Below are 67254 nucleotides of genomic sequence, written 5' to 3' on the forward strand. Positions count from 1 at the left end.
CAAGTGAATCTACACATAATTAAAATACATCTTGGGATGGAAAGATGGTTCAGCAGTTAAGAGCACTGGCTGCTCTTCCAGAGGATCCAGGTTCAATTCTCAGCACCCACATGGCTCACCCTTGTATGCAACTCTAGTCCAGGGACTCCACCTCCCTCATCTGGTTTCCCCAGACACTGCATGAATATGGCGCACAGGCATACACGCAGGCAAAACACTCATACAGAAAAAATACAAATAAAATTAATAAAAATAAAAATACATCTTAAAACTGGCATGGTGAGCTGGGCGGCGGTGGGTGCACACATTTAATTCCGGCACTCAGGGAGGCAGAAATAGGTGTGTGTGTTCAAGGCCAGCCTAGTCTCTCAAGTGAGTCCAGGACAGTCAAGCTACACAGAGAAGCCCTGTCTAAAAAAAAAAAAAAAAAAAAAAAAATCATAAAAAAAAATGGGCATGGTGGTTCATGCCTTTAATTTCAGCACTAGTGAGGCAGAAATAGGCGGGTCTCTGTGCATTTGAAGCCATAATGAGTTCTGCATAGTAAGTTTCAGGAACACCAGGGCTATGTAGAGAGACTGTCTCAAATGCTAGGCAAATATTCCAACACTGAACTACATCCCTAGGCTTAAAATAATTAAAAATAAAATATTTGTTTATTTTTATGTGTGTATTTGCCTGCATGTATATGTGTGTACCACAATCATGCAAGAGTCTGAAAAGACCAGATCAGATCTCCTGGAACTGGAGTTACAGATAGTTGTTGGCCATCAGATGAGTGCTTGGAACCCAACCAAGGTTTTGAAAGAGTGGTAGCACTTTTGAGCTATGTTTCCAAATCCTTGGGGTTTTTTGTTTGTTTGTTTCTTGCTCTTTAATTTTTTTGACACAAGGTAGCTCTGGGTGGCCTATAACTCACTAAATAGTGCATGCTGGGCTTGAACTCATAGACAACTGCCTACTTTTTACTCTGAGGACTGGGATTAAAAGAGTGCACCACACCTGGCCCAACAGCTCCCTCATTTTTTTTTAATGTCTGTGTATGGTTGTTTTGCATGCTTATATGATGTGTACCATGTATATTCTGTGCCCTCAGAGGCCAGAGGAGGGCATCAGATTCCCCTGGAACTGGAGTTACTTCCAAATGCTGACAATTGGAAGCTGCCCTGTGGGTGCTGGAATAGAACCCAGATAGGTCCTCTGGAGGTGTAGCCAGTGCTCTTCACCACTGGACAATCTCTTCAATTCCAAATCTTTTCAAGTCACAGCCCCAAAAGGTAGCTTAGTGGGTGAAGACTACCAGGCGTGCTGACCTGAGTTTAATTCCTGGGGCCCACACAATAGAAGGGGAGAACAGACTACTACAGACTGTCCTCAGACCCTGACACTTACACACAGACATGCACCGTGACACACACACACAGATATACAGACACATACACACACACACACACACAAGCACAAGAGCAGAGGGATTGGGAATAAAATATAATTAAAAACAAACAAACACAGAGGGCTAGCAAAATACTAGTGCTTAGGAGCTCTGACTGCTCTTCTAGAAGATCTTGGTTCTATTCCCAGCAGCCACATGATAGTTTACAATAATTTCTTTTTTTTTTAAGATTTTATTTATTTATTTCGAATGTTCTATCTTTATGTACACCTTAATGCCAGAAGAGAGCAGTAGAAGGTATAGATGGTTGTGAGCCACCATGTGGTTGCTGGGAATTGAACTCAGGACCTCTGGAAGAGCAGTCAGAGCTCTTAACCACTGAGCCATCTCTCCAGTCCCCCACAATAATTTCTAACTGCAGTTCCAAAGGGTCTGATGCCCTCTTCTGGCCTCTATGGGTACTAGGTACACAAGTGGTGCATGGGCATACATGCAGGCAAAGTATTTATATATATATATATATATATATATATATATATATATATATATATTTATATTTAATATATAAATACAGTTATATATATATATTTTAAAAACAGTCGTTTTGGTGGCATATGCCTTTAATTAGGAAGCAGAGGCAGATAGGATTTCTGTGAGTTAAAGATCAGTAAATTCTAGGCCAGAAACTAGGCATGGTGGCGTACACCTGTAGTCCCAGCACTCAGTGAGGGAGAGGCAGACAGATTGCTGTGAGTTCAAGGCCAGCCTGGTCTACAGAGTGAGTTCCAGGACAACCAGGGCTAGGTTAAAAACAAAACGAAAAACCTATGTTAAAAATGTCTTTAACAGCCAGGCAGTGGTGGTACACAATTCCCAGCACTTAGGGAGGCAGAGGCAGACGGAGCTCTGTGAGTTCCAGGCTAACCTGGTCTACAAAGTGAGTCCAGTGTAGACAAGGCCACACAGAGAAACTCTGTCTTGAAAAAAACAGGAAAAGCAAAAAACAAAAAAATATGTCTTTAATAAACTCCAACCACTGTTTTTTTGTTTGTTTTTTAATGTACATTTGGTGTTTGGCCTACACATATTGCTGTGTGAGGGAGTCAGATCCACTGGAAATTGAATTACTGACAGAGCTGCCATGTGGTTGCTGGGAATTGAGCTTAGGTCCTATGGAAGAACAGCCTATGCTCTTAACTGCTGAGCCATTTCTCTAGCTCCCCCAACACTGTTTTAACCACAAAACAGTCCAACATAGAAGGGAGAAGTTGAAATTTATTGAAGGCTTACTCAGTGTTACAAACAGTCATGTTCACAATGTTTTACAGGCAGCTAAGGTTAAATAACTTGCCCACGGTCATGCAGCTAGAGGTGGCAGAGCTAAAAAGCCACCTAGATTCGTGTTTCTTCTTGCTGCCTCACCACCACTTGCAATACACAAATCGTGGGGTTCTCAAACACTCAGGCCTTTGCCCCCACTAAGTGCCACTGGATATCACAAAGAGGCACTCATGCTGGGGGGAGGCTGCTAATTTTCCTGTCAGTGTCAGTAGGGGTCATCTCCCCCACAGTGTGAACACCCATGCAGCACAGGACAGAAGCTCTGCTGTCTAGAGGCACAGAGGCAAGCGGCAGAAGCCTTCAAAGGCAGGCAGGAAAGGAACACCTTGAGAGTGTACAGCGGGTTTCTTTTTGAGCCAGCTAGTGCACAGGGCTGCAGAGGACTGCTGGTCCCAATCAGCGGATGACTGTGGCTCTGGCATTCATCTGGACTTGTTCATTGTGGCAAGCCCAAATCAGAGCCCAGTCTCCCGGCTGCCTCCATTGAGGCTGAGGCTATGTGGACGTAAGCCATGTTCCAGCCGGCGCCCAGAGAGGAGACGCCTCAGGGAGGAGCCAGAGCTCAAATCACCACAGCTGCGAAGATGGAGGCTCTCCCGACCTGGTCGTCCCCATGGGCTCCTGCGCATCTAAAAGGGGACACAGGACAGGGCATTGATATAGGCCAGCCTAAAGCGCCTGGCTTTCCCAGGGGTGCTTTCTAGTTTCCCTAAAGCTTACATGCTTAGATCCATGGGCTCCAGTCCCTGCGGGTTCTGGGGACTTCCTGGACAGTTGGAGGAAACGAGTGACCAGGGCCCGGCCTGGCCAGCTTCCTTTCAGGTCCCCTAGAGAGCGGGCAGGTGTAGGACCTGAAGGAAGCGGAACCTTCCGGAAGGTGGGCACTGGGCGGCGTTTCTCAGCTGAGTGAGCACGTAGCAACTTGGGGGAAGGGCATCGGGCTAGACGGAAAAGGCAGGCTTCAGAGCAGAGCCCTGCAGAGAAAGAACATGGAATGTGTGTGTGGGGGCCACGCTGGCCCACACTTTCCTGCTGCCTAGGCACACGCCTGACCTGTGTCTGCAGAGGAGACAGAGGCAGCTTCTCCTTCAAGCACTTTGGTATAAAGGTCCCTGAAATCAGCTGGGGAGGAGAAAAAAGGCCAGTGTGAGAGTACTATATGAACACACCGCTCCTCCCACCGCTCACTGTCCAGTGAGAGTCCAAGCTCAATGGGATTTTCCTGTTTCTCACACTCCATCATCATTCCAGAGGTGATCATCTCTGCCTATAGCTAGACGGTATAATGTAGGAAGATGGCATCTACAGAGCTGTCCTTCACCGCTGCAGCCTCCTTTCAGTACCAGCTCTGCTTAGGGTAACCAGATAGGGGTTTGGGCACTTCCTGTGTAGCTGTGAACCATTTCATTTTGTCTCTTTTCTCAGTAACTCGCAGAGTTGATCTCTTGCTATACATTGAATGGTTATGTAGCCCAGGCTTAGGCGCTGTGGAAATGATTTAAAAAAAAAACAAGTCCTCCCTCCTGGTTAGCCATGAAGCCTCTTCCTCGGAGGTGAGCACTCAGGAAGGGCACTGCGGGAGTAATTTCACTTTCTTGCCCTTCAGGAACCTCACAGGCTCCCAATCCTGGTGGATTACCCTTCCCTGAACCAGCGAAGGAATGGCTCACCAGTGTCGCTGGAGGTGGTGATTCCTGGGTCGCTGTGAGACCTTGGCAGCAGCAGCGGTGGAGCGGGTGTCAGGTGAGGAGGCCTGTGCCTGGGTGGGGTGAGGGAACCTGAGCTATCACTGAAGCGTCGAGCTGGGGCTCGGGCAGGAGGGGGCGCAGTGGAACGGCTTCCTCCTCGGGGGCCCCGTCGCCTCAGCTCAGGGAAGCAAGGTCCCATCCAGGGTGGCCAGCCCTCCAACCGGTGGCAACTGCGAGCAGCTGTGGGGGCACCCAGTGGGGGTGGGGCTTCTGGGGCTGAGCAGGAATAGGAGCGGGCAGCCCTCGGGGGTCGCTGTGGCAAGGGACTGTCTTCAAAGGGACCCCGCAGGCCGCAGTCTAGGCTAAGGCAGTAGCCTGCCCGGCTGCGCTGAATGGAGCGGAAGAGCACATAGTCGACGGAGCGCACAGAGCCCTGGAGTTCCAGCAGGCATGAATCTTCTGATGGGCTAGAGCCCCCAGGCAGGTCGCCAATGGCTGACAACACCAGGGACCCGCTGTCCATGGACACTGTGGGTGGCAAGGGTAGGACTAGGTAGGACTGCAGGAGAGCAGCTGCTCTTCCTGAGGCCTCTGATTCCAGCTTAATTCTCAAGGAGACAGACAGACCCAGTCCTCAATTCCAAACTGTCAGCTGGACTCAGCCTTGTTTTTCTGCTCCTTATGGCCCCACCCTGCCCTTACCCACTCACTCTGCTCACCATCTACAATGGAGGCCACCCGCTCACAGACACAGGAGCCATCATGAAGCTGAGGATCAAACAGAGTGGCCTGCAAAGACACAGGATCGAAAGTCCAGCCCTTCACACCGACATGGCCATTCCGGTGACTGGAAAAAGCTCTGGAGACCAGAGATTCCAAACCAGCTTTGTCTGTATATGAGTTAGCTGCTTTTTGTTCGGTTTGTGTTCTGAGACAGGATAGCCTAGGTTAGCTTTTGAACTCCTACTACTGCTGCCTCTACTTCCCAAGTGTTAGGATTATAGGCATATTTCACTACAGTTAACTTTGTGTAAGTCACTTATGAGAGCATCAGATTCTATATTTTCATTTTTATTTACTTTTTGAGACAGGGTCACTGAAGACCCTGGTTGGACCAGAACTCTCTATGTAGACCAGGTTGCCCTCGATCTTGTGGACTTGCTGCTTCTGCTTCTCCAGTGCTGGGATTACAAGAGTGAACTATTACACGCAGCCGCACATCTTTAATAGAGAAATACTAGTTCATCTCCCACCCACCTCAGCAGCTCTAGGGCAGATCAAAACTGACAGTAGGTGTGCTACAGAGATCACGAGAACTGCTGGCATCCTTATCAAGCAGCTTTCCAGGCTCTATACACTGTTCCCAGCAGCACCAAGTCCTTTCCTCACCTGGCTGTCTCTTCGTAGCCCCATGACGGCCTCGTAAGAAGGGGGGCAATCAGTAGGGTACAAGGGCACTGGGCTATCCATGGAGCCATTATACGTGATGCTGGCAGGATGAGGGAAAGGATCAGGGCCTGGAAAATAACTCCTACTCCACACTCTGCCTCCCCACCAGTCCAAGGCCCAGCCCCAGTTATCTTCTTTAGGTCCCCCAGCAGGACCTCGCCCAGCCTTACCTTTGTGCATCTGTCTCTGAACTGCAGGTATACTCTGGAGGATAGTAGGGCGGTGGGGGCACAGGTGGAACAAATTCCTCCAGGTCCAGCATGGTGTGTAGGAGAGGAGCAGGAGGTGAGGATGTACAAGCCAGGGGCCCTAGGGGGCCTGAGACTGAGCGTTCAGGGGCCAGCTGCTAGGGAGCAAGCCTAGTTTCAAATTTCTTTCTTTTCTACTATTTTTATGGCCTTACCTCCACCAAGAAGATCCAGTTCCAGCCCTTCCACAACCACACCCAGCTCCTTCTTCAACCTGGCCCCACTCTGCACCTCCAGCTCAGGCCTTGCCCACCCATATAATTCTCCTTTTTAGTTCTACATCTGTCTGTAATTGTCACCTGTTCCCTGTCACCACAGGACTACTAATCCTTTATCCCTACCTCCATCTAGGATCTTCTCGATTTCACCCCATCCAGTCTTCCTCATTCTCCCTTTGGCCCTAAATATCACTGCAATTAATATTCTCAGGTGACCCAGAGCCCCATGCTCAAAATCCAGACCTGTAGCTATGCTAGGCAGGCCTAATCCCAGCAAATACCCCTGGCTCCTACCACATCTGTCTGCTTGGGCCTTGGCTCCCTTCTTACCATATGCACCAAATCCAGGGAGAAGATCTGGACACAGCAGACAATAGCGGAGAGGGTACAGATTATTGCAGCACAAATGGTGAGCCCACAGACACTGAAGAGCAGGTTCTGGAGAAAGGAAGATAAAGGAGACTGGTAAAGAACCCAGGAAGGGTAAACCCTAATATTTAGGAACCTGAGGAGAGGAGGGCAGCAGGAATGGGGAGGGCATGTTCACCTTGAGGGCCCCTCGGGCTTCATCACAGGTAGAGTTAAGGGCAACTTTCAGCTCCTGGCCCCACTCTGGACAGGGTCTGTGTAGTGGAATAGGGGGACAGCACACACAGACCTTCCCTTCCTGTGTTGGAGTGGAAAGGGCAAGGCAGCCTGGGTCAGAGCACACGCAGGGGTCCTGCATACCTCCCCTAACCAGTTCTTTCCAGGTCTCCCACCTCAAATCTCACCATGGAGCATTCTCGGAAGTCACGAGCCAGCTGAGCATTCTTACAGGAGAGAACGGAGCCAGCCATGCTGAGCATGACACAGAGCACCGAGAGCAAGGAGAAGAAAGAGATCTAGGGGAAAGATGGTGTCATCTCAGGGCTGAGACCTTCACCAGTACTGCTACTGCTCTTCCACAGAAATAAGCCACCCTCTAGTCCTAACAGACACTTTCTGCCAGCCTGGCACCAACTGGAAAGCCAGTTCCCTTCCTGAGGGTAGAAAGGGTATCCCGTCTGGTGTTGGGCGCCTGCCTCCCAGTGGACATCGAGCCTTGGCACCTACCACTAGAGTGAATGGCCGCTTCCAGGACACAATGCCAACCAACCCGGAGAACGCCAGCTAAGGACAGAGTGGGCACAGGCTCAGCCTGGCAGGGGAAGCACCTTAAGTGAGCCCCTCGCCACAGGATGCACCCAGCCCTGCAAGGAGGGAGAGGCCCGGGAGAGGAAGGAAGGACGAGCATGTGGGCTTGCAGGTGAGGAGGCGTGGAACCTGAGAAGCTTCTCCCACCCCAGTACTGTGCATTCTTTGTACCCGACTCACCGAGAACCCAGCCCAAGATGGGCAGGACCTCTTGATGCTCTCGGTGGTGGTGACAGAGGAGGCCACCATGCTGAAGGTTACCACCAGGATGCCCAAGAGCACCTGGGCCAGCCCCAATGTGAGCAGGGCCTGCAGCCAGGGTCGGTGGAGGCGGAGGTGAGTAAGGCCCCGAGTACTGGGCCGGCTGGTCAGCGAGCGGCTGGAGTTACTAGGGGAGGGCATCATGCCTGCCGCCCGGTTGCCCACACCTCGCTCGGTCCCCCTTGATACTTGGGAGCATCTCAGAGGCGCCCAAGGCCAGGTTCTTTATCCTATCCAGCGCCCTTGCTGTAAAGCCCACCTCCTGGCTAGGTCTTCTGGGGCATCGCCCAGGGACGCCAGCTGGAGGGAGGCCCAAAGGAGGGGCGTCACGAAGGGACAGTGAGGGGCTCCCTCCCACCACCAAATGGGTACCGTGCCCGGGGCAGCGATGAGGACGCGAGGGCACCAGCTCATTGCATTTCCTTAATGAAGAGGGGTGCAGAGAAGGGCTGATCCCAGACGGAAGAGAGAGTAGCGTTCCGGAGACTAGGGAAGGGTGGGGAGGGCAAAAGCGAGAGGGATGCAAAGAAGTCTACAAAAGAGGGTTAAGGTCTGCATGCAGGGACTAGAGGTGCATTTGGCAATCCAGGGACGCCTGGTGGGGAGAGGCTGCGGAAACTGTCTCCAGGGTCGCGGACCCGCTCCCCTCCCCACCATGCTCTGCTTCCTTAGCTCTTCCAGCTGCAGCAGGTCAGGCTGTGGAGGTGGAGGATGGGGCATGGTGCGTAGTGCGGAGGGGTGTGGTGGGTGTTGCAATGCATCCCGGGAGCTGTAGTCCGAAAGCAACTCTGGGGATGGGAGGAGATGGGAGAGGCCTTCCTCTATCTCTAGCCTTGCCCACAAGCCTGGCCAGTTAAATTTCTGTGCCCATTTTCTGCCCTTCCCAATGCCTCAGGTTCCTGGGATGAGAGTTCTCAGCAGAAGTGGCTGCCCATCAATAATGGAAAGGGGCTGGGGCTTCCTGATGTCTCCAGGCCTATCACCCTGCCCCGCCCTGCCCAGTTTGCCATGATCAACTTCTCTGGCAATGTACTTTGCAGTGCCTCCACTCCAGTACACCACTCCACACTCTTTCAAATGGCATAATCTCCAGGAAATGGGTGAGTTTCAGTCACACTTTTTTTTTTTTTTTAATTTAAATAACAGAAGAAGACATCCTTGGCACAGCAGAGGAAAACTGGGTTTGGGGTATGTGAGCGGTGGTAGCAGTGTGGCCAAATGGGAGATAAAGGCAAGTAATGACTGAGTCCCAGTGGGCTTCCCACACCTCCAAGTCAGGTTTAGAGTCATGGCTGTGGAATTAAGGGTCCCGTAAGAGTCACCAAGCAGTGGTGCCTCCCTGAATCCCAGAGACTTCAGGGACAGGGACCTTAGTTCCCACGGTGGCAGGGCCAGAGCATCCCAGTAGGGGTCATGGGGCCCTGAAGGCATTTTCAGCAGCCCCTGCAGCTGCACTGGCGGCAGCAGTTCGAACTGCAGGGTTAGAGAACACACCAGCTGCAAATTCTTGCTGGGCCTTCTGAAAGCTGGCACCTGTTCGGCGATACAAGGAGTGGATCTGCAAAAAGATGGCAGAAACATTACCATCCCACCCTAAGCTCACCAGAATCCTGCTGTTCTCGCCTTTCCTACTGGGTTGGCACTCCCTCAAACACACAAACTCACCCACCCAAGAAAGTCCATTAGTTGATAACCCGCCCCTGATTGCCCTGCTCCAGTTCCTTCTTAATGCTTCACTGCACTCCCTAGGGACCCATGAGCTCACCCCCAGGCCCTACCTTCCACCCAGCCTCTCACCCGCTTCAGCATTACAATTCCCAGCACAGCGATGCCAGTGAAGAGCAGGGCGACCAGCAGCATGAGCACAGCCACAGCTGTGTTGTCTTTCACTACCACGAGAGCACAGACCCAGCCACTGTGGGGAGAATGTGCTGGTGAAGAGGGGCTGCTCTCTGCAGGGGCTCTATTCTCTCAGTGTTCACTCGGTATGCAGCGAACACCCTCTATTCCCAACAGTGGTCGTTTCCTCTGCCAATATGGCAGCATTTCATGAACCAGGCCCACTACATTTATTCTCTTCACGCTTGTAACTCATTTCTGAAGCATTAGCTCCTAGGTCTCCTGGCAGGCTCATTCAGAACAGATCCTACTCACTTAAAGGTGCTCCCTTGTTTTTGTTTTTTAAATTCTTTCTGGTTTCTCTGTGCAGCCCTGACTGTCCTGGAACTCGCTTTGTAGGCTGGCCTCAAACTCAGAAATCCACCTGCTTCTGCCTCCTGAGTGCTGGATTAAAAGTGTGTGCCACCACTGCCCAGCTTCCCTTGTTCTTTCAACCATTGTGACATAGCCTTCCCTAGGAAGATCCTTTTCAGCCTTTTCCTAGCTACAACTGTCTCTACCCTCTAGCCAAGGAATTTCCTGACTTGTTAAATTAGCCTCTGAGAAAGCCCACATGCCCCTTTCATGGACAATTCCTACCCCATAACTGAGTTGCAAAAAGTGGGAGGACGAGGTGAGGATGGCAGCTCACACACCTGAAGCCCCACCCTGGGATGCCAATGGCCTGGAGGACAAAGAACACATCCTGGACGAAGAAAATGAAGAAAAAAACGAAGAAATTGAATGAACTATCACTCCTGCAAAGACAAAAGAAATGAAGTGTGGGAGAATTAGAAAATCAGGATTGGAGGAGGAGCAGCGGGACCACCGCAGACCTTCTTTCACCCCTGTCACTTACCGGAAAGCCTTATACATCGGGCGGTACCAGCAAACAAAGGAGCAGGGGGTGAAAAGGAGGAGCCAGAGCAGAGACAGCCCAAAGCCTGAGCCACTGCTGGTGTCCACACAGAACCTGGCCAGGCAGGCGAGGAAGTTCAGGAGAAGAGCCACAGTGCTGCCTGAGGGGCAGAGGGACAGGGTGAAGAGACCTTCTGGACTGTGATGAAGCAAGTGTCATAAATACCTGCCCAATGGGCCTCACCAAATGTGGCAGCAGAGGGAAAGGACGGTCCCCTTGCCCTGGGGATCAATCCCACAGATCAGGCATGATCTCCTTGCAAAAACTTTGCAAGAATTCATAATACATTTAAGCATGGTCACAGAGGGAAAGGGAGGGCTGAGAACACACATACAATAAGAGAGTCAGTCCTGAAGAAATGGTAAGTATATTGCTCAGTGTTCTGGGGCACTTACTGTCTCCCCGAAAGACTTCTCACACTTACACATCCAGAGGTAGTACATGGTGGACACTGTCTTCTGAAATTCTTGGGGAATCTCCATGGAGATGTCCTGGAAAAAGCAAGGCTGCACTGGGCAGAAAGACGGTAGGGGAGGCCAGTTGTTCTGTCTAGCTATAAGACACAAAAACAGGAAAAAGACCTCAGAAGTGAGTGCAAATCAGTAAGGGACACACTCCCCGCTCCTTCCACTCCCAAGTCTTCTCAATCATGAGTCCAAAGGGACGGAAGGTGGAAAATAGGAGGCATGGTAGTCCATTGAGGAGGCAAGGCAGGAGAACAGAACGTTCTAGCCCAGCCTGGTCTACACAACAAGATCCTTTCAGGACAAAACAAAGCAGAACAGAAAAATAATAGTACACAAAAAATCATTATTTGAAACATCTAACACTCCTGCCAAGAACTTTGCATAGGGGATTTTCTTCAACCCTCACAACTCCCTACTTTGTAAAATGAGAAGAACATTTTAGAAGATAGGAAACTGAAGTAAAGTACCAAATGCTTGGGGTGGATAGCAGTGGTTGAATTTCTAAGAACACCACTCAAGGGGCTGGAGAGATGGCTTGCTGGGTGGCTAAGGACACTTGCTGCTCTTGCAGATGCCCAGGGTTTGGTTCCCAGCACCTACATGGTGGCTTACAACTGCCTGTACCTCCAGCTCCAGAGGATCTGTTGTCCTCCTCTGGCCTCTGTAGACTACATATATACGGTACATTAACACACATGCAGGCACACACTCATACATATAAAACAAAAATATTATAAATAAATCTTTAAAACAGCCCACGATGTTATGAGCCCATGGCTAAGAAGCAGTGTCAACTATAATTAAATTCATATTTAGCAGTCTGACTGATGAACCCATACTTTTGGTGTTTTTGTACCTCCTTCCAAGCTGTCAAGCACTCTTTCTCACTCTCACCAGGACCCACTTACTGCCTGTGCCACCCAGGGCAACATGCTGCAGCTCTCGTTCCCGGCGGTCCAACTCTTCTGCCTTCCGGTTGAGCTCCTCCTGCTTCTTTAGCAGCTCAGCGGTGGCTGCTGCGGCTGAAGCCTACTCAACAAGAGAGAGGCAGGTGTGATGCTCAGGCCCAGCACTGGCTCTCCTTCCCTCTCCAGCAGTACACCCTCTTTACCTGAGTGCTGTAGGAGCCATAGTTCTTGGGCTCTGCAGGGCTGAGCTTTCTTGAGGACTGAACAGTGGGAGCTGAGGGTGGCGGCAATGTCGCTGGGGCTGGGGTGGGAGGCGTATAGGCTGGGGGAGGCTGTTGGAGACAGGACTGAGAGATCATCTAGTCTCTTGTAACACAGTGATCTGGCCTGCCTGAAATCATCTGCAGCCAGAAGGAACACATCATCCAAGTGAGCAGCATTTCCCTACAAGTTAGATACCTTTTTGTTTGTTTTGTTCCTGAGACAACAGGCATCTGGGCTGATCTAGAAGTTGCAATCCTTCTGCCTCAGTGTCAGCATTGGAATTGACGACCCTGTGCTATGTGCCTAGACAGGAAGGTATTTCTTGTGTGAACTTAAGGTGGACAACTCCTTCAGGAGCTGCAGTAGTCCTGGCCACAGCCTCTCACACCTGATGCTTCAGCAACACATAAAGCACTTATCCACATATCATCTTCTTAACTTCTACAATTTTTTTCTTTTGTTTGTTTTGTTTTTTCAAGACAGGGTTTCTCTGTGTAGCCTGGAACTCAGTCTGTAGACTAGGCTAGCCTTGAACTCACAGAGAACCATCTGTCCCTGCCTCCCCGAGTGCTGGAGTTACAGGCGTGTGCCACTGCATCCGGCTACTTTTCTTAGTTTTTAAGATTTGTTTATTTGGACTGTAGAGATGGCTCAGCAGTTAAGAGCACTATCTGCTCTTCTAGAGGACCCAGGTTCAATTCCTAGCACCCACATGGTAGCTCACAACTGTCTAACTCCTGTTTTGGGGGATCTGACACCCTCACACAGACATACATGCAGCCAAACACCAATGTACATAAAATAAAAATAAATTTAAAAAATTATTTATACAGTATTCTGCCCGCGCATGTGCTTGTGCACCAGCAGAGGGCGCCAGATCTCACTATAATGGTTGTGAGCCACCATGTGGATGCTGGGAATTGAATTCAGAACCTTTGGAAGAGCAGCCAGTGTTCTTAACCTCTGAGCCATCACTCTTAGCCCCTAACCCTGGCTAGTTTTCTAATTTTTAAAATTACATTTTTTTACACATTGTGTGTGAGAGTTCATGTGTCTGTGTACCCACTCTCCAATCATGGTGGGAGTTTGGTTTCTTCTTCCACCACATTGTTCTTGGGGGACTGAACTCAGGTTTTTCGTCTAGGCAACAGGCTGAGCCTTTTGGCATTTTTCTTTCTTTGAGACAAGGTCTCATACAATCCACTATGGTCTCCAATTTGCTACTAGCCAAGTATGACCCTGAACGTCTAATACTCCTGCCTCTACCTCTCAAGTGCTAGGATCAGTGAGGGGTGGGGATAAATCCAGGGCAGTGAATTTGGTAGAGAAGCACCCGACCAACCGAGCTTCATCCCCCTCCCTTTAATTCCTTTTACTGGTCCTTCTCATGGTTTTCTGATGACACACCTAACAGGTTTCTCAACTCTGACTAGCCCCAACCTCGCTTCTCTTTGAACAAGTCTTCTTCCCTGGACTGACTCAAAACTAGATGGCTCCTTTGCTCCGGCTGCATGACGTCTCTCGGGGAGCTAAACACACAGCTCCTCATCTTTTCGCTGCATTAAAAAAAATTAAACAACAAAAAAAGTCCCCAGTACGCACAGACCGGGCTTATGGCACACTGCTTTCCCTGCGCTTCTGTTCTCCCTCTAATTGCTCACCTCTCGGTTCTCAAAGGGGTTGTAGACCTCAAGCGTAGCGTACTGCTGGCTGGGTCGGTGCTGGATCACAGTTGGGTCCTGAGAGCAGAGACGTGGGCTCAGCGGGCAATTGGTGCCAAGGAAATTCCTAGGAACTTCCTGAAACTGCTCGTGGCTCCAAGCACTGAGCCCTTGGTGCCACGCCGTTGTTCCCAACATCTGCCTTTGAGTCCATCACCCCGCACAGTTAGAACCCGCTCATTACACGGGCAAGGCCCACTTTTCCCTAGATCCCATGCGCACTGGTCTCGAGCTACCGTCACCTCCAGGTAGCGACACTTTTTCCCTAGGTGAAAAGCCACAAATGGGAATAGCCGTCCCCACAGACCTGGGAATAACAGACTGGCCAAGGGAGGCCGGCGCAAGTCACCTGAAAGGGGTTGTCAAGCTCGCCGGAGTCGGGGAATGGGTTCCCGCCGTCTCTGCTTTGAGCCATGTTTGCAACCGAGCCCGACAGCCCCTGCCGCGGCTGTACGGCTGCGGCAGCGGCCCAGAGAACTCCCTCCGGTGCGCCGGAGCCACCCGCTTCTCTGTGCTCCAATTGGCCGAACCAACCGGAAGAGTTGGGGAGATTCCCGCAGCAGTAGCGAACTGCGCCTGCGCCTTATTAAAAAGAAACCCAAAGCGGAAAGCTCCTCACGTGATAGCACTAAGCCAGTCTTCGCAGGCTGGCCGCGCACTTCCTCCACGTGACCTCCTAGCAGGAATGAACTACATATCCCAGGTAGCCTCACCAAAGGCAGCATACAAGCGAAATCTCTGCATCGGCCAGTGGCGGGAGTTTTCCACAAGGGTTTCAGAATCCACTGGAGGGGACAGCCTCACGGCTACCGTCACAACCCCGTTTATTTACAGAGTCAAAGCTATTTTCCAACACTAACTACTCCAGATCACACAAGTTCTACCTGATTGCATCTATTTTAATCTTCACTACCTTGAATACAAAGCACGTACGTTCAGAGTCTAGCTCCAACTTGATAGGGCAAAGAGGCTCCACCTTTGTACCCAAATGCAGAATGGCTACCAACAGTCTCACCGGTCTACCCCAGTTCCCTTGATCCTCAAATTTCAGGGATGGGGGTGTGTGTCCAGATGAAGCATGTAATTTTATTTCACAAAGACTGTACAAAATCTCTTATAAAACATGGGGTAGACACCACCTGGTTACCTCATCTGCCCCCCATCCAACTTCACATGAGATGAGGTTGGAAGAGTGTAAATAGCAGTATATACAAAGCAGGCGCTGAAGCTATAGGTACAAGTTCTGTCATATTTACACTATTTCACATATTCACAGGTATAAAGGAGCCAGGGGTGGGAAAGGGGGTAAGTTCTGGCTCTGTTCTTTTGTATAAAAAAGCACCAGTGTCCTAGACTGGACACCCACTGCTACACAAGAAGCAGGAGGGGTCCAAAGCCTCATTGTCACCGACTGATGTCCCGACTGGAGTCCCACAACTTGGTGTTGGGTGGCTCAGTCCGAAGGCAGGCGAAGAAAGGATGCTGAAGGGCTTCACCTAAGGTCAGCCGCTTAGCAGGTTCATACTCTAGCATACTTTCAATCAGATCGAAGAGCTGGTGGTGGTCCTCTGCCTCTGAGGTCAGATACCGCTGGTGGAGGGCAGGAATAAGTTAAGGCAGGGTGCCTTACAAAGCTTATTATCTTTCTTTCCTTTTCAAGGCAGGGTCTCACTGTATACACCTGGCTAATCTGGAACTATGCACTGTCCCTGCTTCCTAGACAGCCCTACTTTTCCTTTTGGAAAAAGAACCAAGGCTCAGTTTTACATGCAATTTGAAAGCTACCTTAACACAACGTTATGACCAAGGTTTCTGATGTTACAGCTCAACCTACCTTCCCACTATCACAATTACTCCTTCATACTTGTAAATCCTTGTCAACTTCTTCAATCTTCTTTAGCTCCACATTAAAATGTGAACTCTTCAAAGTTAGTTTATTCTTTTCTGTCTGACCTAAAGAATCCTTGTCTCTGCCAGACCATTCTCTCTTCTCTGTCCATTGTTGATCAAATTGTCTTCTTTCTGCACTCCTCCCCTCCTGTCCTAACCTCTGCTTACCACACCAACAAAGAAGCAACCTTTTAGATTGTGGACAATATTTATCCCTGCCTGGGCTCACCCGCAGTGGTTTGCAGTTTTCACGAACGTAGCGCCCAGCTGATGTGTTCTCATCCCAATCCAGACGACCCCGATAAAAATATTTTTGTTTTCTAGAGGGGAAGGAAGTTGGTGCATCAGAAGGTCCCCTTTATAAATGCTTTCCCTTGGTTACCCATGTGAAAATAAGTGGGGGCTAGGGAGGAAATGGTGTGGAACAGACAAATTCTGTGGAAAGAAGGGTGTAAGTCCTTCCTGTTCAAGGTTCACCTTGTCTTTCTGATCATCCGAGAAGGGATAGGACCCAGGATCCTTTCCATCATGGCTAGATGTTCTCTGTTGTCATGGGTCTGGGAAACAAAGACAGGTCTAAGCACAGAACTTGGGAAAAAATGCTGGGGACTAGTTGCCAGATGGGCAATGTGGAGGACCCAGTAGGCATGTCCTTGGCAAATCAAGAAATCAAGCAGCTCAGTAATATTCCCACCACTTACCTGGAAGAGGGTGAAGCCAACGTAGTACTCAAAGATGATACAGCCTATGCTCCACACATCACATGGCTGTGACCAGCCCAATTCTGTGTGGTGAGGAGGAAGAGGTATTATGATGCTTAGGATATGCTACCCTCACATGACCCCACACTGGGCAGACCTGAGCTCCCTTACCAAGGATGACCTCTGGGGCTCGGTAATGGCGAGTGGAGACAATGGTGCTATGGTGTTCGTGGTCAAAGGTGGCACTGCCGAAGTCTACCACCCGCACAGCTGTGCTCTTCACACTGCGCTCATCTCGCTTCTAGGAGCAAAGCAGATGGGAATGAATCTCTTGTCAGACTGAGATTCACAGACCAAGGTGCTTTTGAGTCTGAAAAATGTTGCCTACTCCTATACTCCCAGGAGAATCTGGCTCCTGGTACTTTGTTGTTGTTTGTTTAAAACAGGATTTCACCATGTATCTTTGCTTTGAAATCTGCAGCAATCCTCCTACCTCAGAGCCTTCCAAGTGCTGGGATTATAGGCATTTGCCAACACACCGAGCTCTCACAGCAGTACTTTGAGTAGTAAAGGAAGAAGACTAAGAAATGATTATGGAGTAATATGGAAGTCTCTAAGCACCAGAAGGCTAGGCCCACTTGTCTGGTGCATTCTGAAAATCTGTAATATGTAGCAAAGGGTAAAGACGACCTTTAGTGTTGAGACTTCTGACAGTCAAGCAAGCTGAGTTTTCCTACCACACAGAAATGCACTCCTAAAAAAGGCAGTGTATACATTTTCACCCTGTTGAAAAACTTTCCAAATTGTCTTTCAATTTAAATCTTCTTAAATCGTTCCCCTTTGAGTTAGTGTGGTACACTGTTTTTACCCAGCTGGAGCCACACCGGGAAAGAGCAGTAAAAGAACACAGAGCAGTAACCAAAAGCAAGTGGCCCAGCTGTTTGCCCCTTTGGACAGAGGGCAGCCCCTGTTCATCTTACCTTCTCTAGGTTGTAGGTGAGTTCGTAGTCTGAATTCACAAACAGAATATTTTCAGGTTTGAGGTCCGTATGTGTCAACTTGTTATCATGGAGGACTGCAGGGGAAAAGGCTAGATCAGGCTTGCTCCAGGTGGCTAGTGCTAACTGCCAGCATCTGACCCCTTAGTGAGTATCAAGAACAAAGCTAGCGAGGAGACAGGCCCATACTCTAAACAGGGCTACTCTCTGCTCTCCAACTAAATAAAAAAATGCCTGGCCTAAGCACCTCAGTAATCTAAAACGCAGAGATAGTTCATCTGACAGAAAACAGCAGTGTGCTGCAGGTGGGAGTTTTTGTTTGATCTTATGTTTGATCTATGTGACTGTCAGACGTTCTGCAAAATCAGTTCAGTAATACTAATCACTGTGAAGAGGAAGGAGTGCTCTGGTTCTGAAGCTGGCGCCTCAGGTAGATGATCCAGTGTTCTTCCATCTGCTTTGTAGAAGAGCTCCTCACTAGACAAACCTAAGACTATACCAAGAATATTCTGTGCTTGTTGTACAGCACTTCTCCAAGAGAGAGGGGATGAGGAAAAGACAGTAAGTGCTGGAGGTGTGGAGAAAGAGCAGTCAGTGAGAGCAAAATATCAGTCAAGGAGTTAGGTCAGAGGAGGAGATGTCAGGACAATGGCAGGTGTGCAGGTAACCTGACTGCTTACACAGAAGAGGTCTAATAGAAGAACAGGCTCCCCAGTGTCCTCCTCAGTCCACCCCACTCACACTTGACGGCCTGGCAGAGCTGGAAGGCCATGTGGCGCACTTGGTGGATGGGGTAGGGCAGGTAGTTGTTGTCTTTGAGGAAATCGAAGGTGCTAAGGCCCAGAAGCTCAAAGGAGATACACATGTGGCCATGGTAGTCAAACCAGTCAAGCATCTGGACACAGAGGCTGGGGAGAGATAGGGGGAGTTGGATGTCTAATAAGCTCCCACCAGCCCACCACCCCACCAAAAGGAAGAACTGCACAGTTGTTGATTCCACGGTTGTATAAAAACATGGCAGTTAGTATCATTAATAAAGTAGTTCAGTTGGTAGAGTGCCTACTTAGCATGTACAAGGCCCAAGGATCAAACTGCAGCAGTACATACAGCAGTTATGATGGCATGAAGCTGTACCCTCAGCACTTGGGAGGTGGAGGCAGGAGAACCATAAAATCAAGGTTATTCTCATCTACACAGTGATTCTGAGGTTAGTCTGAGCCACATGATAACCTGTCACTTATAATAATCAACAAAACTCAGTTAAGCTAGAGAGTGGTCTTTTTGGAAGAAACAACACTACTTCCTAAACTCCAAATCATAATTTTGTAACATCTTGAATAGTTCAAAACCTACTTACTAGCCTGGGGCTGTAACTCAGAAGTCAGCACTTGGCCAGCATGCAGGAGGCCATGTTCAGGGCCCAGCCCTCAAGACAAGGAAAACAAAATCTTTTTGTTAAGTAGGATAGGATGGTGCATTTCTGCTCTCAGGAATCTAGAGGCAGGAGGGTCACCATGAATTTGAGGCTGGCTTGTACTATATAGTGTGATCATGTCTCAAATAAACAAAACAACACCCCCAAACCCCAAAAGAACTATTTGCTGAAGAGCTATTAGCACAAATTTGCAACAATATGGTCTCCCAATTACAAACTGCCCTTTTCGTTACTTCTGGGTCTCTTTTGAGCCCTGTCTGCCATAACCTGGAACACTTCCTGAAGCACAAACTCATGACCCACTACATCCCACTCCAGCTCTGGAACTTTACAATCAGCCACTATGGCCCAAGTTCACACTTAATGTTTTGTTAAATCTTACTTGGGCTGGGGATATGGCTCAGTTGGTAAAGTATTTGCCTAGATACACAGCTTAATACCTGGTACCACACAAAACTAGGTGCAGTGGTACATTCCCATAATCCTAGGCAAAGGCAAGTTATCCTTGCCTTTGGCTACAAGAATGAGTAGAAGCTAGCCTGGGTTAAATGAGATATTGCCCCCAAACAAACAAAACAACCAAACCTTTGTATAACAATCATACTCAATTTAGTCTATGAATGCGGGGTGAACAAAACTGTTACTGCAGTTTCAGAGCTTATTACTCTTCCTCAATTAGAATCATGTCCTTTTGCGTTTCAAGAAAGTGTTCCACAACTACCAGCCCCACATTTCTTTTCTTTTAAAGATTTATTTATTATGTAGACAGTGTTCTACCTGCACGCCACAAGACGGCACCAGATTTCACTGTAGATGGTGGTGAGACATGTGGTTGCTGGGAATTGAACTCAGGACCTTTGGAAGAGCAGCCAGTGTTCTTAACTTCTGAGCCATCTCTCCAGTCCCACATTTTCTTTCAAAGATTTTTAATTATGTATGAGTTAAATGCATGGGACTGCAGATTTCTGAGGAGTCTAAAGGTGCTTAATTTTCCTATAGCTATTTTTTTTTGTTTGTTTGTTTGTTTGAGACAGGGTTTCTCTGTGTAGCCTTGGCTGTCTTGGACTTGCTTTGTAGAACAGGCTGGCCTGATACTCAAGAGATACTGCTTCCACCAGTGCTGGGATTATAGGTGTGTGTCATCAGCTATTTTTTTGTTTTGCTTTTGTGAGACAGGGTTTTTCTGCTAGCCCTGGCTATCCTGGAACTGAGAGATCTGCTTGGCTCTGAGATTCAAGGTGTGTGCCACCACTGCTTGGCTCCCTTGGAGCTATTGTGAGCTTCTATGTGGGTGCTGGGAAGTGAACTCATATTCTATCCTATCACTCTTGATTGCTGAGCCATCTCTCCAACCTTAGTCTCAAACTTGTGACTGCCTTAACTTCCGAACAATTGTGTGACTCTTTGTGTTGTACTGGGGTTTGAACTTAGGACCCTGTATGACAGTTGCCTCGTACTCCATCCCTGGGTCTTACAGCACTTTTTTCATTGGTGAGAAAGGTTCTTGCTAAACTTCCCAGGCTGCCCTAAGCTTCCAATCTGTCTTTCCTTTTCTCCCAAGTGGCTGGGATGCAGGCATCAACAGTGATGCTCATCAACAGCAGAGCCTTTCCCAGGCTGCAGGTGTCAGAAAAAATTGGAAAGGATTACACAACTCTCTTAATCATCTACTACTCTCCTGTAATCGAAAGATGAATGGGCTGGGTGTGGTGGCACACCCTTTAATCTCAGCACTCAAGAAGCAGAGGCAGGAGGATCTCTATGAGCTCAAGGCCAGTCTGCTCTACAGAAAAGGAGGGAGAAACCCTTAGCCTCCTCGTATGTTCAGCTTACTTCTCGTTGTCAGGGTCTTTCTCATTGATCTTCTCCAGCACGTTTATTTCCAGTCGAGCGGCTTCCTTGTACTTCTCCACATTCTTAATGATCTTCAGGGCAACTCGGGCTCCACCCCTGTGGGGCAACAGGGAGGCTTTTGTTGGGTCCGAGAACATCTCAGAACGAATAGATCAGTTTAAGGACTAAGAAATTCTGCCTGTCTAATCTGCAAATAGACCAGATGCCTGACAGATGTGGAGTAAGAGGCAGGCCATCAGTTACCTTCGATGGTCCACACATTGTACAACGCGGCCAAAGGTCCCTTCTCCTAACGTGCTTACAATTTCATCTGAAACGAAAGAAAGCAGGGTCGGGGAGAGGGAGGGAGAAAGGGGGGGGGGAAGAATGAGATCAACTGGAAGAAAATAAGGCACAGCAACCTGGGGTGAGATGAAGGAACGGGGAACAGATATAGATGGTCGCAGGGGAAGAAAACCCCTGTGTGACTCCCACCACCATTAACCCAGGGGCCATGAGAGCTGGGACTGGACAACAGGTCAATTCTCAACAGCAACTCAAACCACCCAGATGAGCAACACCACTGAGAAAAGGCAAAAGAGGCTGTGACCTGGGCTGGCATGGGACATTAGGATGGCTATGGGATTGTTACGATTTGGCTTGTACATCGCTCTTGTAGCCAGTCCCCGACGTGGTAGATGAGGTGGCCCTCAGCGTCGTCCTCTGCACTCTTGGCTCTCCGGCTGCTGTGCTGCTGTCGGGGGGTGGGGGGGGTCGGAGCAAGCCAGGTGTCGGATCGGGGGCCGGAGGGAGGCGGGGTGGGTGGTGGAGGGGTCACCGGTCACAGGCGCCCAGCCAGGGGGGACAGACGATGATGGGGGACAGTGGAAGGGAACACGTCAGATGTGCTAAGGCCGGATTGGTGTGAGAAGAGAGAGCGGCGCATAACCCCAAGTTCCCAAACCCAAATCAGGACAGGCAGAGGCATGGGCAGAGCAGAAAAGTGATGATGTTGCCAGTGTTACCCACAACCCCATGCTCTATGAAGGACCCTTTTAGGCAGACGCAATCTTCCCTTGCCTCCCAAATTGGCCTGCTGACTGGCCACAGAGGCCAGGGCTCAGGAAACACAGGCCTTTGAAAACCAAGGTCCTCATTAAAAGATAAGAGGCCTCTGGGGCAGAGCAGCTGCTCCCAACACAATATATCCAATATATATCCAATATATCCAACACATCACTGAGGGCATAAAGGATGCATGCCCTTCTATCTCCAAAGTAGATCTGGGGACCCTCAAGAGTCAGAGAGCTTCCAAGAGGGTAGGCAAACTCAGTGCCCACTTCAGTGTTCATGCTTTGGAGAACAAAGGGACTCTTCTTTTATCAGGGTCCCTGAGGGACTCAAAAAGAATGGGGATTGCAAAGGCCAGGGCTGGCACTCACTGAAGATGAGCGGCTGAATGTGCGACTACGTCTCCTTCGCCGTCTGTGTTTCCTGCGGCTGCTGTGCTGGCTTCGGTAACTGCTGTTTTCCCGATGGTATTCATAGGAATGCCGAAAGTCTGTGTCATAGTAGGTGTCTCCTCTATCCCGGCTATAGTCATTTCGTCTGAAGCTGCCACAGTATCGACGATCGTACAACCGCTGGTCAGATGAATGGTCATCATAGCTGCTGTTGACAACAAATCCCCATCAGGAATGTTACACTATGCCACAACATCCTATCTTAGGAAAGAGAACACCGAGGGTACTTCCCCACACCTGCACAACCAAGGCCTTCCCAAGGCACTGGCAGAACTCCTCTGGGGGTGGGAGTGGGAGTGGGGAGGCTCTTCCTCTCCAATGACACAAGGGAACAAAGAACCAATTTGTTTGCTAATGTTTCTGAATAAAATTCAGCCTTGCTCTGATCCAGCCCATTCTTCTCCATACCACTGAATTATTAAGACCCTGCAGTCCTAGCTTTCATGTTAGCTCATAAGCTCTCTTCATCTATTAGTCCAATGATATGCACTTCCTGCCACCTGAAGACATTGCTCCCACTTACTCTCACTTGTCCCACTAGGCAAATTTACATATACCTTTCTTAAGAAAAATAGCCCTCCGAGAGTCGAATGTGATGTGTAGGGCTCCAGCAGAGGAGGCAGGTGGATCTCTGTGATTTCAAGACCAGCCTAGTCTACATACAAAGTTCTAGGCCAGCCAGGGTTACACAGTGACACCTTGTCTAAAATGAAAAGGGCTGGAGAGGTGGTTTAATGGTTAAGAGCACTGGCTGCTCTTTTGGAGAACCTGAGTCTGATTTCTATTACCCACATGGAAGCTCACAACCATCTGTAACTCCACTTCAAGGAAATCCCATACCCTCTTCTGACCACCAAGGGCATTAGGGATGCATATAATGCAAGACATACATGTAGGCAAAACACATAAAATTAAAAAACAAAAAGTATGTAAGTTTCCCCTGAACTACATACATCTGGACCATTCAACAATGCATGGTGGGTATAGCTTTCATCCCTAAGTATTTTCTTTACAAAGCACCTTTCAAAAAATAATTTTCCCCCCTTTCAGAGTCTTACTGTGTAGACCTGGCTGGTCTCACTGAAAATCCCAAACTAGCCCTGAACTCATAATCTTCCTTAGTGCTGGGACTATGGATGTATACCACCAACACTTTTTTTTTTCAAGCCAGGAAGTGAACCCAAAACTAAATGAATGTTAAACACATGTTCTACATACCCAGCCCCATGTCACCTTCAGTGGCCTAGCACTGCCCTTAGCATGTAACCAATAAACATTTATTAAATAAAAAGCATTGCCCTGCACTCAGCATCTCCTCCTGAGGCCTAACCTTCGGGAACGAACATGATAGCTGTCCTCCCTCCGACGCCGCCTTGTCCGGTCACTGGTACTTGACCAGGATCGACTTCTTCTTCGCTTATGCTTTCGGCTCCGATAGTGTTCGTGGTAACTCCCCCGGCTGCCTCTCTCTGAGGAATGGTACCTTCGGGGATGAGGCATCTAGAAGGGAAGGAAGAGCAGAACAACATGAAGGTTCTGAGTCTTCAGAAGCATTCTCTGGGACTGCCTGCTTCTGAAGACGTGCAGCTACCTTCAGCATACAAAGTCCTCAGGCTTTTGTCTTTACAATTTTTCCTTATGGACTGCACAGCAGCCACCTACAAACTTTAGCTGAAAACTCAATTCAATTGCTCTACCTTAAACATCGCTCCATGAAGACCTTCAGGTCTGAGCTACAGTTGATTGGTGACAAGTGTGTGACTGATAATACTGTCACAGTTCATCTCTGCTGCAATCTAAGATCGCTATGCCATCCCAAGTTCCTCATAAGCAAATAAAAAAAGCTTTAATTTATACTGTTGCTTGAGTTATTAACAGTCCATCTTCCCCAACTACACTAGGAGTGCCACAGGGCAGGAATTCAGTTTTACAGGATTTTACAAATAGCTGGTAACAAATACCAGCACATTAGAGATCAGAGTGTGGTCCCATATTTTTCACTAAGTTGTAAAAGAGTACAACAAAGTTGTGGTGTCCATCTGTATATTCCTGATCATCATTGTATTTAGTATGTAGAAAGTAACTGAGTTTTTTCTTTTTGGTTTTAGACTAGGTTGGCCTCAAACTCAGAGATCCACCTGCCTCTGCCTCCCAGATCCTGAGATTAAAAGGGTGTGTCACTGCCCTGGCTCTTTCCTTCGTTTTGGCTGGCCTAAAACTTCCCTGGCTGAATTTGAACTCAGAGAGCTTGTTAGCCTTTGCCTCCTGAGTGCTGACACGAAAGGCTTGCAAGACCACACTTGGCTTGTTTTCTTTGTGTGAGAAGAAGGATATCAGACTTCACATATACTAGGTTGGCCTCGATTTTGATATATAGCCTAGGATATCCCTGAATGTCTTCCAAACCTCCTACCTTCACTTCCAAGTGCAGAAATTACAGACCAGCCTCATCATGTAGGGGTTTACCCAGTGTCAGAGACCAACCCAGGGCCTCATGCATTCTAGGTGGGCACATGCCACCATACCAACTGAGGTACATTCCCAGCTTACTAACTAGTTTTAAATTAATATCTGTATACTTGACTGACACGTTGGCCTCCAGTAAATGAACCTAGACTGGTTAATGGCTCGTGAGTCATTTTTCGGTTAATGGGGAAAAATCAGAGCAAAATTACTGTCATAACCCAGCAAAAGCACGGGGCAGGCTGATTAAGATGAATCTCTGGGACAGTGTTGGACCAGGACTGAGTACATGAGGTCTGTACATTTCACTCCAACATCTAGTTGCCATTCTGGGTCACTTCCTCCCAACCTCCTAAAGTTAAGGAAGGTGACCTACGTGCTTTGGCCTAAAGTGGCTGGCAGGAAACCAAGAAGATGCAAGCACTTTCCCATGTAATCCAATCTTGATTAACATAAATGCCATCTCACTTCGGACACCTACCAACAAAGTCACTCAGGTCCTTCCTGGAAAAGCACATCTAGCCCAACTTTCTCAACTTGTTTCTTCCTTTCTTACTCAGAAAACCCAGAATAATTCCCTAGAGTCAAACTCTTCCTGTACACTGCCAACTAACACTTTTTGGTTTGTATTAAACCCTTGGTCCAACTTTTGCACGTCCGGGACCGCTCCGTTCCCTACCTCATCACTTCTATGGCTCCCCACAAGTTTACTATAGGTCTCGCCGCTACCCACAAGCGGGTCGACCTCCCTCCCTCCTATCTCGCTAATCTGCTGCTTCAAAGCCCCACTCTCCCAATTTCGTCTCATCCCGTCGCTGCCAGTCTGGCGGTAGCCATCTTTCCACGGCCCCAAGGTCCGCCAGGCGACGCGCTCACCGTTCTGGCGGCGAGGCCCGTGCGCTTGTCCCACAGGAAGTCCGTGATGGCGGCGGCACTGCGGCCGGAGTCCCGGCACCCCAGCGACGACGAAGTGCGGCTCCACCCCCCAACCCGCGGCCCTGGGACCTCCCGCCCCGTTCCCGGGCTCTGCTCCAGTCCCGCCCGCCCGGGCTCCGTCCCCGCCCCCAGGATCCGCTCGGCGCCTCTCGCACCGCCCCCGCCCGGGGCCCGATCCCAGCTCGGTCTCCGGCTCTGGCCTCTCCGCTCCGCCGCCGCCGCTGTGAGCGAGCGCGCACGCACGCACGTACGCACGCACGCACGTTTTGCGTCACTTCCCAGTCTCTGATGGGCCCCGCCCCCGCACACCAGGCTTTTAGGGATGCTCCGCAGCTCGGGGTGCGCCTGCCGGTTCTGCCCGGGAGGAACCAGGCGCTTGTCATGGGCTGGTTGGGTCTCTGCTCATCCTATCCCATGACACATTCCTCTTGCGCTTCACTTGAAGACATTTGTGGCTTGTTTAATATTGGAGGTTTAAAGGATTGTTATTTACATTGTATCACTACTGGGCAAACCACTCCAATGAGGAGTCCAGTGATTCCTGAAAATATATACTTGTGCTGCTGAACGCCAGCAAAGAAAGGCTCCCTCTTTGTTCTGCACAATAGTCATTTATGTTTGGAGCAGGTCCCGGCCAGGAAGGAAGGGGAGAATTAAGTGCTAGAATAGGGAACCATGGTGTTTTAATTAATTTGTATTAAGTACAAACTTACTGAATCTTCTTTCTCTTTAGATTCACCTTAAATTATTTATGTGTCTGCAGCTGGGTGCGTGTCAGTGTTTGTATTCATGAGGCCAAAAGAGGGCATTGGATCGAATGTGGGTGCTGGGTCCTCCGAAAGATTGAACTCCTAACCATTGAACCATCTCGCCAGTCTCAGTTTACTATTAAGAAATAATAATAAGGAGAAGGAAGAAGAATCAGCAGTAGCTAAGCAGGTTCGTACCCCTAATCTTGGCTCTCAGAAGGCTGAGGCAGGATTATTTGGAGGAGCTGAATGCCAGCATAGGCTACAGTGTGAGATTGTCTCAAAAACAAACCAGCTCAGGATATGGCCAGAGGGCCACACACGCAGTTTACACATGTGATCAACCTCGGGACCTGGGAGGGAGGCAGGAGGATCAGTGGTTTGAGGTTATCAAAGTTATCATTATGTAAATGAATTTAAAGCCAGCCTAGGGATACTTGAGGCTTTGTCTCAAGAACAAACAGAAAAAAAAAAAAAAATTTGAGGGCCTGCAGAGATGGGTCAGCAGTTAAAAGCACTGACTGCTCTTCCAAAGGACCTAGGTTCAATTCCCAGCAGCCACATGGTGAAACTATCTGCCCTGTAACTCCAGTTTTAGGACATTTAACACTCTTTTGGTTTCCTCAGGCATTACATGCATGTAGTGTACAGACATACATGCAAGCCAAACTACCCATGCATATACAAAATGAAATAAATAAATAATATGTATTTTTTAAAAAACAGGAAAGTGAGAACAGGAAATGGGAAATTGTCAAAAAGGAGAATTGGAAGAGAAACAAAATAACCTTCAGTTAACAAATCTATTAAAGTTAAGGAAAATCATAGTGGAACTGGGTAAAGAATAAGCTAGTCTAAATGGAGATTAGACTAGTTAGCCAAAATAGTTTAGAAAGCCCCTATGTAGCCAGGCACAGCGGTGCACATTTGTAATCCCAGCACTCAGAGGCAGAGGCAGACCAACCTGGTCTACAAAGTCCAGTACAGCCAAGGCTACAAAATTTATGTACAAAAGAAAACCAGGCTTGGTGGCTCACATGTTTAAACACAGAACTCCAGAAGCTGGGGCTGGCAGGTCTCTATGAGTTCAAGGCCAGCATGATCTGCATAATGAATTCCAAGACAGCCATGGTTACATAGAACTATCTCAAAAGGTGTCTCTGTGTATGTGCGTGTGTGAAGGAATTGGGGGAACACAATTTCATTTCCACCTCAGGAAGGCTTTCCTAGTTCATTTTCAATAAGCATTTACTGACTATTCACTGTGAGCCCAGCACTGTACCCAGCACAAGTTTATTTTTCTTCAGAACCTCAGTTTGAGCATTGAATAGGAGAGGACACAAACCTGCAGACAAATAAAGGCGTTCAGCCATGGTGGCAGAGACAGATGGATTTCTGTGAGTTCCAGAAAGCCTGGTCTCCATATTGTGCTCCATGCCAGCCAAGTCTGCATAGTGAGCCCCTGTATCAAAACAACAGCAAACAATAAATAAAAGTAAACCAGTGACAAGAGCTGTTACATACAGCGCTGCCCAATGTGCTCTTAGAAAGCTCTAGACTAGACTGGCTGAAGAAAAAAAAAAAATAGAAATGTGTTTTTAGGTTTCCCAGAGGAGGTGTGATCTGAATCAGTTGTTGGAAAGAGAACTGATAGAAAATAACAAGCAGGTGAACTATTTCTAAAGGCCTAGTGACTGCAGAACAAGGCATTTCATCACATGCTGCTCTGGCTTTTAAGAAAAGGACTACTGCGATCTGATTCCTTCTTCTGACAGAATACTGTATAAATAATTAAAAAAAAAAAACAAGATGGTTAAGAGGAGGAGGAGGAGGAGGAGGAGGAGGAGAAGGGCTGCTAGAAAAGCAATTCCTGGGGCTGGAGTGACAGATCAGCCAGAAGTTAAGAACACTCTCTCAAAGGACTCAAGTTCAAGTTCCAGCACCCACATGGTGGCTTACAACTATCTCCAACCCCAGTTTCAGGGGATCTGAAACCCTCTTCTCAACTATGCAGGTACCAGGCTTACACATGGTACACAGAACATACATAGGAACAAAATACTCAGACATAAAAAGTAAATAAATAAAAGCTGTTGAGACTAAGTCCAAATTTTTAGTGATAGGTAAGTATAAGAAGCTTAAATATGTTTCTAAATAATTTATTTATTTTTATTTTATGTGCATTGGTGTTTTGTCTGCAGGTATGTCTATGTGAAAGTGTCAGATCTTGGAGTTGCAGACAACTGTGAGGTGCAATGTGGGTATTAGGCAGGTCCTCTGGAAGAGCAGTCTTATCTGCTGTATTTCTAAAATAGGGGAACTTTGAAGGACTTTAAGTAAGTTTCACAGTTTCATGTGGATTGTAGAAAGTGGATTGTAGAAAATGAGTTGGCCTGGGAGAATTTGTTGAAGACATTATTATTATTATTATTTTGAGACAGAGTCTCTCCAAGAGTCCTGGCTGTTCTGGCACTTGCTATATAGCCCAGGCTGTCCTCAAAGTCACAAAGATCCACCTCCCTCAGCCTTCCAGTGCTGGGATTACAGGTGAGCAACACCATGCCCAGCAGATTTTGAAGATTATTAAAAACTTCTGAAACCAAGTCTAGTGGCACACTCTAGCAATCCCAGCACTTGAACGGCAGGGGCAGGAAGATCAGGAGTTCAAGAACAGCCCAAGCTACAACCCGTATCATAAACAAAATATAAACTTTCTGAAATAATTTACTTGGAGATGATGGGAGCTTATCTAAGGCAGTGGCAATAAGAAGTGGAAACAAAGGGAAGAAACTGAAATGTTCGACACTTACAGCACTTAAAGGCATGTAGTTTGGTATTTTCCTGTTTGTTGATCTGTTTATGGAGATGCACCGTTGACTTCGTAGCTAAGATTTCTGTGCTCAGTTTTGCATCCTCAGCATGTACTCAGTGAATGGCCTTCGATAAAGGTTGGTTTAATTAATTAGGAAAGCAGTTAAGAGGATCTCAGGCAGAGGAAGACACCTAGGAACGTGTTGGGAAAAGACGTGATCAAAACAGAAGGCTCTGGACAAGGATGGGAAAGAAGAATCTCAATTTCCATACTGTCGGTCTGCACATGGCCAGTGAGTTCCCGCTTCAAACAGCGAGACACACCCACACAACCTCAGCGCCCCTAGACCACGCCCCTGGGGTGTGGGCTGCAGCGGGGCCCGCGGTCCGCTCCTCCCGTTCTCGCGCAGCCCTCGCCAGGGGGCGCAGCGCCCGACGTCTATCGCCTGCACACGCCCCCTGCGCCCCGGGCGCACGCGGGTCGCAGCTCCGGTGCCTGGGCAGGGCTCCCAGGGACCAGCGCGCCTGCCATGGCCGTGGACCGGCTGGGGAGGCCCTTCGAGTGAGGGCAGTCATGGAGGAGGAAGCGCGGCCGGCGGTCGGGGCCGGAGAGGCGGAGACCCCTGCGCGCGAGACGCCTCCCGCGGCCCCCGCCCAGGCCCGCGCGGCCTCAGGTGGAGTCCCGGAGTCTGCGCCCGAGCCTAAGAGGAGGCAGCTCGGGACGCTGCTTCAGCCGACCGTCAATAAGTTCTCTCTCCGGGTCTTCGGCAGCCACAAAGCGGTGGAAATCGAGCAGGAGAGGGTGAAGTCCGCCGGGGCCTGGATCATCCATCCCTACAGCGACTTCCGGTACGGGGGGCTCCGCGGGGAGAGCGAGGGACCCCAGTGCTACCAGCCTGCGGATTCCTGGGTGGGTTTCCCCGGGGTCCGCTGTGTTTTGTCAGGTTAGGGAGACATTAGGAACTTGGTTTGTCCAATGCAGGAACCCCACCACAGAGAGTATGGTCCAAGTTTGGAAATCTTGCGTCTTTCCAGTATTGTTTTCTCAGGGTGTGAGAAATTGTATCATACCCCCAAACTCGGAGACCGAAGGGAGAAGCCTATTTCCGCTCTCTACCACGCTTTGCCCAGACACCAAGCACTTGCCCAGTTCAGCAGAACAGATTAGGGGCGCTGAAGTACAAGAGAAGCTGGGAACGCTGGAGATGGACAGGGTTCGGGCCCCTCCGCAGCTCTGTTTGCTGTCCGTGGTGCTGAAGGCGGAATGCGGCGATGCGGGGCGGGGCGGGGCGAGGCGGATAGTCAGAACGGTGGAGGAGGACAGCATGGGCTCGGCCACCGCCCAGGTGTTCCCCATAGATAAGGGATGAGAGTGGGAATGTAGCCATTTCACAGTCCCTTTTGGGCTGTACGTTTACATCAAGGTCGTAGGAGAGAAAATCAGCCCTGTCCTTGGGGACGTTGAAGGACAGCTTTTAGATGAAGAAATGAGGCATGTCTCTGGGGTCTGGGAACACAAACGGATACCCAGACAATATCTTCCATCAAATATCCACTCCCTGTAAATAACCCCCTAGCCCTCTTTATTATTTCACTTGCACATCTATTCTCCAGCAGATTTCCTCCCCTCCCCCAGTTCACCCTCAGACATATCCCCAGAAACCAGATCCCCCTCATACTTGTGTTGCTTCTCCGTCCTCTACCACATCACCCGCTGGGCTTGTGACTGCCTGTGAGGCAGGCTGTGAAGAGGCTCTGATAGCAAGGCAAACCTTTTTCTCCTCTCTCTCAGTGTCTCACAGTGCAAGATTTCTTCTCAGCAGCTGTCAGAAGGGAGGAAGAAGCATCAAGGGTTTGTTGCTGAGTAAAAGCATAAAGTCCACAGGGCATCCAGGGGTGGGTCTGGACTTGGGAACCAGCAAGCTACTTTCAGGGGCTGAGAGGATTGCTTTTGCAGTTGGATCAGAAGGGACTGTGTTTGGAACTTATACTGGGATGTGTGCTCCGGAGATTTTTCTCTGAATGAAGCTGTTCCCTATTTCCCTCCTGACCTTGTATCTACACAGCTTCTGAAGCAATGTAGCTTGTCTGGCCTACCTCAGCCAGAGTCTCAGCATGCACAAGCAGCCTAGAGAAGGGAAGGAGTTCACAGCTCAAGGCATGCTGTCTTGGGGGTTTTCAGGGAGTCCTTTGCATGTACAGCCATCTGAAGTACTGTGGAGGGTGATGGGAATCCCTGAAAAGCCCAGTTTAGATGTGTGCAGGGTGGCTTATTCCCACCCTGGCCATGGATGACAGTTCCCCCACTCACAGAGAAGCAGCATCCATGCTCTAGCCCCGTTGGAGAAGAGGAAGACTGAGAAGGGTAGGACAGCCTAGATTAGAAATAGACAGAGACCTGGAGAAGCAGCTACCTTTTCAGAAATCTGGAGATAAAGAGTGATGAACCATAACAACAACCACTGTTTATACAGCACTGTCATGTCCATTGTCTCTGGAAAATTTCCCAACAACCCAGTGAGATCAGCATAGAGTGCTTATTTAAAAAAAAAGTTGCTTTTTTTTTTAAAAACAGTGTTGGTGCCAGTGTGTCTGTGTGTGCAGCTCTGTGCATGTCTACTTTTTGAAAAACAATTTAGATTTCTCTTATGTGTGTGAATGTTTGCCTGCACATGTGTCTATGTATTACATGTGTGCAGTGACTGGTCCTACAGGTTGTCCTTTGACCTATAGATGTGTGCTGTGTCATGCACACATCCACTGATGTGTACATTATGTTTTTCATTTCCTCATTCTCTGTGAAGAAGGAAGAAGAATCTCTCTGTCTTTTTTTTTCCTTTTTCTCTTCATTTGGGAGCCTTTGGGGGGGGTTAGTTATCTGCCTACTTTGTCCTTTGGACCATTGTTTTTCATCTCTTGAATTTAACTTGCAAATAAAGAAACTAATTTTACACAATAAAAATTATTTCACCATAAGAGAAAAATAACAGAAAGGGGGCCAGTAAGGTAGCACAGTAACAAAAGGTGTTTGCTGCACAAACCTGGTAATCTGAATTCAGTCAACCCTTGGAGGAGAGAATGGTGCTTACCAGATTGTCCTCTGACTTCCACATGCACCTCATATCATGCACACATACACACAAGAAAGAAAAAATTTAAAATAGTTATAATAGAAAGGCTTTAAAAATAGTTTTATCACTTTTCTATGACTCCCAAACCATTTCTGTCTGTCTTGGAACTTTGTGTACATGGAATTATCCGATTTTTAACCTTGTGTCTCTTGCTTCTTTTGCTCAATGCTAAAAATGTGAGATTCAGGGGCTGGAGAGATGGCTCAGTGGTTAAGAGCATTCTCTGCTGACCCTACTGACTAGTGTTCCTGGTGCTGAAAGCTAGTCTTGCATGCTGCTAGAGGAGAAAGGTAAGCACCACCCCGGCTGCAAACCCTTTGCTGTAGTGGCTCCTCTGTATGCTGCACTGGGAAACAGGAGCACAGAGGTTTTCCATGTAACCAATCACTATCTGACTAGGTTTAAGGCTCACTCCATGAGATGGAACCCATGCCTGACACTGCTTGGATGCCAAGAACCTGAGGCTAGATAGGCTATGGACTTAGGAGAAAACCAAATGCTATTTTTCTGTTAAAGGAACATAGCAATAAAATCACTCCTAAGAACATTCAGCTATATTCATTGTCTTAATCATTGTTCTGTTGCTGTAGAGGATAGCATGACCAAGGCAACTCATAAAAGAAAACATTTAATTGGGGGCTTGCTTACAGTTTCAGAGGCTTAATCCATTAACATCATAGCAGGGAGCATGGTGCTAAAGCGGGAGTTGAGAGCCACATCCTGCTTCACATACTGAGAGACAGAAAGAGAAGCTGGGTCTGGCATGAGCTTTTGAAACTTCAAAGCCTACCTCCAATAACACACTTCCTTTTTACTCCAGTAAGGCCACCCTTCTCAATCCTTCTAATCCTTTCAAGCAGTGACTGTCTATTGACTAAACATTCAAATATATGAACCTGTGGGGACATTCTTAGTCAAACCACTACACTCATTGATTAGTATCTTGATCAGCCATCATCAGAAAAACCTCCTCCTGTAGTAGATGGTAACAAATATAGACATCCACAACTGTAGAGAGTGAGAGGCTACAGAACACTCAGTTCTAAATGGGATGTCTCCATCAAGTCCTTCCCTTCAGGATTAAGGGAACTATGCAGAAAGGGTGTAAAAGCCAATGCTGATGAAAGACAACAAGGAACAAGGCCTTCTAGACACCCCAGGGCCTACTTACATACGAACTCACAGAGACTGTGGCAGCGTGCAAGGGTCTGCACAGGTTTAAGCCAGATGGAGTTTCAGCTTTGATAGAAGTGGACAAAAGTCCTCACCCCAAACCCAGAAGCTATCTCAACTTGACAACCTTTCAAAAAAGAAAAAAAAAATTCTCCAATGGTGTCTCACTGGCTATACAAACAGTAAGGGCAGGCCACATGTCAGCAATAGATACCCAACATAAAATTAATTCAATGGTGTTTTTGGAGGGTTTTTGTCTTATAATGCTTTGCCTGGGCATTTTTTTTTTTTTTAACTTTACAGGTTTTTTGCTTATATAGTATGGTTTCTGATTTTGTGGGATTTTTATGGGATTTTTGTGTGTGAATGTATATGTGTCTCTGCATCCTTATATATTTTTCTTTTTTTTCCCCCACTTGGGCTTTTTGAGAGAGGGTTTCTCTGTGTAGCCTTGGCTGTCACGGACTCACTTTGTAAACTAGGCTGGCCTCAAACTCAGGAATCTGTCTCTGCCTCCCTGAGTGCCATCACCCACAGCTTTCCTTATACATTTCCTGTGCTTTCTCTTTGACACTTTTTTTCCTGCTTGTTTGTTTTGTCCGATTCTGATTTGCTTGTGTGTTTGTTTAGTTGGCTGTTTGTTTTCTAATGAAAGAGAGAAAGAAAGGTGTGGATTTGGGTGGGTAGGTAGGAGGGGAGGATCTACGAGTTGAGGAAGGGGAACCTGTGATCAAAATATGTTGTATGAAAAAAATCTATTTTCAATAAAAATTAAAATTATTTAAAAAAAAAGTACTGGCTACCCTTGTAGAGGATCTGAGTTTGGGCCCCAGCCCTACATGGTGGCTCATAGCCTTCTGTAATTCCAGTTCCAGGGGATCTGATAGTGTCTTTGGGCCTCTGTGAGCACTGCACATTCATGGTGTATTGATATATGTTAAGGCAAAATACCCACACACATAAAATAAAGATAAATCTCTTCTTGGTTCAAATGTGAGATTCAGCTATGCTGTCAAACAGTGTTCCAAGCTGTGGATATATTTACCTCTATGTATTATGTCTTTATCTACATTTATTTTTTAAATTTTAATTTATTTGTGTGTGTGTTTGTGTTTTGCCTGTATGTATGTCTGTGTATCCTCTGTTTGCCTTGGAGCCAGATGGGCACATCAGATGTGATGGAAGCAGAGTCATAGATGGCTCTGAGCCATCATGTGGGGGCTGGGAATTGAACACTGGTCCTCTGCAAGAGCAGCCAGTGCTCTTAACTGCTAAACTATCTCTCCAGCCCTCTTCATTTTCCACTGATAAACATTTGAGTTGTTCCCAAGTTTACTCCTGCTATAGACATGATGGGTTACATTTCCTAGAACCATGCTCCCATTGGGTGTTTATACATAAGGGAGCAGAGTTGCATGGAGTACAAATATCTCATTCTACTATGTAATGCTCTTTTCCCAAATAGTGATTCCAGTTTTCACTCTCAGCCGGTTGAGATGACCAATTTGTGACTTTGTGATCTTGACCACTCTTGGCTGTATCAGACTATCTTCTGTTAATCTAGCTGCTGATGGAGGAAGACACCATCTTGCTCTCTATTCCACAGGTTTTACTGGGACCTGATCATGCTGTTGCTGATGGTGGGGAACCTCATAGTCCTGCCCGTGGGCATCACTTTCTTCAAGGAGGAGAACTCCCCACCCTGGATCGTCTTCAATGTCCTCTCTGACACTTTCTTCCTGCTGGATCTGGTGCTCAACTTCCGAACTGGCATTGTGGTGGAGGAAGGTGCCGAGATCCTGCTGGCGCCAAGGGCCATCCGCACACGTTACCTGCGCACCTGGTTCCTGGTGGACCTGATCTCCTCCATCCCTGTGGATTACATCTTCCTAGTGGTGGAGTTGGAGCCACGACTAGATGCTGAGGTCTACAAGACAGCACGCGCGCTGCGTATCGTTAGATTCACCAAGATCCTCAGCCTGCTGCGGCTGCTCCGCCTCTCCCGCCTCATTCGTTACATACACCAGTGGGAAGAGGTGGGGTGGGGAGGTGGGCAGGGGGGTATCATATTCCTAGGAAAGGTGCTATGGGTGGAAGTCCTGGGCAACTTTATGGGGTGGGAGAGATATTGAGGCTTCCAAGTGTGAATTCTTTGCAAAGTTGGTGGGTAAGAGAGGCAGGAACAGAGGAGAGCTCTGGGAAGGATGCCTAGGCTGAGGGTCGGGGTAAGGAGAGGAGGAACACTGCCGCTAGGAAAACACTTGGTGTTGTTTGATTCTTTCTTGAGTGGAAGAGTGGAAATGGAAAAGAGGTGCAGAGTTTAGTGGCTTAGCGTGTGCGCTCATCTCATTGGCTCTGATGGTGTTAGACATGCTGACCTTAGCTGGTATATTTTTGTGTAATATGGTTGGAGTTAGTATGTGTGAAGCGCTGAGAAAAACATCCTCACACAGTGTGTTCCCAGGATTTCACTGGCTTTTTGTTTTGCCTTGGTTTCAGCTTTTTGAGAAAGGCCTCAGTCTTTTGGCAGTCCTCCTGCCTCAGTTTCCTAGGTGCTGTGTGTACAGGTGTGAACCGCCAGAAAATAGCTATTATCATGAATGCTATTATTAGATGGGAAGAGGAATGCTGGTGTTAATCCTTGTCCTGAGGACATTACACTGGGAATGACAACTTTCCTGTTTCCCCAGGCTGTACCTGGGCAGCTTGTGCAATCTAGAACTCTCTGAATCTCTATCTCAACACTTATTGTTTAATTCCAAGCACAGGGTTGGTTTCAGTCTTTGTACGTAAAAGATGAAAAAAGCAACCATGTGTTATAATGTCCTATATAAGTAAATAATAGTCACATCCCTCATCCTTGCATGCCTTACTGGGGACTTAACCTAGGGCCTCATATATGCTAGGCAAGTGCTTTGCCACCGAGTGATATCCCTAGTTTTTTTTGTTTTGTTTTTTGCTATTATTTTATTTGTGTGTATGTCTCTGTACTGCATATGTACCTGATGCCTGTGGACTGAAATTATTGTACATGGGAATCAAACCCATATCCTCTGGAAAAGCAGCTAGTGCTTTTTTTTTTTTTTAAAAGAAAAAATTTAGAAGAGTATTTTATTGACTGAAAACACTGCAAGCCTCTGATTAGATATCTCACAGTGTTCAGGGAATGTGTAAAATGTGTACACAATCAAACCTTACCTGTAAATCTTTCAAATGCATTGTTCAGTCTCTTGGCCCCAAAACAGTTCCTGCTGGGTTTTTTAAAATTAACTTTATTCTTAAAAATAATTTATTCACTTTATATCCTGATTGTAGCCCCTCCCTCATCTCCTCCCATTCCAAACCCTCCATCCTTCTCCCCCCTTTCCACTGCCCTAGTTCTCAGAACAGGAGAACTGTCCTTCATCTGACCCCAGCCTATCAAGTCTCATTTGGATTGCTTGCATCCTCTTCTTCTGTGGCCTGGCAATGCACCCCCCCATCTGTAACCAAAGAGCAGGCAACAGAGTCCATGTCAGAGACAATCCCTGTTTACCTTACTAGGAAACCATATGAAGACTGAGCTGCCTATTGGCTACATCTAAGCAGGGACATCTAAGTCCTCTTCATGTATGGTACTTTGTTGGTACATCAGTCTCTGAGCAGCTAGTGCTCTTAACTGTTGAGCCATCTCTCCAGCCCTTACTTTTTATTTTGAGATAAGATGTTACTTAGTTGCCCAGGCTGGGGGCTGGAGAAATGGCTTATCCAGAGGACCTAAGTTCGATTCTCAGCACTTACATGCTGGTTCACAACTATCTGTAATACCAGTTCAAGGAGATAAGACACCCTCCAAGGGCACCAGGCATGCATATGATACCCAGATGTATATTTAGGCAAAACATTTATATACATAACATTTTGTTTTGTTTTTTGAGACATGATATCTCTATTTAGTCCTAGCTATCCTAGGGCTCGCTATGTAGATGAGGTTGGCTTTGAACACAGAGATTCACCTGCCTCTGCCTCCTGAATGCTGGGGTTAAAGGGGTGTGCCATTACATCTGACTCTTTTTTTTTTTTTTAAATTTAAGAGGAAAAAGTTGCCTAGGCTGGCCTTAAACTTAAACTGATTCTCCTTCCTCAGCTTCCCCAGTAGCTGGGATACAGACATTTAACACTAGGCCAGTTAATAGCTACATTTTTTTTTTTTTTTTTTTAATTCAGAGAGACTGAGAAAGGGAAAAAGAGGTTCAAGGGGAATTTGCAAGGCTGGGACTGGAGGGGACCCAGCCGAGCGGGGTTCCTGTCCACAACAGTGCTTCCTCGGACTTCTCAGATCTTCCACATGACCTATGACCTGGCCAGTGCAGTGGTTCGCATCTTCAACCTCATTGGGATGATGTTGCTGCTGTGTCACTGGGACGGCTGCCTGCAGTTCCTGGTCCCCATGCTGCAGGACTTCCCTTCCGACTGCTGGGTCTCCATGAACCGCATGGTGGTGAGACGTCCCCCAGCTCTGGCACTCCTGGGCCTTGTAAGGGCTTCTGCCTGAGCAACAGGGATAGCCATAGGGAGCAGTGGGTAGGAGATAATCCAGAAAGAAGATGGAAGGGGAAGGGACTGGTGGGGGAGAGGGTAAGGAACCTAGACAGAGGAAGTGCTTTTGTGTTGGAGGGAGAGGCAAAGAAGGAGACCAGGCAAAACAAAGGTCCCCATCCACAGAAGAAACCCTTTGCTTTGGGGACTCCATACACCAAATGCTGAGAGGAAGGTCTGAAATAGAAGGGGCTCACAGAAGTGCTGAAAGGGAGAAAAGGGGGAAGGTGGAGAATGAGACTCTGAGGGGCCCACCCCCTGTTCTGCAACATACTCTGCCCCCCAGAACCACTCGTGGGGTCGCCAGTATTCCCATGCCCTGTTCAAGGCCATGAGTCACATGCTGTGCATTGGCTATGGGCAGCAGGCACCGGTGGGCATGCCGGACGTCTGGCTCACCATGCTCAGCATGATTGTGGGCGCCACATGCTATGCCATGTTCATCGGTCACGCCACTGCACTTATCCAGTCCCTGGACTCTTCCCGGCGACAGTACCAAGAGAAGGTCAGCAGGGACAAGAGAGGGAAGGGGTGGGTGTGGAGAAGTGCTGGAGATTGTTGTGATGTGTCCTATGTTCCTTCCTGCCTCATATCCATTTGTCTGTCTGTCCCCATGCCTCTGTCTGTGGACCCCTCATTTGGGGTTTTTCTGTAATTGCCCTGTCTTCCTGTATCCTGTATCTTCCTGTGTCTGTGCACACCACTTTTATCACTTCTGGGTTCAACTTCTGTGACCTGCATACCCCCATCCCCGTTGTTCTGGCCCCATGTTTCCACATCTTTTTCCTACTGGCAACTGGTGCTGCCTCCCCAGTACAAGCAGGTGGAGCAGTATATGTCCTTCCACAAGCTGCCAGCTGACACACGGCAGCGCATCCATGAGTACTACGAGCACCGCTACCAGGGCAAGATGTTCGATGAAGAGAGCATCCTGGGGGAGCTGAGCGAGCCACTTCGGGAGGTGGGGCCAGGCTGGACCTTGCGGGGAGGGCTCTTCAAGGATCTGGGCTTCTGGAGGTGCAGTCTGGGCTCCAAGGGAGTGGTTATCAGGTGTTCCTGTGGGAGGGAGGACAAGCATTTGAGGGGAGATGGCTTTCTGTGGAAGATCTTTTGGGAGCAAAGGCTATCTGAAAAGGGGTTGTCAGGTACCACGGAAAGGTACAGCATGGAAAGGTCTTAAAGGCAGGTTCTCAGGGAGATCCCTACAACCATCCATTGACAGCTCTTGACAGGATGGATGGGTCTTCTGGAGAAAAATGAGCTTGGTGGGGGCATCTTCCAGCAGGAGGCAGAGCCAGTCTGATAGCCTCCTCCTATATCCAGGAGATTATTAACTTCACCTGCCGGGGCCTGGTAGCCCACATGCCGCTGTTTGCTCATGCTGACCCCAGTTTCGTCACCGCAGTACTCACCAAACTCCGCTTTGAGGTCTTCCAGCCAGGGGATCTGGTGGTGCGTGAGGGCTCCGTGGGCAGGAAGATGTACTTCATCCAGCATGGGCTGCTCAGTGTGCTGGCACGGGGCGCCCGGGACACTCGCCTCACTGATGGATCCTACTTTGGGGGTCAGCAAGTCTTGGGGAATATGGGGGGTCATGATCATTGGACAGAATGCAGTTGCTCCCTAGGATCAGGGGCCCACCTGTTTGTGCTACAGGAACACTCAATAACTCTTCCCCAGACCTCAGTGAGTTTCTGAGCTGGGGCCTGAAGCTCTTTTTTATTTTATTTTATTTTTGAGACAAAGTCTCTCTATTATGTAGCTCTGGCTGTCCTGGAACTCACTATGTTGATCAGGCTGGCCTTGAACTCACAGAGATCCATCTGCCTCTGCTTCTCAAGTGCTGGGATTAAAGGCATACACCGCCACATCTTGTGGTTGCTTTTCTTATTTATTTTATTCTTTATTTTTTTCCTGAGTTTATTTAGCAAAAATTTTGATATGAAAATGTACATGACCCAATTCTACATCACAATCAAACAGATCCTTTAAGGAGGGATGTGGACGCCTCTTCTGAACAGACATCGTTGAGAATTTTTTAAGGCTTCTAACATGATGATGCTGTTTCTTCATATGACCACCATTCTGATGTTATTCTGTTGCCTACTAGTTAACTTCTCCACACACTCATCAATCACAAGATTCACAAAGGGATCAAAGCCCTGTGTTATTCCTTGTACATTTAACTTTAATGATAACTTCTGGTTCATAAATTTCTTCAATTCAGGAGGGTGGGCCTTACTCACGGCGACTCCTCAGTGGGCTCAGCATGACAGGGATGGGGTGTTCAGCCTCATGAATGTGTGCAGCAGGCTTGGCGCTGATATCTGACCTATTTTATGTTTTAAAAAGCTTCTCAGGAGAGTCTAGTGTATGTCCAGGGCTAACAGCCCTTTAGGATTGATTGTTAATGACAAAATGCAAGGATCCCATGAGTTCAGGGATGAAAGCCAGGAATGAAGCAGACTTAAGCTTTGTGGGGCTGTCCAGAAACTCAGCCATGCCAATGCTGCCAGCCACTGCCCAGAGTGACTGAGGCTCATATAACCTGCCAGCTGCCTAATTACTCACCACCTTCAAGCATCCCATCAGGCACTTTGTGTCTATTTAGTCTGCTCTTCTCTGGGGCCTTCACTCAAGGCAGGATGGAGTGATTGGACTGGTATTAGAGTTACTGTGCAGAGGAACTGGGAACATCTGGGACTGGCAGACATATTTGTCTGCTTAATTTAAAGAGAATTAAAAAGTTAGTGAGTAGCCTTTCTGATATGCACAGGTCTGGAGACAGACTGCTTGGAGCAGTTAGGGACAAGGTTACCATTAATTCCTCCCAAGCCTAAGGACAGAACTGAGAATCCTGGGCTAGTTGCTTCAGGCCTAGTGGGAGGGAGCTCTGTGGCCTGGAGTTCTGAGCCTCTTCTCAACTTTTGCAGAGATCTGCCTGCTGACTCGAGGCCGGAGAACAGCCAGTGTAAGGGCTGACACCTACTGTCGCCTCTACTCGCTCAGCGTGGATCACTTCAATGCAGTGCTTGAGGAGTTCCCAATGATGAGAAGGGCTTTTGAGACTGTGGCTATGGACCGGCTCCGTCGCATAGGTGAGGCCTGCTTACTCTGTCTCCTCTGGGTCCTGGCTGGGCCTCACCTTATTTTTATAGCAAGAGTCTAGCCCTAGAGCTTTGGAAGTACACCTCAGCCTACCAGGTTCCAGTCCATGCCTCCAGCAGGTCACTGTTGCTCACTTTTCTTACCCCCAGCAAGCTATGGCCATGGATATATCTCCCTAAACCTTTATTCCTCAAGCCCTCTTGGAGACCAGTCCTTAACCTCACTGTTTAACTGATGCCACCTTCTGGCTTCTGTTGCTAAGCATTCTTTCCATAGATCCCCTGCCTCCCAGACTCCCTCACATTCTGGTTATCCAGCCTCTGAATTAGAGTCCTTCCTTTTCCTAATTTCTTGGTCCTGGGACAACTTGTAGGTAAAAAGAATTCGATATTGCAGCGGAAACGCTCTGAGCCAAGTCCGGGCAGCAGCGGTGGCGTCATGGAACAGCATTTGGTACAACATGACAGAGATATGGCTCGTGGTATTCGGGGCCTGGCTCCTGGCACAGGGGCTCGGCTCAGTGGAAAGCCAGTGCTGTGGGAACCACTGGTGCATGCACCTCTGCAGGCAGCTGCTGTGACCTCCAACGTGGCCATAGCCCTGACTCACCAGCGAGGCCCTCTGCCCCTCTCCCCTGACTCTCCAGCCACCCTCCTTGCTCGCTCTGCTAGACGCTCAGCAGGCTCCCCAGCATCCCCACTGGTGCCTGTCCGGGCAGGTCCTCTGCTGGCCCGGGGACCCTGGGCATCCACCTCTCGCTTGCCTGCCCCACCTGCCAGAACCCTCCATGCCAGCCTGTCCCGAGCAGGGCGTTCCCAGGTGTCCCTGCTGGGCCCTCCCCAGGGAGGAGGTGGTCGGAGGCTTGGACCTCGGGGCCGTCCACTCTCCGCCTCTCAACCCTCTCTGCCTCAGCGAACAACAGGTGATGGCTCTCCAGGGCGCAAAGGCTCTGGAAGTGAGCGCCTGCCCCCCTCTGGGCTCCTGGCCAAGTCTCCAGGAACAGTCCAGCCACCCAGGCTACCAGTGCCTGAGCCGGTTCCCGCCAGAGGCCCCCAAATTTCTGCCAACATGTGAAATCCTAGGGTACACTGGCCTTAGCTATTGACATGCAATAATGTGTGTCTGAGGGTGGGAGTACCTTGGGGAAGGCTGTAGAGATCTAACGTACTGCCCCTTACTACCACAAAGCTGCGCTGTGTCTTCAGCTCTAGCAGCTGCAGCCTGCTAGTCTTAATCATATTCCCATTTGTCATACATAGGTATCCAGTGCCTACCATGTTCAAGGCACTGTTCTAGATACTGTGTGTCTCCACTGCCAAGTAGGAGTGACCCCAGGCTACAGTCCTGCTAGGAGCAGGCCTGGGCCCACAACCCTGCCTTCAAAGCCCAAGTACTTCTGCCACCATCACTGCCAAGTAACTAGATGGCTATTTTCCCATCAGTGGCCCTGCAGGTTTTGCCCAGTGTGCCCTATACTCTCATTCCTGTGGTCATAGCCGGGGACTGTCGATTGTCTCTTACAGCCAACAGACATCTAGCACCCTGAATGTGAACATCCACCCTCTCACTGCCGCCCGTGGGCCCTCCTTGTCCATATCAAGTGAGAACAGTGTCTGCCCACTATAGCCCACCCTGTGCAGCTCCTGTGCAGTAGCACTGCCCTTATAAACTAGAAACTGCTCTTCACTGTGCGCCCCTAAAGCAAAGGGATACTTGGCACCTTCTTACTTACCATGCCAGCCTAGCTTTCCCCAGGTAGGGGCAAGGGGCTGAATCCTCATGTGACCTTTTATCTTTCCCTCTTTGTCTTATTTATGCAGTCCTTTATTAATTTTATTTATTAATTTGCTAATTTGACTTATTCGTTTTGTTATTCATTTCTTTATCTCTCCTCCTCACCTCCTGGCAGGGAGGCTAGGGGGCTAGGGAGACATCTTTGTGGTCCTTGTACAATGCCATCAGCAGCAACACTCAAACTCGGTATTGAGGTAGTGGAAAGAGGGAACAACAGGAGGACTGAACACATTTTCCCCCTTATCTGGGTTTGCTGTTGCTGCAGGAGAAGAGGGAGCCCTGGAGTATCCGAACCTAGGATGGGCAGGCCAGCAACCCCTCTGCTTTCTCAGGGACAAGAGCAATGCACTGCTCACTCGCTATGCCCGCTTTTGCACACTATAGCATTGAAGTGTGGGGGCAGGGCCACATGTTCTTTGGTGAGGAATTCTGGGATTCTTGACCTGTGGGAGTTGTTTTATTTGCACCTAAATAATTGGGTTTAAAACAAAATATTCATTTTTGCTTCTGACCTTATGTGGAAACAAAGTGGTTGTGGAAGAGTTTCTGAATCATCTGACCAGCAGAGCAGTGGGCATGAGAACAGCCAGATTAGTGAGCTCAGCTCCATGGTTGTGGAGTCAGTAAGAAAATAAGGCTGCCCAAAGTCCAGCTGGTGGTTCATGCCTGTAATCCCTACCCTTGAGGGGGCCAGGCAAGAGGATTTCCACAGTAAGAGGTCAGCCTAAGCTATACAGTGAGACCTTGTCTCAAAAACAAAAAACAAAAAACAAAAACAAAAACAAAACAAAACAAAATACCCAGTCTGTCTCAGTTCTCCCCAATACCCATCCACCTCAGCCTCCCCTAAAAGTGTGGCATTGTGCTCCCTGGAGGAGTGTTTGGCTCTGACTTGAGGCCATCAGAAGATGACACTTTGCTCAAGAAATGGTCATGTGGGTTACATCAGAGGACAGAAGTATTTTAAAAAATAATGGTTCTATGGATATTGGCTGAGATCACCCTGTTTCTACTCCCCCGTTCTAACGTTAGGAAGCCCAAAGGAATAGAATTAACCAGCTGGGCTGGGATTAAAGGCTCAGGGCATCTTAGAATCTAGCTGAGCGGATTGAGACAGGGATATACAATTGCTGCTGTTGGATGGCCAGTGCATAAGTGGACCCAGACATTCAGGGCCCATGAGAAGCACAGGAATGGGGTGATGGCAGATGTACAACTGTGGGAGGGTGTTGGTTGAAAGAAATGGGTACATCTAGGTCAGAAGGGGGAGAAGCCTTTCAGGATATGCTCAGAACCCGCATAATGTTGGTATAGCCAGAGCCAGGTCGCCAGCCAGTCACCACAATCACCAAATCACCAACACGGAGGAAGCCACGGAGCTTTCCTGGTAGAGAAAAAGGTGGCAGTCATTGAAGAATCTAGGTCAGCCATTACCACACACCAATCAAGGCTACACTTTAGGAGAGAAGGAAACTGAACCGGTGGTTTGAGGGGATGGATGTGGTTTCTAAGCCTTTGCATTCATGTGGCTGCACTAATGGGACAAGGACAGGTATGGTCAGACAACTATAAATTCAAACTTAGTTCCAGCTCTTCTGGCTTTCTGTTCCCTTGTCCTATTAGGTTGTGGCAGACAACGGAAGAGACTTCTTAGGGATACTTCTGTTTTTATACCCTTCTCCTCAGCTTAACCTCCCTGCTTAGAGTCTGAGACACTTGTCCATCTTAGTGATTACTATGAACAATCTTGGACCAGTGAGGACAGGTAAAACCTTTGAGTTGGGGCAAGAAGCCAGACCGGGGAGCAGAAGAGCAAGGCTTACCACTTTCAATGCCAAATTGGACCCTTCGATCCACATCATCTGCCCAGATGGCCTCTGGAGGCTCACAGTAGAGCAAGGGGAAGACTCCTCGGCACAGGTGGACCTGTCGGGCAGCCTGGGCAGAACGAGTCACAGCAATGACAGCTGCCCGAGGTCGGTACCGAGATAGCAGCTGAGCCGAGCTGGGTGAGAAGGAGAATGTTAGTACAGAACATCAGAGCGTTGACTTAAGAAACAGGAGTTTGAATTGTGCTTCCTGGTGTCATTAACGAGCTGTGTTGCCCTGGGTAAATTCTAGTTCTTTAGCTCTTATCATTCTCACTAAGTATTAAGAGTATCTACCATGTTGGACAGATAGGCTCAGCCTTTAATAGCTCTTGCTGGGTTCAGTTTTTAACACCAGGGTGGTGGCTAAGTCCAGTTTCAGGGGTTCTGACACCCTCTTCTGGCCTCCAGTGGCACATACAATGGTGCACAGACATACATGCAGGCTAAATGTCCTTACATATTAAAAATAATATTAATAAAATAAAAGCAAAACCTGAGCTAGGGAGATGGCTCAGCCCTTAAGAGCTCTTACTGCTCTTTTAGAGGACCTGAGTTGGTTCCCAGTATCCACAACAAGTAGCTTACAAGTGCCTATATCTCCAGCTTCAGAGAATTCAACACCCTCTTCTGGCCTCAGGAACTGTACATATAAGCAAACACACACAAATGAACATAATTAAAAATAATGACAAATCTTCAAAAATTAGAAACGTAAAACTAGCTGGCACATGCCCAGTACTTGGGAGATGGGTGGAAGCTGAGGTGTAAGGTCAAGGCTACTTCAGCTGCAAAGTAAGATTAAGACCAGCCAGGACTAATGGGCCCCTATTTCAGAAAAATTCTATGAAAACCAGTAGTGGTGGCACATACTTTTAATCCCAGTGCCCAGGAAAACAGAGACAGGCAGATTGATGTGGGTTGGAGGCCAGCCTGGTCTACAAAGAGAGTCCAGGACAGCCAAGGATACAAAGGGAAACCCTGTCTCAAAAAAGAAAAAAGAAAAGAAAAAAAAAAAAAAGAAAAATCCTATCAAACAACAAAAGAGGGTAAAACTCACTAGAAGATGTATAACATCTCCTGTTGTTAATCCTCATAACCGCTTGGGGGAACAAACAGCGAACTCTCATAGATCCAAGGAGACAGAGATGTCTTGTGGAGCTCAAGAGTGCTAAGTCTCAGTGCTAAGTCTGAGCCTTAGCATTCAGCCTTATGGCTCTTCAGCACTGTGAAGCCCTCTTAGCCCCAGGAGCCCAAAATGCTCTGAACCCAACGTGCTTCAGTTATAACTTGCCAATTCCCTGGAGCCCACTGGCATAGGTCCTAAAGTGCCCCAGAGCCACCTTCCTGGCCTCCAGCATGCGTAGCTCTCACATTTCTTGCGCTGAAGCAATACTTTTCATCACTCACTGTCAGCTGCTCCCGACCAAAAGCCCCGTCTCCAGTATGTTTCTCACCGTCCAGTCTTGGTGAGTACAATAATGGCTGCGGCACAACACTTAAAGGAAGCCTCCACAGCTCCGATAGCGGTGACCTCAGTGGGGTCGCGGCTCAGTGGTGCTGCCCGGCGTAGCTCCTCGAATAACTGGCGGTGGTATACAGCGGCCTCTGCCTCTCGGGCAATCTGTAGGTACAGTAGGTTGAGTCAGGTACAGAGTCAGGGAGTTGCAGTGGGGTCTGAGTCCCTGGTCCATAGGCTTTTCTGAACTGAGTTCCTACCGCGTGTTGCATCCTTACGGCCTCAACGGGGAAGCTGCCCTTGGCGGTCTCCCCAGACAGCATGATGCAGTCAGCCCCGTCCAGCACGGCATTGGCCACATCACTTGTCTCCGCCCGAGTTGGTCTAGCTTTAGTGATCATGCTCTCCAGCATCTGGGTGACACCATGTATCGCAAAGCTGTTAGAAGTCACATTCTGATTGGGGACCCTGCCCTTACTACTTCTCTGGCACCTGCACTCTTAGAATGCCAGGGTCACAGTGAGATCCTGGAAGTTCAAATCATCATTTGTGACCAGACACCAATCGCAAAATGTAGATCTGAGGTTGCTTTAGCCCAGCCCAAGGGTTCACTCCAGACCTGCGTGGCACAAACGACAGGCTTGCCGGCCAAGTTGCAGCGTCCAATCATCATCTTCTGAGCCAAGAAAACCTTCTCAGCTGGGATCTCAATGCCCAGGTCACCCCGTGCCACCATGATGCCGTCACTCACCTCTAGAATTTCGTCAAACCTGGGTGGTCAGAGTCAGGAGATGCATGGGGGTCGCATGCGGAAGAGGGGCAATGGGAAACAGGGCTGATGGGACCAAAGACCAAGCCTCACTTCTTCACTCCTTCATGGTTCTCAATTTTGCTGATAATTTTGATGCCCTGTCCTTCTGGCCCCAGCGCAGCCCGGACTGCAGCCACGTCACTGGCTTTTCGTACAAAGGAGGCAAAGATGATGTCCACATTATGCTCCACCCCGAAGCGCAGATCCAAGAGATCTTGCTCAGACAGCCCAGGCAGGTCCACCTCGGCGTTTGGCAAGTTCACACCCTTTCTGCTGCCCAGGATACCTCCATGCTCCACTTCTGTCACCAGCCCTTCTGGGCCTGCGGGTATAGAGAGAGCCGGCGTCTGTCAAGGCTGATACCGGGATATAGGCACGGCAGACGGAACTCTTAAGCTTGGAGCCTCAAGAAATCAGGGACTTCTGAGCCCTTCACTGCCCTCCACACACTCTAAGAAGAGGCTTCAAAGGCTCAGTCCCGATCCGCAATGAGGGCAAGGAACCACTAGGACAGGTGGGGAAGCAGACCCTGCCAGGGCAAGGTGCGGGAGGTCTAGAGCAGACGGAACATAGAAACCACAGGGAAGAGAAGGTGTCCCCTCTTGGGGCACCCCACAAGAGCAGAAGGCACTTCCGCACCGATTTTCCGCACCACTAAGGAGATGAGCCCGTCGTCAATGTAGATACGGCCTCCCACTGCAACAACCCGGATGATATTGGGGTAGTCCACCCACACCGTGTTCGCGTCGCACCGTGTTTGGAACTCCGGGTCTACGGTCACCAGCACCTGTGAGCCCTTCACAATCTCCACCTCTAACTCTGGGCCCTAGGGAGTGGGGTGGGGCGGGCAGAGAAGCCTGAGTTTCACACGTGGGCCCTCACAGGGCAGGACCAACACTGACGTACTGTCTCCCACCCCAGGGCTCTCACACTCCCCGGGGCCCCAGACAACGAGGATCCGGAGACTTCTCACCCCTTGCAGGACCCCGGTGCGTATCTCAGGTCCCTTGGTGTCCAGGGCGATGGCCACAGGCCTGTAGCTGAATGGGGAGCTTGCAAAGCTCTCAGTTGCCTCCCGGATGTTGGCGATGGACTCTGCGTGGTACTAGCAGTGAGAGCAAGAGTGAAACCGGAATTTCAAGGGAAAGTGCTGTCCATCAGGAGCGTTTTCCAGCTCCGCCCACCACAACCTCCCCATACCTCGTGGGAGCCATGGGAGAAGTTGAGTCGTGCAATGTTCATGCCTGCCTTGATCATCTCCTTGAGGCGTTCCACAGAGCGTGATGCTGGCCCTGGAACCAGAGAGCCCAGAGAGAAGGTCCTCCCAAACTTGACTGATGGCCAAACCTATCTGCACCGTTGGAGACACTCCCTGACCCTGGAGCCTTTCATTCTCAGAAGTTCCTCTACGCACAGGCCATAAACTCCTTTTTCCCAGTCCACGCAGCATACACGTCTTGTGAAGACAGCTTGTGGGGATGTTTAGCTTCAGGCAGGCCTTTGGCACCTTTGTTTACAAGCGCCTTGACGTTAAGTGCCACACTATGGAGGTTGCTCTAGGTGTGAGGGGTCAGTCGAGGCGGGGTAAGAAGGCCAAGTAGGCGCTTTTGCAGCCAAGAGGGTTCCCTGACAGAGCTGAGTTCTATGCCATCCTCAGCAGCCTACAGGAGCAGTAGCACGTGATAAGTACTCCCCTCCCCTCCTGTTTTGCTGCTCTGGAGAAGGGCCTCCTACATGCACTGAGCTGCACCTGTCCTTTATTTTTCTTCCATCCTTCCTTCCTGCTGAGACAGGGTCTTATGTAACCCAGGTTAGCCTTGAATTTTTAATTTTAGTGTGTGTGGTCAGAATCCAGCATGTGAGTTTCTGAGATTGAATTCAGGTCATCAGGCTCCATTACAAGCCAATGAGCCATCTCTGGGCATAAATGTTTGATCCTCCCGCTTCTGTCTCTCATGTGATGCTATTAAAGTACACCACCAGCCTGGCTCTCCATCATGCTGTGTGTCATGCTGCATGTGTGAATGGTGTGTGTGGTATATGTGTGTGTGTTCTGTGAGTACTGTGTGTGTGGTGTGTGTGTGATGCACGAGAGGTTGTGTGTGTGAGTGGTATGTAAGTGGTGTGTGTGGTGTGTGTGAGTGCTGTGTATATGTGTGTACGTGTGTGTGTATATGGTGTGGTGTGTGAGTAGTGTGTGTGTGGTGTGTGGTGTGTAAGTGTGGTGTGGTGTGTGAGTGATCTGTGTATGTATGTGCATTGTGTGTGTGCTTTCTGGTATATGTGTATGTGATATGTAAGTGGTGTGTGTGTGTATGTGGTATATGTGTTGGGTGTTTGTATGTGTATGTAGTATGTGTGTGTATGTGTGGTGTGTGTGTCTGCCTGGTCCTCAGCTCTCACCATTTCTACCTTTACTCGTCTGTGATCCCAACTGTCCTTATACTTGGGAGACCATCTGTGTGCAGGTGACACCTTTCTTTCCTTTTTCTTTTTTCTTTTTAAGTTAGGGTCTCTATTTAGCTCAGGTTTAGCCTCAAATTTACAACAACTCTCAGATTTCAGTTTCTTCAGTGTGGATACAGGCATGAGCCACCACACTTGCTAATTCCTATTTTTGTTTATTTATTTATTTGTTTTTTCAAGACAGGGTTTCTCAGTGTAGCAGTGGCTGTTCTGGAACTCACTCTGTAGACCAGGCTGTCTTTGAACTCACAGATCTGCTTGCCTCTGCTTCCCGAGTGCTGAGACTGAAGTCATGCACCACCATGCTCAGCTACTGATTTCTATTTTATACCTCCATTTCAGATCACTTTCCCAATCCTAGAGCTAAATATCTGTCTCCTTATTGTCCTTGTTCAACCCATTAACTCATCAGGAAATTCCCATGGCTCAACCTTCTTCCACCTCACGCACTATAACCTGCTGAGCAAGGACTGTAGGAGAGCCCTGTCCTTGCCCTCATTCAGCACCTCAGCCTGTTTTCAGGTAGGATGAGGCTCATCTGTCACCTGGGCAGTGGGGATGCAAGAGTTCCAGTCTAGCCTGAGCTACAGGACAAGAGACCCTTGACCGACAAGCTAAAAAGCCAAAAAGAAAAGAAAAACCAGAGTGCAAGGAGGGAGGCTGAAGCAGGATGACTACAAGGTCACAGGCTGCCTGAGCTGTAGAGGCAGTCAAGGCCAGCCAGGGCAATCCAGAGAGATTATGTCAAAATAAAAAGTAAAAAGACAGCTAAGGATGTGAATTGTGGTAGAGTCCTTGCCAGGCCCTCAAAGCTCTGAATCCCATCTCAGCACACACACACACACACGGCCCCTCCAGGCCCTGCCCTCCCCCAGTCTCTTCTTGCCTGCTATGCTCTAATGCTGCTCTCGGCCTCCTTTGTGTTTTAAGATTGATTTTTAAACTATGTGTGTCTGAGTGTGAGTATGTGTAAATGAATAAGGGTCAGTTGACATCATCTTACTTAGAGCTGGGATTACAGGTATTGTAAATTGCTCAGTGGGGTTTTGGGAACTGCGCTAGTGTCTTCTGGAAGAGCAATACTCGATCTTAATGGCTGAGCAATCTGCCCCAATTCCAGGGCACATTGGTTTAGGATCTGTGCATTGATTTTTCCTTTGCCTGGGCTTCTCTTCCCCCAAATACCTGCAGAGCTCTTTCTCCCCCTTTCTTGCTGTCTTCTTCTTCTTTTATTATTATTATTTTAATTTTAATTTTCAGAGTGTCATATAGCCCAGATTAGCCTTAAAGTTGATGCATAGCTGAAGATGACCCTGGATTTTTCACCCTCCTGTTTGCACTGCCCAGTGCTGGGATTGTAAGGCTGTTCTAGTCCAGCTGAATTCATCCCACGCCAGACCCTTCCTCCAGGACTAACTGGCTACATCCCCAGCTGCATTTTGTTTTTTGTCTTTGAAACAGCATTTCACTTTGTAGCCCCAGCTGGCCTCTAAGCAATCCTCACTCACACTGTGGGGGTCATGGATGTGAACCCACCACCATCCCCATCTTTTCCACAGCAGCCCTGGTCCCTGTTTAGGACCATAGTCTTCCTCCTGCTTTCACACTCTATATTGCTGACCACATCTTCTCTTTATTTATAACTTTCTAATATACTGAATTAGCTACATTTTGGTCTTTTTTTTTTTCTGGTTTGTTTGTTTGTTTTTGCGTTTTGAAACACGGTTTCTCTATGTAGCCCTGGCTGTCCTGGAACTCACTTATGTAGACCAGGCTGGCCTTAAACTCACAGAAATCCACCTGCTTCTGCTTTCAAAGCACTGGGATTAAAAGCTTGAGCCACCACAGCCGGCTTTGAATTAGTGATATTTTTAATAAGTTATTGCTTAGTATTTGCTGTCCCACCTGTTAGACTGCCCTTACATGTTTATTTACTGATCTACCCCAATTCTAAACCCTATCTTCTAGGTACTCAACAAGGACTGGTAAGCTGGGTGTGGTATCACATACCTGTGATCTCACTAGGTTCAGTCTATATAAAATGGGCTACATAATAAGCTTGAAACCATCCAAGGCTACTTGAGATCCTGTCTCAAAAACCTAGCCTCAAGCTGGGTGTGGTGGCACATGCCTTTAATCCTAGTGCAGCAAAAGACCCTGTCTCAAAAAACAAACAATAAACAAAGTAAGAACCCTCCAAAAAAATCTCTTCCCAAATATTTGTTGAATGAATGACTGTGTCAAAGATAGCAAAAATAAGGAGACACCTTGAGCCATCACAGTGGCCCTGTGTAGCTTCTGGGGGTTTGGCAGTCTTACCAATGGTGGCAATGATGCTGGTACTACGAGCAGCCACAGGTTCTGAGTCGATGTCCAGGAGGCAGAGGTGCTCCAGGAAGGTGTCTGCCATAGCTGCGGGCAGTTGCTGCTGCTGGAAGAAGGCAATGCCCAGCTCCTGGGCCAGTTGGGCTGCACTAGCACGTCGAAGGTATCCTGCTGGCCCTGTAGTAGAAGGGGACTCTGGGTCTTGTACAGACACCTGCCTGTCCTCCATGTTCCTCCTGTCAGTGTGGGCTGTGCTCATTCGGCTCTGCAGTTTGTGTGAGGCCTTGCTTCAATCTGAGTATCATAACCTGTTACTTTGTTTAGTCTAGAGGGTCCTATAGAGCAGTCTGTTAGGTTACAAGTAAGGAAAAAGACAGAAAGAAAAAACACATTGTCCAAGAAAAGTGCTTTGTCTGAGTAAGATGCTTCAAATCTGGGTCTAACTCCAAGCTTTTTATCCCAACTGCAGAGAGCCTTCCCTACTCCACACTCTTCAGATCATTTACTCTCCCAGAAGTCTCTTCAACCCCACATCTTATTATCTAGTCCCTGAATCAACCAGTTCCTTTTCCTAAAGTTCCTATTGATTTCCTTCCAGCTCCAGGCAGTTTGATGGCTTCCCCACTCTCCTCCTCTCCAAGTTCCCTCCATCCTCTCAGTGCTGTTCTGGCCTGGGGGCTCCTGTAGGTTGACCCAGCCCAGCTCAGTAGAGCACCTGCCATGCTGCTGTGTTACCTGTCTTGGCTGTGGGTCTGCTTTATGCTGTGGCGCTGTCAGTGGTATGAGGCCTGACTGAGATGAGATCTGAGGACTGGTTAAAGGATAACCAGCTATCATCTCTCTTGCCAATGGAAGCCTTGTACAAAGGGGCCAGAGTCCAGGAACCACGGGAATGCCCCGTGGCATCTATGCTGCTGGATCCCCTTTGGCCTGTCTGCAGAGCCTGGATCAAAGGCTCAGATCGGGTCTGTCTTTAACATAGGTGACACTGATGGCCGTCCTTGCCCCAAAGCTTTTACCCCCAGCTCTGAGTTTACTCTAATTCTTCCCTACGCTCAGTGGTGTCCCTTCATCTTCTTACCTCCTGGAGCCCCACTTAGGACAGACTTTGCTAAGTCTTTTTGGGACCTAGAGATCCACGGCCAGAGCTGCTGGGGTAGAAAGTTCTCTTGGATGGACATGCTTCCAAAGCGTGGGGCTTGGGCTGCAGGAACCATAGACTGGGTGGAGAGAGTGCTCTAACTGCTGGTCTTATCAGAGGGAACCAGAGAATAAAAAAGGGGCACACCCAGTACAGTCCCACCCCGAGAGTCCCTTCTCGGGGACTGCCAGTTGTCAGCCCCCACCTTTTCCCTTCTCCTATGTCATTCATAGTTCCTGATCAATTTTTAGCCCATTCACACTGTCTGCTCATCAACTCCAATAGAGACCTTGGTTGCCAATGATTCAATCCCTTTCTCTTTGTATTTTATTAAAGAGAATCTTAGGCATATTCTCAGAGCAAGCACTTAGAGGTGGGAACTAGATTGTAGAAAAGAGGGAAGGAGAAACTTGATGGTATAAAAGTCAGAGGTATCTTAGTTACTCCTGCTTGTTATTGTGTGAACACAAAGATGAAACCAAGAACATTTCTGAGCATTAATTATAAACTTGTTTAAATTGTCATTGATCAGCCATATTGATAAATACATTGGAAGCTATTCTGAGCACAGCCAAACCTCTTCAGCCATCATAGGGATGCCTCATCCAACTTACTCTTTATCACAGCAGCAGGGAGAATGCCTTGCTGGCCACCATGAGGGTAAACTGCAGACTGCTGGTAAAATTTCTTATAAGTTCTCTCCATTGACCACCTGGCACTTGGCGACTCCAGATGTTGGAAGTCAAGCAGATGGAACCTTTCCTATCTGTAGATTATAGTATAGTGGGGAGAGAGCTTACTAGCAAATAAGTAAGTAAGTAAACAAATGTATTTAAATGTATTGCTGGTAGGGACATAATATAATCCAGGTAAGTTTTTAGATAGTACTAGCTGATGCATGGAGTCAGTATCAGATTACAGGAGACACTGGTGGGCCTTGGGAGCACTGAGGCTTGCCTGGCTGGTGTTGTGGAGAAGGAGTAGTCTGTGAGGTGTTTTGGAGAAAGGCAGAGTCGAATGGCTGAGGAGTTGTGCTGAGAGGCTCTAAGTCTGGTTTTGTGCTGGAGTCAGTGGTGACTGCCCTTCCAGAACCAGAACTGAGGCACTATGGGTAGGAAGAATCCATCTTTCTCCGAGGCTGGCCTTGAATGTGTGATGGTCAATTCTGTAACAACCTGTGTTCCTGTGATAAGGGAGCAAAGGGCTTTCCTGGGGAGGTAAGACATGAGGCTTCGGGCTGGGTCTACAGTGGACTTTGACCTGCAGTAGTCATAAAGGTCATCTAAGTCTAAGTGGGCCTGCTCCTGAGCTAAAGGATTAGGGAGGAGCTGAAGGGTGAAAGGGCACAAAGGGCTTTTCAAAGGGGCCCTGATATACTCAAGAGGTGGGTGGAGAGTGGTGCCCATTGCCCATTGAGATGAGTGAGGAAAGAGGCTAAACATGGAGAAACCCCAGTCTTCTGTTTTGGACAGGCTGTGTTGGAGGTGCCAGCTAATCATTAAACTCAGGGCTGGCAGCTGATCTGTTCCCTGAGCAGGGATGCCTGTGCTTCCCTGGCATGGCAGGGGGACCTAGTATGCATGGGGTGCTCTGAACCCTGTCTCTACTCCCTTCTGCTTTGCTTTGGGGACAAAGGCCTTTGTCCATGGCTTCTACCGAGTTTGACCAGTGGAGAACAGTGCCCATGGGAGACCCGGTGAGGAGGAGGCTTAGCCCATGTTCCTACCAGAGGGGACTTTCTGTCCAGATTCCCGGAGCTGCCTCCATCCCGGCCTTCTGGGGGAATGAGCTCACTAAGGCGATCGATCCTTGACTATTGCCCTGCAGTTTACTGATCCTGTTATCCGTATCTCTGCGGCTAATTTTGTTAAACTCAAACTTTTAAAATTTTGAGGGAATGCTTCATTTCTCAGAGGAGCTGTGTCCCAGGCTGAAAATTATCTGGAGAGATAGTGTGTGTGAGCCTGCCCTGGAACCACCAGGCTGCTCTCCTTGCCTCTGGGGACTTCTGTGGAAGGAAGGAGAAATCTCAGACTCTGGAGTTGAAAATCAGAGTTAACTAGAAGGAAGTGGTGTTTCTAATGGAAAATGGGCATGGGGGTCCTGGGGGGTCCTGGGGTGTCAGCATTTAGAGTGTAGAACAGCTAAGCAGCAGAGAGGAAATGGCCGATGCCAAGGACTAGGATCTTGAGACTCACCCTTGCAGTCAGGAAGACACACCAGAGTCTGTCGCTATTTTGTCAATTTTATTTTCTTAATCTAGTTTAACTCTAATGCCAAGTTCCCATCCCTCCTGTTAGGTGGAAAATTTCATTGCTTTTCTCAAGGCTCTTGTCACCCAGATGCAAGCCTCTCTGTTCTCTCTAGAGGGTACCACATTCATGAATCATTGATACCCTTAGGTCACAGGTTCTGGGCCCCAGTTCTGTGTGCAACTAAAAGTTTCTAAGAACCAGGACGCTCTTCCACCTTCACCCTGCCTCCCTCTCTCTGCACGCACAACACATTAACAGGCACATTGAAAATCATACACGTGCACACTCTCATGTGCACTCACCCTTTTCACTCCCAGCAACCAAGTGAAGCTGTGTCCTCAGCCTCAGGAGAGCAGGGCTTTTACTTGGCACACCAGCACGAGGGCCCTGGCAGCCTGTGAGGAGCGCTAGAGAGCCACTCTGCCAGCCCAGCCAGGCGAGGAGGGGTCCTCTGTAAACCAAGATAACCAACCCCGGGGAGGGTTCGAGGTGATAAAGTCAGGGTTTCTAGGGAGTGCTGTGAAGAGTGAGGAGGAGCTGCAGCTCCCCAGCCTCTTTTCCCACCTCTGAGGCTGGGTGTGTTCAAAATGTGCTTCTGCATATTTGGAAGGATATTTGTGTCACACACGAAATGCACGTTCTACTCCGATGCTGGAGCTGGTCTCTGAGTTGCCTGTGGATCCCAAGTAACAGGCTATGCAGACACAGAGGACAGGGCCCTTGTGGGACCAGCAGCAGCAGAGCATGACAAACACTCTGAGGCCCGCATAGCAACCCACCATGGACTCCTTCCCACTGAGGAGGACTCAGCTCAGTTTTTGTTGGGGAGTCCCTAAAATCCATCCACAGTCAGAAATCTGTTGGGGTGGTGTTAGAGGTTTGTTTGTGCTGAGGTCATCTTCTGCAGTCTATGCCACCACCCCTCATTTTCTTTTTCCTTGAATTTTGTTTATATGTGGGGGTGTTTTTCTGTGCACCATAGGGGTGCCAGGTGTCAGCCAAAAGAGGGCATCCACTCTCTTGAACTGGAGTTGCAGTTGTTAGCTTTGCTGGCATCCCTAAATAGACTTCATTTTTTCCTTTAATTCAGTTAATTAGAACACACAGTAAGCCATAACTTCTAGTGCAAGACTGTCATGTCAGCTACTTAGAAGGCTAGGACAGGAAAGTCATATGCCCAAGGCTACACAGAGAGTTCAAGGACAGCATGGGCAACTTAGCAAGTCTCTCTCTATCTCTGTCTCTGTCTCTCTCTAACTGGAAACTGTGCTGGTGTGAGATGGCTCAGTGTGACTGACTGAGCTTGATCCCCAAGGACCCACACGGCAAAAGGAAGTCCTCGGACTTGAATGCCTGTGCTGTGATGTCAGCGGACCTTGAGACCCACACCCATATACACAGATTTTTTAAATGTAATAAAAAATTTGGCCAGTTGTGGTGGCACATGCCTTTAATCCCAGCACTCAGAAGGCAGAGGCTGGCAGATCTCTGAGTTCCAGGACAGCCAGGGTTACATAGTGAGATACTGTCTCAAAAAAAAAAAAAAAAAAAAAAAAAAAAGAGCCAACAAATTAAGTGCAGATCTTATCTGATGTCTGATCTGAACAAGGAAACCCAGGGGTTCTGAACATGGGTTGGGTGTATTATAGTTTTAACGTCATTTGCCATAAACTAGAATCACCCGAGTGGGGAGCCTCTTGGAGAGAACTGTCCTGATTGCCCGTCCGGTGTGGGACACCCACCCAGCAGTGTTGCGCCCTCGGTTGCAGCCCAGGTCAAAAGGGCATTTCAGAAGGACCTGGCCTCCCTCTTTTCCCCAGAGTTGAACTGCTTCCGCTGCTGCCGCCACCTCTGTTGTTGAGGTGGTCTGTACCGTCTTGCGGGCAGCAGAGGAAGTGAAGCGGGAAGGCCTGAGTGGATGTGTTGCAGACATAGGCATGGCCGTGTCTTAGCCCCCTTAGCCTCAGGCTCAAAGGATGGCAAAACCTTCTTTGGGGACCAAGTGCAAGCACTGACAGTGTGTGTGAAAATGTCCATCCTAAGATTTCTCTCCCTGAATGCTTATGGCCTGAAGACTGCTCCATGCGGAGACTGAACCTGCCAGTAGTAGGTAAACCTCCCTCCCTGCAGCTGTATCACAAACCCTGCTTTCTTGTTTATTTGTTTGCAAGAATGCTCTGTTCAACTGTATGTAATGAACACACTGAGCTTCTGGGGGTGCTGTGCATTCTGCATCAGAGAGCCCAGTCCATCTTATCTCAGCTTCCTTCTTCCTCCTTTTCCTCTTCCTCCTTTTTTATTTTTATTTTTAAAGACGATTTCTCTGTGTAACAGCTTGGCTGTACTGGAGCTTCCTAGGTAAACCAGACTGGCCTCTACCTCCTGAGCTCTGAGATTAAAGGTGTGTGCCACCACATCTATCTATCTCTGTTATTTCTTTTTCTTTTTAATAATTTCTTTATTTTTACTTTATATGCATTGGTGTTTTGCCGGCATGTATGTCTGTGTAAGGATGTCAGATCTTGGTTATAGATAGTTGTGGGCTGTCATATGTATGCTAGAATTGTGCTGGTTAAGAGCTGGTGCTCTTAACTGTTGAGCCATCTCTACAGCCCTCTGTTACTTCTTTCTGGTTTTTTGGTTTATTTGTTTGTTCGTTGTTGGTTTTTGGTTTTGGTTTTCAAGTGGGGTTCTCTGTTTTAGCCTTGGCTGTCATGGAACTCACTCTATAGACCAGGCTGGCCTCAAACTCACAGAGATCCTGCCTGCCTCTGCTTCCTGAGTGCTGGGATTAAAGGCATGTGCCACCACTGTCTGGCCCTCTTTCATTTTATTTTCTGTTTTAAGATTTATTTATTATGTATACAGTGTTCTGTCTGCACGCACACCTGCAGGACAGAAGAGGACACCAGATCTCATTTTACTTGGTTATGAGCACCATGTGGTTGCTGAGAATTGCTCTTTGGAAGAGCAACCAGCTCTTAACTTCTGAGCTGTCTCTCCAGCCTACTCTGTCAAATCTGTCTTGGCTCTCTTCTGGCCTCCAAGAGCACAGGCATGGAATAAACATGCATGCAGCTAAAACATTTACACATATAAACTAAGACTAAGGAGAGAGAGTAGATAAAAGGTAGGCAGCTCAATATCTTATTAAATAGTAAATATTATGGCTCTGTTTGTCCCTTCTGATAGTCACCATTTGGGGTGAGGGGTCAGGGTTAGGGTTAGAGGTTAGGTTATTGTTAGGGTTAGGGTAGGATAGGGCAAGGGTTAAGGGCTAGGGTTAGGGTTAGGTTAAGGTTAGGATTAGATTTAGGGTTAGGTTAAGGGTTAGGTTAGGGTTAGTGTTAGGGGTTAGGGTTAGAGTTAGAGTTAGGGATTAGGGTTAGAGTTAGTGTTAGGGGTTAGGGTTAGAGTTCGGGGTAGGGTTAGGTTTAGGGTTAGGGGTTAGGGTTAGGTTTAGGGTTAGGATAGGGTTAAGGTTAGGTTAGGCATAGGGTTAGGGATAGGATTAGGATTTGGGTTAGGGTTAGGTTAGATTAGGGTTAGGTTAGGGTTAGGTTAGGGTTAGGGTTAAGGTAAGGTTAGGGTTAATGTTTGCGTTATGGTAGTGTTAGGTTTAGGATAGGGTTAGGGTTAGGTTTAGGTTCGGGTTAGAGTTGGGATAAGGATTTGGGTTAGGGTTTTTGTTAGTATTGTGGTTAGGGTTAGGGTTAGGCTTAAGGGTTAGGGTTAGAGTTATGGTTAGGGTTAGGCGTTAGGGTTAGTGTTAGGGTTAGGATAGTGTTAGGGTTAAGGTTAGATTAGGGTTAGGATTTGGGATAGGGGTTAGGGTTACAGTTACGTTTAGGGTTAGTTAGGGTTAGTTTGAGGGTTAAGATAGGGTTAGGGTTAAGGTTAGGTTAGGGATAATGTTAGGGTTAGGATTATTATTTGGGTTAGGGGTTACGGTTAGGTAAGGGTTAGGGTTTTATTTAGGGTTAGAGTTAGGTTTAGGTTAGGGTTAGCATTAGGGTTATAGTTAGGGGTTAGGGTTAGGAATTAGGGTTTAAGGTAAGGGTTAAGTTAGGGTTATGGTTAGGTTAGGGTTAGTGTTAGGGTTAATTTTAGGTTAGGGTTAGGGTTTTATTTAGGGTTAGAGTTAGGTTTAGATTAGGGTTAGCATTAGGGTTATAGTTAGGGGTTAGGGTTAGAGTTAGGGCTGGGATTAGGGTTAGGTTTAGGGTTAGGTTAGGGTTATGGTTAGGTTAGGGCTAGGGTTAGGTTAACGGTTAGGTTTAGGGTTAGATTAGGGTTAGGATAGGGTTAGAATTAGGGTTAGGTTAGGGTAAGGTTAAGGTTAGGTTTTGGGTTAGGGGTTAGGTTTAGGGTTATGGCTAAGGTTATAGTTAGGTTAGGGTTAGGGTTTGGTTAAGGGTTAGGGTTAGGTTAGGTTAGGGTTAGGTGTTAGGGGTTAGGGTTAGAGTTAGTGCTAGGGTTAGGGGTTAGGGATAGGGTTGGGGTTAGGGTTAGGTTAGAAATAGGGTTAGGGTTAGGGATAGGGGTTAGGGTTAGGGGTTAGGGGTAGGGTTAGATTAGTGTTAAGTTAGGGTTAGAGTTTGTTAGGGTTAGGGTTAGGGTTACTTTTGAGTTTAGTGTTAGGGTTAGGGTTAGGGGTTAGGGATAGAGTTAGGGTTAGGAATTGGGGTTAGAGTTTGGGCTAGGGTTAAGGGCTAGGGTTAGGGTTATGTTAGGTTTAGGGTTAGGTTAGGGTGAGGGTTAGGTTAGGGTTAGGTTAGTGTTAGTGTTATGGTTATTGTTAAGGCTAGTGTTAGTTAGGTTTAGGTTTAGGGATAGGGTTAGGGATTAGGGATAGGGTTAAGTTTAGGGTTAGGGTTAAGGGTTATGGTTATGGTTAGGGTTATGGTTAAGGTGAGGGTTAGAATTAGTGTTAGGTTAATGTTAGGGTTAGGGTTAGGGTAGGTTACATTTAAGGTTAGGGTTAGGGTTAAGGGTTTTCGTTATGGTTAGGGTTATGGTTAAGGTGAGGGTTAGAATTAGTGTTAGGTTAATGTTAGGGTTAGGGTTAGGGTAGGTTATATTTAAGGTTAGGGTTAGGGTTAAGGGTTATGGTTATGGTTAGGGTTAGGGTTAAGGTGAGGGTTAGAATTAGTGTTAGGTTAATGTTAGGGTTAGGGTTAAGGTAGGTTACATTTAAGGTTAGGGTTAGGGTTAGGGTTAGGATTGTGGTTAGGATTAGGTTAGGGTTAGGGTAAGGGTTATATTAGGGTATTGTTAGGGTTAGGATTAGGGGTTATGGTTAGGGTTAGGTTAGGGTTAGTGTTAGGGTTAGAGGATAGGTTTAGGTTTAGGGTAAGGGTTAAGGTTAGGTTAGGATTAGGTTAGGGTTAGGTTTAGGGGTTAAGGGTTAGGGTTATTGGTTAGTGTTGTTAGTGTTAGGGTTAGGGTTATGTTTAGGTTAGTGATTAATGTAGGGTTAGTGTTAACTTTAGAATTTGGTTAGGGTTAGGGGTTAGGTTTAGGATTAGGGTTAGGGTAGTGTTAAGGTTAGGTTTGGTTTAGGGTTATTGTTAGGTTAGGGTTAGGGTTGTTAGGGTTAGGGTTAGGTTACTGTTAGGGTTAGGTTAGTTTAGGAATAGGTTTAGGGTTTGGTTTCATGCTTAGGTTTAGGATTAGGGTTAGGTTTAGTGTTAGGGTTAGGTTAAGATTAGGGTTAGTTTTAGGGTTAGGGTTAAGGTTAGTTAGGGTTAGGTTAGGTTTAGGGTTATGGTTAGATTAGGGTTAGGGTTAGGGTCAGGATTAGGGGTTATGGTTAGGGATAGGGTTAGGTTAGGGTTAGGTTTCAGATTAAGATTAGGTTAGTGTTAGGGTTAAGGTTAGGGTACGGTTAGGATTAGGGGTAAGTTAGGCATAGGATTAGGGATAGGGATAGGATTTGGGTTAGGGATTAGGGTTAGGGTGAGGGTTAGAGTTAGGGTCAGGATTAGGGTCAGGATTAGGGGTTATGGTTAGGGATAGGGTTAGGTTAGGGTTAGGTTTCAGATTAAGATTAGGTTAGTGTTAGGGTTAAGGTTAGGGTACGGTTAGGATTGGGGTTAGGCATAGGATTAGGGATAGGAATAGGATTTGGGTTAGGGGTTAGGGTTAGGGTGAGGGTTAGGATTAGGGTCAGGATTAGGGGTTATGATTAGGGATAGGGTTAGGTTAGGGTTAGGTTTCAGATTAGGATTAGGTTAGTGTTAGGGTTTAGGGTTAGGATTAGGTTGTGTTAAGGTTAGGGTTAGGGTTAGGGTATGGTTAGGGTTAAGGGTAGGTTAGGCATAGGGTTAGGGATAGGATTAGGATTTGGGTTAAGGGTTAGGGTTAGGGTTAAGTTAAGGCTAGGGGTTCGGTTTAGCATTAGGGTTAGGGTTAGTGTTGGGTTAGGTTATGGTTAGATTAGGGTAAGGGTTAGTGTTAAGGTTTTGGTTAGGGTTAGAGTTAGGTTAAGGTAAGGCTTAGGTTTAGCATTAAGGTTAGGGTTAGTGTTAAGGTTTAGTTAGGGTTAGGGTTAGGGTTAGGGTTATGGGAAGGTTAGGGTTAGGTTAGGGTTAGGTGTAAGATTAGGATTAAGTTAGTATTAAGGTTAGGGTTAGGATAAATTTAGGGTTAGGTTAGGGTTAGGGTTAAGGTGTAGGGTTAGAGTTAGGTTTAGGCTTAGAGTTAGGGTTTAGGTTCAGGGTAAGTGTCAGCATTAGGGTTAGTGTTAGGGTGAGGGTTACATTTTGGTTAGGGTTAAGGTTAGTATTAGTGATAGGCTAGGGTTAGAGTTACAGTTAGGGTAGCATTAGGTTTAGGTTTAGGGTTAGGTTAGGGTTAGGTTTAGTGTTAGGGTAAGGGTTAGGGTTAGGACTTAGGGTTAAGTTTAGGTTATTGTTAGAGTTAGGTTGAGGCTTAGGTTTTGGGTTAGGTTAGGGTTAGGTATAAGGTTAAGTTAGGGTTAGGTTAGGGTTAGGGTTAGTGTTAGGGTTTTGTTAGGGTTAGGATAGGGTTAGGGTTAGGGTTTGTGTTAGGGTAACGGTTAGGTTAAGGGGTTAGGGTTAGGTTAGGGTTATTGTTAGGGTTAGGGTTAGCGTTAGGGTTAGGGCTAGAGTTAGGGGTTAGGGTTAGGTTAGGGTTAGCTCTTTGTGTTAGGATTGGGGTTAGTTTAAGGTTAGGGTTAGGGTTAGTGTTACGGTTATGTTCAGGGTTAGGCTTAGGGGTTAGTGTAAGGGTTAAGTGAGGGTTAGTGTTAGGGTTACCATAGGGTTAGGGTCAGGGTCATGGTTAGTTTAGGGTTAGGGTTTGTTTTAGGGTTAGGATTAGGGTTAGGGTTAGGTGTTAACATTAGGGTTAGGGTTAGGGTCAAGTTAGGTTTAGGGTAGGTTAGGGATAGGGTTAGGGTTAAGGTTAGGCTTAGGGTTAGGATTAGGGTTAGGGCTTAGGGTTAGAGTTAGGGATAGGGTTAGGGTTAGGTTAGGGTTTGGTTAGTGTTAGGTTTAGAGTTACTGGTTAGGGTTAGGGTTAGTCTTAGGGTTAGGCGTTAGGGTTAGGTTAAGAGTAGGGTTAGGTTTAGGGTTAGGGTTAATGTTATGTTAGGGTTAGGGAGAGAGGTTAGTGTTAGATTTAGGTTTTGTGTTAGAGGTTAGGGTCAGGTTAGAGTTAGTTTAGGGTTAGGGTTGGGTTTAGGTTTAGTGTTTGGGTTGGGATTAGTGTTAGGGTTAAGGTTAAGGTTATTGTTATGGTTATGTTATGGTTATGGTTTGATTTAGGGTTAGAGTTAGGGTTAAGTTTATCCTTAGGTTAAGGTTAGGGTTAGGTTTATCCTTAAGTTAGGGTTAGGGTTAGGGTTAGGGTTAGGGTTAGGGTTATCCTTAGGTTACCAGGAGTCAGGCTCTGATGTTTGTATGAAGAATCATGAGTCTTTGCATCTGTGATCCTAGCAGTCAGGGTGTGATTATTACAAAGTAGGGGATTTTCATTTCATTTCTTGTTTTTGTATTTTTGCCTCTACAAAAACAGAACAAAATAGTAAATTAAGTTTAAAAGACCATGTTTTAATTTGGTGATATGGGTTTGTTAATGTGCTATGATCAGGATTTTGATTATGATGGAGTGAACTCAGATGGACTAGAGGAGGCATGTGGCCCAGGGGAGATTGTCTCTCAGAAAAGGTGACTGTTTTCAACACATTGATTTAGTTTGTGTAATAAGATGAGGGGTTAGGGGTCTGGCTCAGCGGAGTGCTAGCCTTGTATGTACAAGGCCTGGGTTTAGTCTCCAACACTGAAAAGGAAACAAGGTCTTAGGGTTCTATTGCTGTGAAAAGACACAATGACCAAGGCGACTCTTATGAAGGGAAGCATTTAAGGAGACCTGTTTACACTTTCAGAGGCTGAGTCCATGGTCATCATGGTCAGGAGCTTGCAGCACAGTGGCAGGCATGACGGTGGAGCAGTAGATGAGGACTACATCCTGATTCACAGACAGCAAGCAGAGAGACACTCGACCTGGCCTGGGCTTTTGAAACCTCAGGGTCCACTCCCAGTGACATGAATCATCCATACTTCCTAATCCTTTTCAAACCATTCACCAACTTGGGACTAAGCATGCAAGTGTATATGAGTCTAAGGGGGTCATTCTCATTTAAACCACCATACAAGGCTGCGCCAATGATTTCTCCTTACTGGAGTAGTGTTCTCCAATATGTGAGTAAGTATGCCCACCATAAGGATAGGAGAGATACATTATATGTATTTTAGGGATGAGAAAGTAATGTTCCTGTAGGTAGGTGATTATGCTAACCACAGAACCATATGACTGTAGGTGTATTTTTTTAAGTTATTTTATTTGGGTTCTTTTCAACCCTTTCAACCCTTATGCCTTCCAACCACCCAATACTAGGTAGGAGAGAAAGAAGGTTAAAGGGGTAAGTGGGTGTAGACCTCTTCAAACTACTCCCTGTTAACTGGGACAGGGTTGATCTTCACCAACAGGATATCCGAATTCTTCATTTCTTTGCTCAGAACCACTTGAAAAACTGCAGTAGTAGCAGTAAGAAGTAGGGGGAGCAGCAGTCTCTTCCTCCTCCTCACACCCAACCCCCTAGAGCAGGAGGCAAGCCATAATCACCTGCTTTGAAGCAGTCTTTTATTCAACACCTGGGGTTAAACAAAAACATTCATATAATAGAACTGGGTTTTTAAAGAAACCAAAACTCTCAATGCATATGAAAATCATACAGCTTATCATCCTGAGGATTCTGTGTGGTTGGGGAAGCCATGTTCTTCCCACAGACTCACTTTGTAATGGTTAACAAGTGTTTCCCAGAATGGTTAGCTTGGGGGTCACATACCTTGGTCAGGAACGGAACTGGAGAGAAAGAGCATCAGGTACAATGATCTGGGGAGTTAAGAGCAGAGACAAGCACTCAAGCCCAGTACTCATCCAAGGCCTGGAAAAGCAGGACAGAGACGGCAGAACTCCGCAAAGCTGACTAATGATTGGCAATCATAGAGGCATCTCTTAACATAGGAAGAGGTCACATTACCTTGGGCAGAGTCACATTTGTCAGATGACTTGAGTTCACATTATTCTGGACACTGGCTTCACAGGAGTTTAAGTAAGTGTTAGGGACTGAGTTGTGCTGCCCCCAGATTCATATGGAAATTCTGGGTCCCAGTAGCAGAGGGTGTAGCTCAGGAGATAGAGGGTTGTCTAGGAAGCATGAAGCTCTGGGTTCAATCCCGGTACCACATAAAGCATGTAGGGTCTGAGCCCAGTGCTGAGGAGGTAGAGGCAGGAAGATCAGGAAGGCGAGGTCAAGGTCATACCTGCCTACAAAGCAAATTTTAAGGCTGGGCTAAATAAGACCGCTTCTAAAAAACACATGCACACACACATGTACATTCACAAATACATGCTCCCTTGCACATATAATTCTGTGTGTCTCTCTTACTGTCCTACATGCACTGTGTAGCTAGTGTCCAGAATAATGTGAACTCAATTCCTTTGTTGAATGTGACTCTTTGCCCAAGGTGATATGACCTCTTCCTCTGTTAAGAGATACCTCTAATAGTGCCCATTATCAATCAGCTTTGCAGAGTTCTGTCATCTCTGTCCTGCTTTTCCAAGCGTTGGATGAGTACTGGGTCTGAGTGCTTGTCTCTGCTCTTGGCTCCCCGGACCATTGTGCCTGATGCTCTATGTTTCTCTTCAGTATCTCTCCTATCCCTGGGTTCGAAAAAGAAAAGTTACCTTCCCTTGCAGATGACACTTGGGACAGGAAGACAGTAGGATAGACACACAGAATTGTGTGTGCAATGAGTGTGAATTTGTGCATGCATTTGTTCATGCTTGCACGTGTGCATGTTTGTTTTAGTCGGAGTCTTATTTAGCCCAGCCTTAAAATTTGCTTTGTAGGCAGGTATGACCTTGACCTCGCCTTCCTGATCTTCCTGCCTCTACCTCCTCAGCACTGGGCTCAGACCATACCTGCTTTATGTGGTACCGGGATTGAACCCAGAGCTACATGCTTCTTAAACAACCCACTATCTCCTGAGCTACATCTTCAGACTGCTGGGACCCAGAATTTCAATATGAATCAGGGGGAAACACAACTCAGTCCCAAACACTTACTTAAACTCAGTAACACTGTTTTCTGCTCTTCTGTTTTCTTTGCTTGGTAACACTGTTCTGTGCTCTTCTCACCTTTGCTTCAGGCACAGTTCTGTGCTCTTCTATCCTTTGTTCAAATCCTAACCCTAACCCTAACCCTAACCCTAACCCTAAAACTAAACCTAACCCTAACCCTAATCCAAACTCTGGGCCTAACTCTAACCCTAATCCTAAACCTAACACTAACCTGGGCCTAACCCTAACCCTAACCTTAAGTTTGGGCTTACCTTAACCCTAACAATAAACCTAACATTCTAACTCTGACACTAACCCTAAACATAACCCTAAAATTAATGCTGGGCTTAACACTAACAGTAACCTTAACCCTAACTCTTACCCTAAACCTAACCCTGGGCCTAACCCTAACCTTGGATCTAATCCTAACACTAACCCAAACCCTAAACCTAACCCCTAACCCTTACCCACCCCATAACCCTAATCCTAACCTTAACCTTATCCCTAACTCTGGTCCTAACCCTAACCCTAAACCTAACTCAAACCCTAACCCTCAACCTAACCTAACCCTAACCCTTAACTCTAATCTTGGGTCTAACCCTAAACCTAATACAAACCTTAACCCTAACACAAACCCTAACCCTAACCCTATTCCAAACCCTAACCTTAAAACCTAACCCTAATCCCTAAACCTGACCCTGACTCTGACCTAGACCCTGTCCTAACCCTATCCCTAACCCTGGGCTTAAACCTAAATTTAATCCTGGGTTTAACCTTAACAGTAATTCTAACCCTAACCATAAACCTAACCCTGACTTCGGGCCAAACCCTAAATCTGACCCTGACCCTGACCTTAATCCTTACACTAACCCTAAACCTGGGCCTAAATCTAACTCTAACCCTAAACTCAATCCTGGGCTTAACCCTAACCCTGGACTTAACCCTAATTCTAATTATAAATCTAACCCTAACCCTGAATCAAACCTTAAACCTGACCCTGACCCAGACCCTGTCCTAACCCTATCCCTAAACTAAACCCTGGGCTTAAACCTAAACTTAATCTGGGGTTTAACCCTAACAGTAACCCTAATCCTAATCCTAAACCTAACCCTAACCCTGGGCCAAACCCTAAACCTGACCCTGACCTTGACCCTGACCTTAACCTGACCTTAACCCTGGGTTTAACCCTATAACCCTTTGCCTTACTCTAACCCTGGGCCTAACC

At 47.7% G+C, this 67254-nt stretch overlaps 5 protein-coding genes, 1 long non-coding RNA gene and 1 pseudogene across 32 annotated transcripts; 2 read left to right on the forward strand and 5 right to left on the reverse strand.

The window, feature by feature from the left end:
- Window positions 1-2648: 2648 nt before the first annotated feature.
- Entrep3 (endosomal transmembrane epsin interactor 3) lies at window positions 2649-7992 on the reverse strand. Of its 14 annotated transcripts, none has more exons than XM_021658529.2 (12): window positions 7694-7992; window positions 7433-7489; window positions 7111-7221; window positions 6885-7004; window positions 6668-6775; window positions 6042-6214; window positions 5812-5911; window positions 5142-5211; window positions 4405-4950; window positions 3788-3856; window positions 3455-3708; window positions 2649-3363 (listed from the first exon to the last, which is right to left on the reverse strand). In XM_021658529.2, exons 1-12 carry the CDS (start codon window positions 7916-7918, stop codon window positions 3190-3192), a joined length of 2007 nt encoding a protein of 668 aa, XP_021514204.1. In that variant the 5' UTR covers window positions 7919-7992; the 3' UTR covers window positions 2649-3189. The 14 variants fall into 14 exon arrangements, with proteins under 14 accessions (XP_021514204.1, XP_021513469.1, XP_060248610.1 ...); XM_021657794.2 differs by having other exon boundaries at window positions 6042-6217; XM_060392627.1 differs by having other exon boundaries at window positions 5133-5211; window positions 6042-6217.
- LOC132656899 (uncharacterized) lies at window positions 7718-11071 on the forward strand. Its single transcript, XR_009594696.1, has 3 exons — window positions 7718-7849; window positions 8670-8874; window positions 9984-11071. It is a non-coding gene; the product is annotated as an uncharacterized LOC132656899 (long non-coding RNA).
- Window positions 8138-14583, reverse strand: Scamp3 (secretory carrier membrane protein 3). 6 transcript variants are annotated; one of them, XM_021628546.2, is made up of 9 exons: window positions 14281-14577; window positions 13872-13949; window positions 12150-12278; window positions 11947-12067; window positions 10996-11124; window positions 10512-10671; window positions 10309-10410; window positions 9553-9689; window positions 8885-9332 (listed from the first exon to the last, which is right to left on the reverse strand). In XM_021628546.2, the coding sequence occupies exons 1-9, from the start codon at window positions 14344-14346 to the stop codon at window positions 9256-9258; spliced, it is 999 nt and encodes a 332-aa protein (XP_021484221.1). In that variant the 5' UTR covers window positions 14347-14577; the 3' UTR covers window positions 8885-9255. The 6 variants fall into 6 exon arrangements, with proteins under 6 accessions (XP_021482438.2, XP_021483021.2, XP_060248675.1 ...); XM_021627974.2 differs by having other exon boundaries at window positions 9572-9689; window positions 14281-14546; XM_021626763.2 differs by lacking the exon at window positions 9553-9689 and having other exon boundaries at window positions 8138-9332; window positions 14281-14570.
- A 414-nt stretch (window positions 14584-14997) lies between these two features.
- Window positions 14998-25958, reverse strand: Clk2 (CDC like kinase 2). 5 transcript variants are annotated; one of them, XM_021663899.2, is made up of 13 exons: window positions 25651-25958; window positions 23642-23811; window positions 22231-22456; window positions 21455-21539; window positions 21053-21119; window positions 20789-20905; window positions 18262-18428; window positions 17503-17597; window positions 16694-16823; window positions 16523-16605; window positions 16299-16378; window positions 16051-16141; window positions 14998-15521 (listed from the first exon to the last, which is right to left on the reverse strand). In XM_021663899.2, the coding sequence occupies exons 2-13, from the start codon at window positions 23809-23811 to the stop codon at window positions 15336-15338; spliced, it is 1497 nt and encodes a 498-aa protein (XP_021519574.1). In that variant the 5' UTR covers window positions 25651-25958; the 3' UTR covers window positions 14998-15335. The 5 variants fall into 5 exon arrangements, with proteins under 5 accessions (XP_021519574.1, XP_021518179.1, XP_021518883.1 ...); XM_021662504.2 differs by having other exon boundaries at window positions 22231-22459; XM_021663208.2 differs by having other exon boundaries at window positions 21455-21542; window positions 25651-25928.
- A 3714-nt stretch (window positions 25959-29672) lies between these two features.
- Window positions 29673-43796, forward strand: Hcn3 (hyperpolarization activated cyclic nucleotide gated potassium channel 3). Of its 3 annotated transcripts, none has more exons than XM_021629334.2 (8): window positions 29679-30119; window positions 35181-35610; window positions 37893-38090; window positions 38439-38657; window positions 38967-39113; window positions 39476-39716; window positions 41086-41250; window positions 41634-43796. In XM_021629334.2, the coding sequence occupies exons 1-8, from the start codon at window positions 29845-29847 to the stop codon at window positions 42332-42334; spliced, it is 2376 nt and encodes a 791-aa protein (XP_021485009.1). In that variant the 5' UTR covers window positions 29679-29844; the 3' UTR covers window positions 42335-43796. The 3 variants fall into 3 exon arrangements, with proteins under 3 accessions (XP_060248716.1, XP_021485009.1, XP_021485501.1); XM_021629826.2 differs by having other exon boundaries at window positions 29680-30119; window positions 37893-38054; XM_060392733.1 differs by lacking the exons at window positions 38439-38657; window positions 38967-39113; window positions 39476-39716; window positions 41086-41250; window positions 41634-43796 and having other exon boundaries at window positions 29673-30119; window positions 37873-38048.
- On the reverse strand, window positions 40025-40659 carry LOC110544225 (small nuclear ribonucleoprotein G-like; annotated as a pseudogene).
- Window positions 43063-52793, reverse strand: Pklr (pyruvate kinase L/R). 3 transcript variants are annotated; one of them, XM_021630903.2, is made up of 11 exons: window positions 52719-52793; window positions 51978-52160; window positions 48393-48484; window positions 48166-48297; window positions 47832-48018; window positions 47244-47514; window positions 47001-47151; window positions 46642-46794; window positions 46380-46546; window positions 44878-45059; window positions 43063-44438 (listed from the first exon to the last, which is right to left on the reverse strand). In XM_021630903.2, exons 2-11 carry the CDS (start codon window positions 52066-52068, stop codon window positions 44332-44334), a joined length of 1533 nt encoding a protein of 510 aa, XP_021486578.1. In that variant the 5' UTR covers window positions 52069-52160; window positions 52719-52793; the 3' UTR covers window positions 43063-44331. The 3 variants fall into 3 exon arrangements, with proteins under 3 accessions (XP_021486578.1, XP_021486497.1, XP_060248752.1); XM_021630822.2 differs by lacking the exon at window positions 52719-52793 and having other exon boundaries at window positions 51978-52711; XM_060392769.1 differs by lacking the exons at window positions 43063-44438; window positions 52719-52793 and adding an exon at window positions 45511-45565 and having other exon boundaries at window positions 44920-45059; window positions 51978-52711.
- Between the last annotated feature and the right edge of the window lie 14461 nt (window positions 52794-67254).

This window comes from Meriones unguiculatus, chromosome 1, assembly GCF_030254825.1.
Source record: "Meriones unguiculatus strain TT.TT164.6M chromosome 1, Bangor_MerUng_6.1, whole genome shotgun sequence".
Lineage (NCBI taxonomy): Eukaryota > Metazoa > Chordata > Mammalia > Rodentia > Muridae > Meriones > Meriones unguiculatus.

Excerpts from the sequence above, each read along its gene's own strand:
- Pklr (XM_021630822.2), bottom strand. The coding sequence starts at position 52,242 with ATGAGCACAGCCCACACTGACAGGAGGAACATGGAGGACAGGCAGGTG. Across the intron at positions 47,515-47,831 it reads CTTAGTGGTGCGGAAAATCG|GCCCAGAAGGGCTGGTGACA; the intron begins GTGCGGAAGTGC and ends CTATACCCGCAG. Across the intron at positions 46,795-47,000 it reads CTGTCGTTTGTGCCACGCAG|ATGCTGGAGAGCATGATCAC; the intron begins GTCTGGAGTGAA and ends GGTGTCACCCAG.
- Hcn3 (XM_021629334.2), top strand. The coding sequence starts at position 29,845 with ATGGAGGAGGAAGCGCGGCCGGCGGTCGGGGCCGGAGAGGCGGAGACC. Across the intron at positions 35,611-37,892 it reads ACATACACCAGTGGGAAGAG|ATCTTCCACATGACCTATGA; the intron begins GTGGGGTGGGGA and ends CGGACTTCTCAG. Across the intron at positions 41,251-41,633 it reads GGACCGGCTCCGTCGCATAG|GTAAAAAGAATTCGATATTG; the intron begins GTGAGGCCTGCT and ends GACAACTTGTAG.
- Scamp3 (XM_021626763.2), bottom strand. The coding sequence starts at position 14,346 with ATGGCTCAAAGCAGAGACGGCGGGAACCCATTCCCCGACTCCGGCGAG. Across the intron at positions 10,672-10,995 it reads CATGTACTACCTCTGGATGT|GCAGCACTGTGGCTCTTCTC; the intron begins GTAAGTGTGAGA and ends TCTGCCCCTCAG. Across the intron at positions 10,411-10,511 it reads CCGATGTATAAGGCTTTCCG|GAGTGATAGTTCATTCAATT; the intron begins GTAAGTGACAGG and ends TTGTCTTTGCAG.
- Clk2 (XM_021661819.2), bottom strand. The coding sequence starts at position 23,811 with ATGCCTCATCCCCGAAGGTACCATTCCTCAGAGAGAGGCAGCCGGGGG. Across the intron at positions 18,429-20,788 it reads AAAGACCCTGACAACGAGAA|CCTCTGTGTCCAGATGCTTG; the intron begins GTAAGCTGAACA and ends ATCTCTCCCCAG. Across the intron at positions 16,824-17,502 it reads TCACCTACAACCTAGAGAAG|AAGCGAGATGAGCGCAGTGT; the intron begins GTAAGATGAACA and ends CTTTGCTCCTAG.
- Entrep3 (XM_060392606.1), bottom strand. The coding sequence starts at position 7,918 with ATGATGCCCTCCCCTAGTAACTCCAGCCGCTCGCTGACCAGCCGGCCC. Across the intron at positions 6,218-6,667 it reads CCCTGGATTTGGTGCATATG|CAGCTGGCCCCTGAACGCTC; the intron begins GTAAGAAGGGAG and ends CTTGCTCCCTAG. Across the intron at positions 4,951-5,132 it reads CATTGTAGATGGTGAGCAGA|TGTCCATGGACAGCGGGTCC; the intron begins GTGAGTGGGTAA and ends TGCCACCCACAG.